Genomic DNA, 72089 nt, shown 5'->3' with positions numbered 1-72089 from the left:
ACAATATTATTACGTCTATTCTACTTTTTTGGGTAAATAATTAATTTCTTTTGGTTTTGGAATATTGAAAGAATTTTTATTTTATGGGACATTCATAATTGCAGCTAAATATAGATAAATCAATTTAGAAATAATCCTTAATTGTGAATTTAAAGATTGACTATTTTTAAAATAATGCATAATTAAATAGTAAATATTTGAAAATTTTACACCCTCACAATTATATTCATATCCCCACATTTTAATAGAAACTCCAATTTATCCTTTAAAAAAATTGAAAACCAAAAAACTTTTGAAAAGTTTCTCTTACATTAACTTTATTTAAAAAAACACAAATTGGTAAAGGGTACATTTAATCTCATTGGTAAAAGGTGCATGTAATTTTGTTTTTAGCCATATAACATTATGCTCATTGCTTTTTTATTTGTTCTTTCACAAGAGTGATCTTAACTAACAATGTTCAACCATATATCTTGAGCAATCCTCTGTTAAGATGCTTGAATATTAGTTCTTTACAAAATATATCATAATGGTATTCATCAATAATTGTCAAGAATAATTTATTCTTTGAACAATCCTTTAGGAGTATTTTAAAATTAACTTTTTAATTCTTCAAGAACTATATCATAAATTGTTTTCATCACCAACTTAGAAAATCACACTTTGCAACCCTTTAAGGATATGCTTTAACGTAAAATTCTTTTGAAATTTAACAAAAGTAAACAATGAAAAAATGAAAACTATACAATATAAGATTTATCAACAAAATTTATATCAAAAAATAAAATATTGACATAAAATAAAAGAAATATATTTTTTCAGAAATAATATATATAATCATGAGAAGAAGTAGATTATAATAAAAAGAAATATTATTGGAATAGAAACTCGAAGTTATTACTCATATGGTAGAGAATTGTGTTGATAAGGTGTTTGAAGTTAATCAAACTATATCAATATATTATAAGAATAGAGATGGAGAAGAAAAAGAGATAAGAATATTAACTTTGTATTATACTTTTCTCAAGTGTGTGTTTACAAAACTTGATTAGTCTTTTACATAGTAGACAAATAGGTAAGTGAAAAAACAAGATTAAAAACTATCAGTTAATCCATTCACTAAATGCAGTTAAGGGGACCAGAGTTATAGGGATATGGAAGACCAATGATTGAATATCTATTTATTTATTTTTTTACTAAAAACGATATTCATTTATTCAAATAGAGAGAAATTGCATTTATTAAGAACAATACATTCAAAGTAGCTAAAACTAAAAATGATGAATCTGCGAATAAATTCACTACATCCTAGTTAAAAGCATAAAATAGAAAAATTCCTACAAATAAAACAAAACCTACAAATAAGATAACATTGAAGTGTCTAAAATATTCATGTCTTTGGAGCTGTAAGTTGAAGACGCTAAAATAATTGATTGAGTTTGCATTTAATCGAAACTAATTTATCAATCTAAACTAAATGAATATCGCACCAAGACGAGAAATCAAAACGCCACACCACAAGACGAGAAATAAAAAACGTCACACTAAGACGACAAAAACAGTTTAGAGAAATGATTTTAGACAAAAATATTAACCATAAATCACCTCTTCTAAAGGAAAAATATAAAATAGGATAACATAAAACGAAAAAAGAGAAATACCGACCCTCCATTAACACGTATTTATGGGTGTCCGTTGTGTAAAAACTGAACCAAATTGAACCACATTAATAATTTGGTTCAGTTTTTAAAAACCACATTCAAATCAAGTTTAGTGCAATTCTGAAATGGTTTGAAATTGATTTATAAAAATAAACCAGTTAAATATTTTAAACAAATTTTTAATTAAAAGAGATCTCGATCTAGTTTTTCAAAAAATAAAATTTAAAATTCTTTCGAGAAACTTTTTTGATTATTTTTCGAAAAAATCAAAATTCTTTGGCCAAAATTTTTCAAAAAATTAAATATTGATTTTTTTTCAAGAAAAATAGATATAAAATTTTTTGATTATTTTTTGAAAAAAAATCAAAAATATTTGACCAAAAAAATGTTTACAATTTTTTTCTCAAAAATTTTCAAAGAAAAAATGATTTAAAATATTTTTTGATATTTTTCGAAAAAAAAAATTTATATATTTTTTTAGAAAAACAAATTTAAAATTTTTTATAATTATTAAACTAATTTTTGAATTAAATTTTATTAGCTGAATTGTATTATATATATGGTTCAGTTGATGAACCATTTAATTTGTTTGATTAATTTAAAAAAAAAATTAATGATCGTTGACTTTTTTATTGATATATTTTGGGATAATTGTAAAAAAGCACAGTTGGTAAATATTCTATAACAATTGATAAATGACCACAATCTAATCAACTAATTGCTTATTTGTTATCTTCTCCTAATCTTACCTTATTCTACTCAAACTATAATTCAATAATGAAATATATCTACACGACTATTCTCTAGTTAGGTATTTGATTATATATGCCCCCCATGTATAGAATTCGACTTAACATATTTATAGACCTAAAATAAATTTTAATGTGACATTTCTGTTATGTATGAAAGAATAATATTAACATATATATTAAGGATTTTATAAAATTAGATTATGACTTTATAAAAAATATATTTTTTGAAGAAGGAAATCTGTTGTGAAATATACCGATTACTCGTTTATTTTTTTAAAAAAAAATTAAAAAATTAATTTTACTTTCTATTAAAATATATATATATATATATGTATATATATATATATAAGTCAATAAATTAAAATAAAAGTATCGGGTAATTTAAAAATGAAATCAATACTACAAATTTAAGGTGGTATAATAAGTGTTACATTTGAGTTGTGCAGGAATCTTGAAAAAATATTAACTGTATTTGATTTTAATTAAAATAAGTTTTATTTATTAAAATACTTGTATTAATAGTTAGTAATATAGTTAGAAGAGTTGATCAGTGCAATAAATAAAAATGTATTAGTGAAAAAAATATGTAAATAAAATCCTATTATTATATATAAAAAGACATATAAAAAAACATATAATATGAAATATATAAAGAATATTGTAAATAAGACACTTAATATTAAGAAGGAGGAAGAATAACATTATTAAAGAAGCGTATAGCTTTAATAAAAATAAAAAGAAGTGTATAACAATGAAAAATAGATACTTCTAAAATGCTAAAATAAAGCACTTGTACCTAATACTTAACCGGTATTCGGTATTTGTATTTACTCTCATTTCTTTCATTATTTTGTTGGGAGTGAAATCAGTGAATTTTTTATGTGTTAATATAATATTATTTGTATATTTGATTTTATTGTAATGAAATCAAATTTGACTTTTTAAATTTTTTTATTGTGATATTATATTATAAATTAAGCAACTTAATTATTTTAATTATATTATATAAAATATTATATTTTATATTCAAACACATAACTTCACAATTATGTTAATTATTTATGGTCATACTAATGGTTTGGTTTTCTTCCTTGTATGATTCGATAATCCATAAGTATTTTTAAGTCATAGTATTTGGATCGAGTTTCTTTTATCCAATAGGTTTGGGCTATTACAAATATATTAGGTTGCCAAATGTAAAAAGTATGTATAAAGATATTTGTCAGTAAGTGCCGGAAAAGTTGAATGAAAAAGAAATTATTTGTCAATAACTTCTCTAAAACTAAAAAAAAATAGATCCGTTTATTTTTGTAAAAATAGTGTATTTTATTTATTTATTTTTAAAATTTAGTTCTCTTTTAAATTAAGCACGGTTAAATTCTAGAATATTTGTTCTTTAGTCTTAACTCAACTGATAAATATTGATATTATTAAATTTGACGTCTTGTTCCTGATTCAAACTCGAAACCTCGCAGTTTATGTGAATTAATTATGATGACAAAAAAAAAATTAAAGAGTATTTAATTAAGATGCACCGATCCGATGATCATTAACTGGTTGAAATGGACAACTGGTCTCAATTTGCCTCAAATTTTTTGTATTTAAGTAATATTAGTTAGTATGTATATATTTTTAAGACAAAAATGTAGAAAAATATTGAATAGTGCTTTGATTTAGGTGGATTCGATTAAAATATAAAAAAATAACATATTGTATTTGTTTTTGTCAAAAAGAACTGTATACTACTAATTTTCAAAAACAATATCTATTGTTGTTAAAACTTGGAATGACTTTATCTTTTAAGTCTTAGTTTAACTAATAATTCCTATATTTTTAAGTTGGACATTCAAATATAAAATATCATATTTATGTAAATTAATTATAATTTTATCATCTCTTAGAATAAATTTTAAATAGCAGTTCACCTTCATTTGTGAACCACTATTAAATAGTTCACATTATATGTTCTTCCTTATATCATTCTTATAAAATAAAATTAAAAAACTTTACAAGAGGTTTGGGTGAACTAGCTTAAGGGTTAGTAGTTTAAGGTTTTAGATATCATCTCTAAAAATTATTTTGAAAATTTCTGGTTTTGATTATCTCAAACAAAACAAGTGTTAAACATCTAGCATTTTATTACCCTTGCTATATTTTAATAAAAAAAAATACATTGATACATGAATATTTTATTTTATATTACATACATTTTTAATAATTTCAGTCAAAAGAAAAAACGAAAAACAATAAAGAATACATATACTTTTATTTAGACTCTTCTTCAAGGCAATAAAATTACAAAAAGAAAATGAGTTGATGATATCAAATTCCAAAGAGAAAAGATTTAGAGATGGACACAGTAGTAGAATTCAGTTAATATTTTGATTAATCTCCAATATTACTCATTATTTTGAGATTCATCCTTGATTACTGACCAATTTTAGTTTAATTTCAAAATATATAAATTAAAAAACAAGTTTATATGGATTTACTACATAAATGCTAAATTTTTATAAATATATAAATTAATTCTTAAAATTATAGTATCTCGAAAAAAGTTAAAATCTATGTTAACATTATTTGGAACCAATTTCATTTCATGAAATAATTCTTCCATATGTTTTCCTACAATGGATTATCTTCCCACATTCAATTCATATAGAATTTAAATAAAATATTATTATTTAAATAAAAATTAACAACTAAAATCAATCTAAATAAAGAATTTAATTGAATTGGAATAATCCAAAAAGATTCTAATTTAAAGACATAATATTTAAAATTTATATTTTTTTGAATCATTCAACCCTAATAAAAATATGCCTAGGTGTCACTCTTATAGAATCTGAAGTGGAATGCATAGTCACAAGAAATGGAGGTTTGAATTCTAATCATTTTAAACTTTAGTACATGTACTTTAATTGATGTTTTACTCAAGTTTAAACTTGTTAATTAAAAGTTGATTAATAATTTCTTAACTGACGATAACGTTCTTGACAGTTTATGTGAAGTTAAGAAGTTGTAAATAAAAATAATAATAATAGTGAAGTGTGATTTGTGCATGCAAATAATTAAAGAGAAGAGATTGAAAGATCACACACAAAAATAATACTGACTCACCTAACTTAGACTAGTCTAGTTCTCACAACCGTGAGATTTTCACTAGGTGTTTTAGAAATAAAATGTTGTCCTTCACACCTTTTATCTTGATAACAACTTGATCAATTATAATCTTCACCTTTCAACCTAGAAATAATTTTTACAGTCACCTTTCAACATAGAAATAATTTTTACAGTCAACTTTCAACCTATAAATAAATTTTACAGTCACTTTTCAATCTTAAAAAGATTTTGACATTCACCTTTCAATATAGAAAAAACTTTTACTAACACACTCAATCTATCATAAAAGATAAACTTTAGTTAATTTCAATGTGTATGATAAAAAGTGTTTGAGATCTAATGATTCTCAACTCTTTGTTTGAGATAAATAAAGATAAACTCAATAAGTGATGATCTACATATATAGTGAAGAGAGCTGGAGTTTTTTTGAATATTTTTTAACTTGCTCTTACTTGAACAAGTGTTGACAAATTGAAAATTGAACTCTTGTCTTCATCTTCTAATTAATCACCGACTTATAGATGATGAGAGGCTTTGAATATTTAGTTTAAATTGAATATAGTCATTAGATGCATCGGCCAAATGTTTAATTTGTTTTAAAACAATTAAACACCTATTTATATTATTGTCTAGAATATTCTTGACAAATCCATAATGTTCTTACTTTTGAGTATGATAAAAAAAAATGTGAATAAGTGTGAGAGTGAGCTGTCAATTGTCATGTGGCATTGTGTGTGATCAGAAGCATGCCTAACTTTATGCAAAAATAGTGTTAGTACAGTGTACTGTGTGTCCCTTTGTCATTGCTCACAGCTCATCAACCTATATATCATTTTGCAGAACATTCAACATGTTTATTTTTGCAAGTAGACATTCAAATCTTGACTTTTAATTGCTCATTAAGTGTTGGAAAGTCCATGTGAGAAATGTCAACAGATTTACTACATATTACCCTTAAAAAAAATCCCTTTTGTCCATTGTTCTTTATTATAACAACTAGAACATTTTGGTCAATGTTTTTCCATCATTCTTTTAACAAATAACCTAATAAATGACTTAATTTTGAAATGATTTCTTCTTCAAAATTTGATTCTTGTTATTTTGTTGAGCTAATATGAATATTTATGAGTGTAATGAAGTTGTTCATCATGAGAATATTCTCTCATAACAATTGAGAATGTTGTCATCTATATGAGAGGAGAAATATTTTGTTGAAGTAATATTTCCTACAATTTCTTTTGGTGTTACACATGTTGTGTCTTGTCCGTCAAGTATCATTGAGATACTTTAGTATACATATGAATATATTGGACACTTTCTTCACGAAGATGCTAATTAACTTGAAGATGAAATAATCATCATTTTGAATGATTGATTAAGTATATGATATATTCCTTTTGAGATTATTTCATAAAGATGTTCTTTGACTTTATTATTTATTTTCATATATGTTTGAATTTGTAATGTATCCATTAGACATATTTCTCAAGGTATTAAATGATCATTTTGATCACTCCCCTTATTCTTTGGTTCAAAATATTATGAACACTTATTGCATTTGTTTCTTGAGACAACTTTTGATTTGTTTGATTCTCTTGGGTCCATAAACCTGTTTGGAAGATTGCCTTCTAATATCTCTATTAAATAATCTTTTGACATTATTTTGATTCTTTCATGATTGGGTAGATACTTATGATGCGCTTCTTGATGAATGATTTATTTCTTGTCTAATTATGTAATTCAAGTTCCTTAAATAAAACTTAAGTGCAAACATGAGTAGATCACTATTAATAAAAATTAAACATTTATTTCATAAGATTTGTTGTCATTACAACATATATCAACAAGGTTTTTCCTTCAAGAGAACCTAAGTGAAATAATATGATTTACGTAAAAATTAACAAAAAACAAATGTAATTAAGGAACTTAATTGAAATGGAATAATCCCAAAAAAATTATAAATTTAATATTTCTATTTCAATTAATTACAAATTTTATTTTTTTAATCCCGCCCTTTTTTTAATATATATTATTTTTTTTAATTGAAATAAAAAGTTAGTCATTTTTTAATTTTGAAATAATTCAATTTGTAACAACCTAATTTTAACCATGGTTTTAAAATAAAAATAAAGCTAAGTTTTCAAATCTCAAATGATTTCAAAGGAAAATAAATTGTGAAATTCAAGAATAAAAATTTTAAAAATTTAATTTGAATAAAATACTTTTCCGTTGAATTTAATAAGAATTCTTTTATAGTTACTCAAATATTATTCAATGGACTCTAATACACATATAGATACAAATAACATAAACTAAACTAAAAGAATTCTAAAACTAAGAGTTTATTTTAATAAGAATTCTTTTATAGTTACTCAAATATTATTCAATGGACTCTAATACACATATAGATACAAATAACATAAACTAAACTAAAAGAATTCTAAAACTAAGACAATGAGTGTGATCCGACATCACGACTTCACTCGTATAAAATAGAGTAATTCAAATACCTCAACAACATATTGACTTATAAAAATTCAATAATATAAAATTTATAAAATAATTTAAAATTATTTTCCAACCATGTCAAAGTATTAAGCATAAAAAGTCATGTCAATATATAGTAATTCTTTAAAACTTAATCATAATATAATAAGTTATAGTTTGCATTCTTTAAACAAAGTTTTTTACTATATACTTAACTATACATGTGTATATATTTATCCATATAAACTATACATAAAATATTTGAATTTGTGAAAGTGTGAGTAATCTGAGAGATATTAATCTATAAACAAGGTAAGTTAGACGTCATGACTGCAAAACACGTCTTACTTGTTGTTCCTTTATTAATCCATTGGTCATTATTTATTTCGTTTAACAAATTTCACAGCAAATATATTAAAAGCTGGACTTTTTTTCACAGAATAAAAAGCTGGAACTTTTTTCAAAATAAATCTGGAGCATATATTAAGAAAAAGAAAATCTAAAGCTTCACATAAAAATTTTGGAGCCATAAATCACAACAACAACAAAAAAACATAAATTGATTATTGTCGATTACGGCGATTGTGTACTATACACAAATTTTATATCTGTATATGTTCAATTCAATGGCACCAAATTAACCAAGCACCAAAACATATAAAACTGCTGCTAAACAAAGCAAAGAACAAAGTTCCTTCACCAAAATCAGACACTAAGCATACACAAAAATAACACGAATGCTACTATATAATTAAGATAATAACTACTATAATTAATTAATTCTTAACTAACATAATAAACTATATCTCTAATATAAAATAAACTATAACTTTGGTCGTAAAGGTACACGATGAAAGATGTGTTTATGTTTGAAATAAGATAGCTCTATTAAAGGTGTCAGTGTTTACTTGGAGATTTTTCATTAATAGATTATCGTTGAAAGATAATATTCTCATCAGATGCATTTATTAAATCATACGATGTTAGCTTCTCTTATGATTTTAACTCTTGGTGCTTGCAGACGTTGTCATGGATTAAATTCTCTATAGTGTAATTTTTGTTGTGCTTTCTACTTAGTTATCTCTTGTGGTTATATGTATTTCATGTATGTTTGGAACGGACACTTTGATGTATTTTTTTTTTATTCTTAGTGCATCTTGTTAATATTATTTTGTTAGCCCTTTCAAAATATATATAATAACAAAGTTTTTGACAACGTTTTTTTTTATAAAATCACTTTCATAGGGTCAAAATATTTACAGCGTTTTTTCTATAAGTATTGTTATAGAGTCATATAGCGCTTTCATAGAGTCTTTTAAAACCCTTTTAAAAAAAAATTAGACGGTTGTTTTAAGTCTATCATAAAATTTCACTATAAATCTCATTCACGGTTATTTGTTGATATCTAACATATCATATTCTCTTTTAATAAAAATAAAATTAAAATCAATCATTTCCTACAAAAATCATCCCCTTTAATACCTTTAATGTCTATTATCAAATAAAAAAATAATGAAAAAAAATCCGAATCAAATAAAGAGTGTTTTGCTGACCGATTAAATGTGCATATTTTTTATTATATCACGATTTATAAATATTTATATATTAAATATATTTTTATTTATTTATCAATAATGTAATAGAATTTGTCAATTTTTTCAAACTCTATTATTTATCAATATATAATAACAAAGTCTTTGATAATAGGGTCAAAATATTTACAACGTTTTTTCTATAAGCACTATAATATGGTCATTTAACACTTTCATAAGGTCTTTTAAAGTGTTGTCAATGTCATAGGGTCATGGTCTTTTAAAGCGCTTTTTAAAAAAGTGTTGTCATAGGTCTTTTTAATTTTTTAAGTATATGCATTTAAACTGGTTTCTTTAATCTGCGTTTCTTCACTCTTCCTGCGAACCCTCATCTCCATGTGAAACCCTTCTCGGTGCGAACCCTCCTCTCCTGCAAAACCCGTAACCCGTATCTCATCTTCGACACAACCCTTCTTTGTGTGATCAGGTCTCAAACACGACTTCGCCATCGCATCTCAACATCTCTGCCATCGTAAGTGTTGCTCTATCAGGGTTTCATCTGCAAATTTTTAGGTTCTGTTTCAACATTTGGTACCTTGCTAGTTATTGCTAGTGGTCTTGATTTTTAGGGTTTTGTTTCAACATTTGGATTTTTATTGCTAGTGTTCTTGATTTTTAAGGTTTTCTTTCAATTTTGCACTGTCATTTTAATTTACAAAAACATAGATATTTTTAGTAACATGTTTTAGAGAAAAAAACATTATTGTTGACCTTGATTTCTGTTTTGGGTTCTGTTTTGGGTTCTGTTTTGGGTTCTGTTTTGGGTTCTGTGTTGGGTTCCTCGTGTTTGAGTCAATGTTATGAATACTTAGTAGTATAATCTAACCATCCAATGTTGTTTTTCTCTTGTATTCTTGTCTTGTTGACTATCACCATTATAATATGTGCCTAATTTGGATGATTTCCATTAACAGATATGGTGTTGTTGCCTATCCCTCACAAAAGTTTTTTCCAAAGAACAATAAAGCTAGCGAAGATTATGGTTGTGGTCGTGATTAAGATGATTTTGTAGCTTTCATTAATGAGAAATGTGACACCAATTGTGATGAACATGGTCAACTTACTTATAATGTTACTTTATTAATGTGTTTACTGTTTAATTAAGCTAGAACACTATATTTGATAGCTTAATGGATTAATTATTATTGATTTAGGCTGGTATAGTAGCATCTCTAGATAATTTGATGAAGGAGTTTATGAGTGTTGATGATGATGAGAAGAAAAAGGTTGTCTTTTCTCGACTTGAAGAGGAAGTTAAGAAACTTATGGGTTCTGCTGCAAGGTTTAAGCGATATCATGTTTCCTTTTTTGTTTTGATTTGCTTATCTAAGACAATTTCATTGTAGATAATGCAAATCATGTTAATCTATAAAGTTAATGCAGATCAAGTTAATGTGAATCATGTTAATGACATTCCTTCAACTATCATTTAAAGATTGTTTGTCGTTCAGTTTTTCTTTATTTGAGGATTACCAGCTGTAGCTAGGTAACATGCATCCAAGTTTATCTACAACCCTACTTTCTATACAAATTAGATATTGAAAAATTAGTACTCCAATGTAGAAACTAAAATCACTAGAAGTTATTCTCCATGATAAATTAGTAGCAATCACCATCTAACATAAGACATGTGTAGAATCATAGAAACAACTAAACTATAAATTATAGCAAATAATCTCAATATCATAACAAATATGCATTCATAAAACATTCAACATCAAAGCAAATCAGCTTCAACTTTTATTAAAACTTAGCTACAATGCGAGTCTAGTATTTATCAACAGTTTCGTCGGGTTTAATGTTTTTTCCAAGATCCATTTACAACTTACCAGTTTGCAACCAAAAGGCAAGTCTGCTATGTGTCATGTCATGTTCACTCTAGAGAACACATCTTATCGTTTATAGATTCTTGCCATAAATCTGCATCCAATGACGACAAGGCTTCTTGAAGATTTGCATGATTCTCTTCTAAGGTATAGGTTGTATAATTGGGTCTGTAATCTTAAGCAACTATGGATCTCTTACTTCTTCGACGTTCTATTTTGCCTTGTGTGTTGCTTTCAGTGCTCCTCATAATAGGAATGTGACTTGCTTCACTGCCCCCACTATTTCTTGATTTGAAAAGGAATATATTTTCATAGAATTCAACATCATTTAACTCTATGATCATTTTAGCATTTAGGCCATAAAACTTATACGCTTTGTTGTTTACTATATACTCAATGAATTCACATTCATAGACTTTACTAGTGAATTTAACTCTATTGGGATCAAGGATTCTGACACAAGTCAGACAATCCCAAGTTTGAAAATAAGACAAGCTGGTTCAGTTTTCTTTTCTTTAAAATCTCATAAAAAGATGTTTTGTTTTACATTTATGAACTCTATTTAAAACATAGCAAACAATCAATAAAATTTCTCCCACCAATGAGAAGCAGCACCAGAGTTAAGTATGATAGCCATAACTAGTTCAGTAAAAGTTATATTCTTTCTTTCAGTTTTACCATTCATTTTAAATGAATACGGTGCAGTTGTTTCATGTATAATTCCTTGCAAATTATAAAAATCATTAACCATACTAAAATCATACTATAGAAAAACCATTACTATCACAATAATTAACTCACAACTGTGAAATTTTGAGTTTAAATCTAAGATACGACGTCTAATCTAACAATATCGGCATTTGTTCATTGAACTAAGATTTAAGGACGAACATTGTCTAAGTAGTGCTAGTAACACTCTCCTTTTAACTTTCACTCTTTTATTTGGTGAAATATATGTAACTCTCATCACTTTATGTGAGACCTATTTTCAAAGTGGTGGGACCTACATGTATTTCATTCAATAAAAGATATAATATTGAAGAAAATATGTCAAAAAGAGTGTTGACAACACTAGTTCCTCCATAACTTAAGTTTCTTATTTCCATTTGCAATACTCTTTATTTATCTCAAAATATGTCTTTTTTATATTACTAATTGAATATTAATTACTTTTTATCACAAATACATATTTATTTATTGTATTACAATTTATCTAACTACTATTAATATAAATATTTTAGTTTAATAAATAAAATTTATTTTAATTTAAACTAACACAACTGATATTTTTTCAAGATCCATTGCAGAACTCAAACGTTTGACGTTGTATACCGTAACTTTTTTAAAAGGAGAGAATATATTGTAACTTTTCCATATATCTTACAAAACTGCAAGGATAGATGATACTTTTATAATATCATTTGCATTTGAGTTATAAAAGGTGCCTCTTTCTTTCTCTAATTTTTGGGTATGCACGTGGTCATTAATTAATTTGAGTAGAAAAACCAAAAGTAAAATTAATTTACTTTTTCTAATTTTAAAATAAAATTTCACTGTAATTAATTCACACAATTGTAAGGTTTTGAGTTGCAGAACAATACATCTAACCTAATAATATCGACATTTGTCAGTTAAGTTGGAGTTTACAGACTAAATTACTTGATTTTGATTTCAGTTTTAAATTACTTGATAGTTGATTTTACTTTAATTTATTGATTTATATATGTTTTATTTTTTGAAAAGATAGTAAAATTAAATTTTATTTTGTTTTTGATATAAACGAATAATCAATATATTCACAATAGATTTCCTTCTTTAAAAAAAATTAATTTCATAAGCCATAATTTCATTTTTTAAGATCCTTAATTTTTATAATAATACTAGTATGTAACTCGTGTATTGCACAGAAACAACGTACTATTTTAATAAATAAATTGTTATATTAATATATATATATATATATATATATATATATATATATATATCAATTTTCATACATTTTATCGACAATTGACATTAAATACATACTTTGACTTAAAAAAAACAATTTACAATAAAAACTATTTTCTTACCGGTCAATGTTACTGATCAAAAGCATGACTCCAACACCACTCTTTAATTGTAATCATGATTCCTTATCTTTGAATTCTCTAAATAATCTTTTTTCTTTACAATAAAACTTATTATAAAACAATACTTTTAATTTTAAACAAATAAAAACAATAATTATTAAAATAATTAAATAATTAGATGAAATAAGAATTTTAAAATAATAGATACGACATGCATAAATTAAGTAGATTAGTAAATGTAAAAATGAATAAGTAACTTAATAATGAATTTTTAAAATAATAGACATGACATGTATAAATTAAGTAAACTAGTAAATGTAAAAATGAATAAGTAACTTAATAATGAATTTTTATTTTCATTATTCAACATAGTATGTTATTTATATAAAACACATGACATTTAAGAATTCATATAAATTTTGTTTTATAAAATAGCAAAATATCTTTTATTCCGGTACTATTCACAAAATACTAAAGAAAAATAATATTCCCATTACAATTGGAGATGTCAAAAAAGCCATCAACTCCTAAACCTCTTAATTTTTTTCTTAATTAAATTTCTAATATTAGGCCCCCTATCAAAATAATTTTTTTAAAATTTTGCCCCATTATTTCTTAGGGCTTAAGAGATGGGGCTTATAGGCCCCCAACATTTTGTTAATTTTGAGATCTTTTTTTGAAAATTTTTCGAAATTTAGTTTTTTCAAAAAATCTCGAAAAAAATTAAAAAATATTTTTTTTTCTCAAACAACTTTGTAAGAAAAATAAATAAAAAAAATTTGATTTTTTTTCTCGAATAAAAATAAAATTCGAAAAGAAATTGTAAATAATTTTTTATCAAAAAAAAATTATCGGTGAAAAAATAAAAAAAAATCAATTTTTTTTTTAAACGTGGGCCTATAGGCCAACTAAGTCTTAGGGGGCTTTCAATGTTGGGGGATTTCTTTTTGGGAGCCTTTTAAATTATAAAAAAATTTGACCCCTCCAACATGTGGGCTGGGGCCAATAATTAGGGGGTTTGTCAAATTGATAGCTCTAATTAATAATACACATAAAAACTATGATTATCTTTTATCTTTGAATTTGTGTCTTCATATCTTTCATGAATCATTTGAATTCTTTTGAATTTGCATGAATATTTAATAATAAATTTAGAACGTTAGAATGTATAGTAAATTAGTAAAATTAAAATGTAACCATTTAAAATATTAGTTTTTGAAAAATCATTACACACTTTCACGTAATTGTCACCTCGTCAAACCAAATAGATGGGTTAAAGTAGTGTTTGAAATTTGAAAAAATATTACTTCCAACAAGAAGTAAGTAAGTTGAATTCATGGCTAAGAATACTAAATAAATTTTATATTTACTTAAATAAATTATTATTTTTCTTATGGATATAACTCTGTGGCAACAACTATTTACGAGAGAATTTAGGAGCTAGAATCGAATTTAGTAGGACAAATCTTACGTAGGAGGATAGAAATATACATATAAAAATGTATAATATTTTGAGACAAAATTTAGAAAAATAAATAATAAAAAAAAATATATAACAAAAATAGTAATTTTTTTTATAAATAAAATAAAATAACAATGATATATTAAAATAAATCTTATGAACATATTTACTAAAGTAATTGAGGTCAACATTTCGAATTCCTCGTATTAGTGTAGCATTTAGTAGATTCAATTTGAAATGGTGTTCGATTGTTCCATATACCTTATATTGTTACACGCAACACGAACATAGCTCGGTAATATTAATCTTCGAGAAATTAAATTGCTTCAATTTTATCACCCTAAACTCCCTCGGTAATATTAATGTCAAATCGAGAAATTAAAGCTCATGATTGCTTCAATTTTATCACCCTAAAAATATGAAACACAATTTGACATTGACATCAGACATAACCCACGCACAACTCTAACAACCAAATTTCATGGCAGATAAATTAAGAAGGAATTGCGTATACAGGAGATAATATGAATGATATTTACAAAGGATGCGTTAAAAAATGAGAGATTATTGTGGAGAGGAAAAGGAATGGCACTAAAAGAATTCTTAAAATAAAATAAATTTTTTAATTAAATTAATTTGATGCGGTGTGTTTGCTAAAGTAGTGTTTAAAAAACAATTAGCTTCAAAAAATTATCAAGTTGTGGTGTAATTGATTGTATTTTATTGTTATTCTTCTTATTTTTTAATTGGCCACTAAATTATCAACGGTAATGTAAAATAGTGGTGTATTGTATTTTATTATTAATTTATTTTTCTTATTTTTTTAATTGGCCACTAACTTCTCAATGCATCATGTATAAAGTCGTGGTATCATAAAAGTTTAATTTTATTCTTGAAAAAAAAAAATGCACAGTGATATATTATTTCTATTAATAGAAACTTGATATCTTCCTAACACTCTATTTAGCTGACACGACATCATTTTCTTTTTCTTTTTATTATTCAATATTTATATGAAACATATGACATTTAAGAATTCATATAAATTTTGTTGTATCATGTGCCAAAATATCTTTCATTCCGGTACTACTCACAAAATATTAAAGAAAAATAATCTTCTCAATACAATACACATACAAACTATGATTATCTTTTAGCTTTGAAGTTGGATGTTAGTCTTCGTTAATCTTTCATGAATCCTTTAAATTCTTTTGAATTTGTATGATATTTAATAATAAATTTATAATGTAAAATGTATAGTATATTAGTAAAATTAAAATATAATATTAGTAATGTTAGTTTTTGAGAATTGTCAACTCGTATAGAGAATTGTCAACTCGTCAATACACATACACACTTATAGAGAATTGTCAACTCGTCAATCGTGATGTAATAGATTTGTTAAAATAGTGTTTGAAATTTGAAAAACCATTACTTTTAATAAAACCCGTCGAAATGAATTGTATTTTTTTTTTAATTCCTAAATAAATTTTATATTTATTTAAATAAATTATTATTTTTCTCTTAATCTGGAAATCAAGTTGAATTTATGGCTAAGAAGCCTAAATAAATTTTATATTTACTTGAATAAATTATATTCGATATAACAACAAATGTTTAGACAATTTAGAATCAAAATTATTAAGACATGCAACAACTATTGATGAGAGAATTTAGAATCAGATTTAATAGGACAAATCTTAACTAGGAGGATAGAAATATACATATACAAATGTACAATTTGTTAAAACAAAATTTAGAAACATAAACAAACAAAAAATATATACATAAGTAATTTTTTTTATATAAATAAAATAAAATAACAAATATATATTGAAATAAATCTACCATTCAATTTTAAATGGTACCAGATTGTTCCATATACCCCATAAATTTGTTACAGAATAAAGTTGTACACAGGTCCTCCAGTAATATTAATCTCAACTCGAGAAATTAAAGCTCACCGCTGCTTCAATTTTATCACCCTAAAAATATGTAACACAGTTAATAAAATAACAAATAAGATTGTGTATAATTTAAAAAAAAAGAATTAAACCTTGTCATCCATCAATACCATTTTAATTGCATAAAATTTATGTTTGACATTGAGATCAGATAGAAACCACAATCGCACAACTCTACCAACCAAATTCCATGACTCCTTTCTTGGAGAAACTGAAGCAACAAAATCTGATTTTTTTTGTTCAGACATCGGAGAAAGATAAACACAAAAATGAATCACGAATCTTTGGTAAAAAAAAATTAAAAAGAAACTGCGTATACATCGGAGAAAGATAAACACAAAGATGAATCACGAATCTTTGGTAAAGAAAAATTAAAAAGGAGTTACGTATACAGGAGATAATATGAAAGATATTTATAAGGGATGCGCCAAAAATGAGATATTACTGAAGAAAGACGGTTAATAAGGAAAGTCTAATGGCACTATAAGAATTTTTAAAATAAAATAAATTTTCTAGTTAAATTAAGTTGGAGCGGTGATTGCTAAAGTAACGTTTAAAAAATAATTACCTTCAAAAAACTGTCACACGCAATGTAATTGCTTGTATTTTATTGTTATTCTTCTTATTTTTTAATTGGTCACTCGTGGTGTATTGTATTTTATTTTTAATTCATTCTTTTTTTTTTTAATAGGCCCACTAACGTCTCAATGGACACCTCATGTATAAAATCGTGATGTAATAGAAATTTAATTTTATTCTTAAAAAAAATGCACATAATTTTTACTATAGAAACTTGATATCTTCCTAACACTCTATTTAGCTGACACGTGTCAAATTTGTCAAATTATCATATTTGTTTTATTATATTATATAGATCAGAGGGCCAACACTAGGTTTGAACTATCCAGAAATTAACGGCTATGAACTTGATATATCAAATGATGTTGACTCCACTAACAACGAATCATGTGAATATTGCAATAGAACGTGCACAAGTCTAGGGTTTATAAGAGCTTGTACTATACTCCCTTGTTGTGTAATAAATAAGGGATTGAAAATAAATTGCAGTATAGTTTGGCTAAAGAGGAGTTAACTAAATAAGAAACCTCTTCCTGCATGATTTTTTTCCCGCTTATAATTGGAGTTGTATGACTTGACTATATTATCTCAATGAAACGAAGTTTAAATTATACTTATATTTGTAAAATGGTCATTAATACTATTATCATAATAATAATTTGTACTTACCTATTCTAAAGAATAAGATATAATAGTTTGTAAAATAGTCAATAGTACCACTATTATTAATAATAATTTCTTTTATTCAATTTTTTAAACATAAAATACAATAGTCATCGGTGTATTTTTTTTTATTATGAATAACAATATTGATGAGTGACAACTTTTTGACAATGTATCAAATAACTCAGGTTATAAATTTGAAAAGCAACAAAGTGTAAATACTAAGATAACAAAAAATTTATAAGTTGACTCAAAATTTCGAACAAACCTATAAATAATTAGAGAATATTCAATATGAGAAAAAAAAATTAAGGAATTCGAATCACATTCTTTTCACTATATAATTATTGATTTACTATTTTAACAATCTAATATATTTGACTACGCCAAATTAACTAATTAGACTAAGATTAATTTATCGGCTCAAAATCCCTATTTTATAATAACGATCCCTAATTCATCAAACTTGTTACTCAAAGCATATTATGAACGCCACTTTATCAAACATGTGTTAATACTTTATATTTCTATCACAATATTTAAACATGAACATGATTTTGGTTCAGGTTATTATAACATATTTTCCAGTAACGAAATGATATCTAGGTTCAATTATATGGTGATCAAGCACATAATAACATTAAGAATAAAAAAATATATGAATAATGAAATATATTTGAACGTTAAATTCGAGAATAACGAAAACAACAACTATATATGAATAACGAAAACAACAACTATATAAATTCAAGAAGGTTTATCTAATTCTGAATCAACTAATAAATTAACTACTTATAGTGTTTGATAAAAGATACATAAAAAGAAAAAATTACACGAAAAAGTTGCACTAAGTCTCCTCTAAAGTGTAGTTACCTCTTACTTAGCATCCAAAAATTTAACCCCATTAAAATCAGGGTTTTAAGCTTAAAAAAGATTATGGGAACGTGTACGAGCACATTGTGTTGGGTCTAGGTGCAGTACGCTAGACCAAAATTTAATGTGGCGTTGTATAAATTAATTGTGGCGTAGCACGTTCTGCAATGCACTAGAAGATTCCCCTGTCATACTTAGAGGCAGTGAGTTGTGTCATAATGTGCACTGCAATGCAGTGACTGGCGCAATGTGCCCATGTTCCTCCCTACTACGCTCCAATTTCCAATAAGGTAATTTTGCACTATGAAATCACCTTGTGTCAACACTAACTCTCTATAATTTTCCAAGTGTCTATTCTCCAATGTAATTGACGTGTAACATAAAAACAAGAAACTAATACTCTAATAATTTATCTGGTTAGAAAGAGTTAGTACCAAAACATTCATAAATAATTTATAACGGTTCAAATTCCTTTTCTTTATTCAATTAACTATAAAACTAAATAAAATGAACGAACCATAAAACAAAATCTGTTAACAAGGGGTTAGAAAAACAAGAATCAATGAAGACACATCAATGAGGCGAGTGCTTCTCTGGACAAATAAAACATACGGTTACCGTGAATCAATGTTTAAAAATCATCTTAAATCTTAATGATGATCGGCGACACTCAACGAAAGTAGAAGTTCACATTTCTCCTTGTCCATAAAGTTGGGATGACAATCTAATCAACAACGGTTTGAAAAGTTCAATTTTAAGGGTTAAATTTTTTTGTTTGTTAAACAAACATCAATTAAACCACTTTTTCAGCTTTGAGAATGAAAAGGATTATGAACTTCTACTTTCATGCGACAATGTCATTGTTCGAGTTTTGAAAAAAAATTTAAGTAAAATCTATCATGGATTACACAAAGGGTTAAACTTTGTTGTCTCCAAAAAGTGAAATGTCTATGATGTGTAATATACTATGATGATTAATCTAAAGTGGAAAATTTAAAAGAGAAATGTTGAGTGGTGTTCCAAAGACAATTGTTAATGATATAAATATAAATAAAAAATTATTCAAAGCATATTAAAAATTATGTATTCATATTTTTCTCTTCTCAATGTGCAAGTTCTCATGTGAAATCCCTCAATCATGATTGTTGATATCAGTGACCTCGCAATAACAGAAAATATATCAGTTTTCGTTACAAAATTAATCAGCATCAAGTGCACAGCGGAATTTAAATTTTGAGGCATGCAAAGTTAGCAATATAGAAAATTAAAGAGAGAGAGTTAGAGAAGAAGACACAGAGATTTATCCTGGTTCGGTTGTTCAACAACAACCTACGTCCAGTCCTGAAAATCCAATCGGATTTCAGATTTTCTTCTCCTTCAATAGAAAGAATCAATTACAGATTGTCCAGTTTCCTCCCCGAAACCTATCTATCTTAATGATCTCTTTCCTATTGATTACCCTCTGATCCTTGTAGATACTCGTCAATCTAACACAGAATCACAGTGCGACTCTTTCTTGTTGAGCGCTCTCACCCAAGAAAGTAGCCACCAGTTTCTAGCTGGATTTTCTATCAACCCTTTGATCCTTGTAGACAATCGGCAACCTATCACAAAATCAAAGTACGACTCTTTCTTGTTGAGACCTCTCACCCAAGAAAGTAGCCACCAGTTTCTAGCTGGGTTTTTAACGTTCGTTTCGTTTCAAAGTATTGTTACAGAATGAATAAAAGAAGTAAAACAAAAGGGTCTTCAATCTTTATGAATGTTGCTCCTCACGAATCTGGATATTCAAGGCTTGTTCATGAGCACATTATCATTTCTCTTGGATTGTCAACAAACTGTATTGTAATCTGTAATCACAATTATGAAGTTGTTAGTTTGTTGTTATGAACAGTTGAGAGCATTATGAGAAATTATGAAAGTTATGAATTATTGTGAAAAAGTTATTTGAATAAAGATTGAAAGACAGTTTATATAGTTTCTGAAAAACCAACTACGAAATCGATTTCCCAATCGATTTTGTAAAGTTATAAAAGGTGCTAAATCGATTTGCCAATCGATTATCGCGAGTCTTGTTTTTCTTTAATCTTGAAACTATACAAGCTAATCGATTTACCAATCGATTCTTTAAAAGCAACACTTTTCAGTAGAACATGTCCAGACTTGTATAAATCGATTTCCTAATCGATTTCTGGGAAACTGTTTCAATAAAAGTAATTTCAATCGATTACTCAATCGATTTGCCAAATCTCAGAGTCGATGTATAAAAACACAGAGTCGATTTGGTCACAATCTCAGAGTTCACTGTGTTTTCAAAAAGTTTATTTCAATCGATTTGCCAATCGATTGTGTTCAAAACAGTGGCTCAGTTTTTTGATGTCAATCGATTTGTCAATCGATTTGATTCAAAACAGTGACTCAGTTATTTGATGTCAATCGACTTGTCAATCGCTTTGGTAGCATGTTCCTGAAAAGTTCTTACCTGGTGTTTAGTTCAATCGATTTCCCAATCGATTGCAACCAAACTTTATCAGAATTGAAAATTTCAACAATAGATTGTCCAATCGATTGTATTTGTCACAGGTGAGGTCATTTTTCAAATGATACTTTGTCAATCGATTTGCCAATCGATTCCCTCAGCACTGGAGTGCTACTGTGACTTATCCAATCGATTTACCAATCGATGTGTTACCATCAGGTTTAATTTGTGAAATGTTCAATCGATTTCCCAATCGATTACTCTCCAAATCAGAGTGCTACTGACTTGTGCAGTTTCCATTTTTAATTAAGCTAATCGATTGCCTAATCGATTTCACATTTACAAACACTTAAGATTTCCTTACACCCTTGTTATCCAATCGATTTCCCAATCGATTTAACCAATGAATAATCAACTTTTGTTGATTTCTTGTGTTCCAAGTAATATGTTCCAAGTGTGTAGGATTGGAGTGTTGTTCCTGAAATCTTGCTCAATTCAAATGTTAGATTTATCATGTATTGTATGAACATTGTTGAATTGTGAATTATGTCAAAATTAGGAATCAAAGGATCAAAATCCAACAATGATGACTTTCCACCAAGACCAAACTTTCCACGATTTAAGCATTGCAGGTTGTTAAAAGTGATACTAAATTAAGAAGCCAAATTGTTTTTGGGTAGTTAAATTAGTTAGTTGTAATTACTTGTAACTTGTTTAGTTAGTTAGTTTGTTAATCCAAAACTGTAAACTAATTGTATATAAACCAAAGCAAGGCTGGCAAAAACAGAGAGATATTTCAAGGTGATAGAATGCAAAGCTACAGTTTTACAAAAGTGTGAAAAAAAAAACTGGCAACATAAGTGCATAAACATTTTGTAATCATTTTTATCTCATTATAAGTGATAATTAAAGTCGGATCCAGTCTCCTAGACGTAGGAGTTAATCTCTGAACTGGGTTAACAAGTGTGTGTGTTCCTTTTAGCATTACAAGTTCTAAATTCTGCTTAAAACTGATCATTATCTATTTCAGTCAGAAATCGAAGAATGTTCTTGACATTGCGCTGATCAATCTCTGTTTTTTGTTTCAATCATTCTGTATTTTTCTGGACAAATCCAAGAACAGTCTTGGTTTAATTACTCATTGATCTCCATTTTTTCCAGAAACTGGTATCAAGAGCACATGAGTATTCGATTCAAAGGAAAGATGACATCAACAAAGTATGTACTTTAAAAATTCGATGGGAAGAATGATTTTGGATTATGGCGTCTCAAGATGAAAGCGTTGCTGGTTCACAAGGTTTGGCAGGAGCACTGGGAGCAGAGAAAGACATGGCATCCACACTACCAGAAAAGGTAAAGAAGGATATCATGGACAAGACTCATAGTGCTTTAATCTTGAGTCTTGGAGACAAGGTTCTGAGGGAAGTGTCAAAGGAGACCTCTGTAGTAGGTATTTGGCTCAACTTAGAATCTTTATACATGACAAAATCAGTAGCAAATTGTTTGTACTTAAAACAAAAATTATATACTTTCAAGATGCAACCTGGAATGTCAATTGAAAATTATTTGGATGAGTTTAATAAGATTGTGTTAGATCTTGAAAATATTGATGTAAAATTGAATGATGAGGATCAGACCCTGTTGTCGATAAATTCATTACCAAGCTCTCTTGAAAATATATGTGATACACTTCTGTATGGTAGATATTTTTTGTCATTAGAAGAAGTATAAGATGCACTAATCTGCAAAGAATTGAATAAGAAGTCAGATGAGAAAGAAGAAATCAGTGATGGTGATGGATTGTTTGTCAAGGCTAAGGCAGGGAAGAAGAATCCAAAATAAAAGAATAAGTTCAAGAGTAAAGAAAAGGACAAGTCTAAAATGAGATGGTTCATATGCAAGAAAGAAGGGCACTTCAAGAAAAGAATACCAAGATTGGAAAGGAAAGAAATGATCACATAGTGATGATGATTATAGAAATGCATCTATAGCTTTTGAAGGATATGAAAGCACATAAGATCTTATGGAGAATTCAACTGAAATCATGGATGATGACTGGGTGCTTGACTCACGGTGTTCATTTCACATGACCTCAAATAGAGATTGGTTTCTTGATTTCAAAGAAACTGATGGAGGCAAGGTGATTATGGGGAACAAATCAGCATGTAAGGTAGTTGGAATTGGTTCTATCAAGCTGAAACTGGAAGATGGAACCATGAATATTTTGTTAAAGGTACGACATGTTCCAGAACTGAAGAGGAACATAATTTCTCTAGGAATTTTGGAAGAAGCTGGATGTTCATACGAAGTAGAGAAAGACACTCTAAAAGTTATAAAAGGATCATTGGTAATCATGAAGGGAACAAGGGATCATCGAATCTACCTTCTAAATGGTCAAACAATGACTGAAATGGCAGTAGTGATATACAAGCATTAAGCAAAGCCAGCCTGTGGCATCAAAGACTGGGACATGTAAGTCTAAAGGGGATGCAAGTTATGGACAAACAAGGCAAGCTATGTGGGGACAAGATTAGTGATCTTGAATTTTGTGAGCATAGCGTGTATGGAAAGATGCATAGGGCAAGTTCTATACAGGGAAACATTACTCAAAAGGAATTCTGGAATATGTTCATGGTGATGGTGATCTATGGGGCACTGCAAGGATTGCTTCACGTGGAGGTAACAAGTATTTCATTACATTTGATGATTATAGTAGAAAAGTATGGATTTACTTGTTGCAAAGTAAGGATGAAGTATTTAAAACCTTTAAAGATTGGAAGTCTATGGTTGAAAATAGGACTGACAAAAGGATTAAAACTCTAAAGACATATAATGGTTTTGAATTCTGTAGTGAGGAATTCACTAGTTTTTGCAAAGCTTATGGTTTGAACAGACATAAGAATGTAAGAAGTACACCTCTGCAAAATGGACTATCTGAAAGAATGAATAGAACATTGCTTGAAAGAATGAAATGCATTATGTCAAATGTATGGATGCCTACACAGTTTTGGGGGAGAAGTTGTTCATACAACTTGTTATTTGATAAATTTGAGTCATCCTATTGCAATTGAACTCAAAACCCCTATAGAGATATGGACAGGGAATGCTGCAAACTACAATCATCTAAAAGTATTTGGAAGTGTTGCATACTACCATGTAAGTGAAGGGGAGTTAGCCCCTCGAGCCAAGAAAGGGTATTTTGTTGGATATCCAAGTGGTGTAAAAGGTTATAGGATATGCTGTTATGAAATTAGGAAACTTATCATCAACAGGGATTTTAAGTTTCATGAGGTTGAGCTATATAAGTCTGTAAACAATGTTGCGAATAAAGACTCACATCAAATTGAAGATGAGAGGATTGATCTTGAGGTGGAGAAAGATGGAGAAAAACGAAGAACGTTCTTGGAACAACAACATACTCAACAAGACATAACTAAGAGTTTTGATCTTGAAGTGGAGAAAGTTGCAGAAAAACGAAGAACATTCTTGACTTCCACCACAGAAAAGAAGAAAAATCAACATAAGTCAAGAACGTTCTTGACTTCAGAACAACAACAAGCACAATAAGCCAAGGTTGATGCAAACCTAGCAGAACATGCTATGTTCCCAGAGCAAGAATCAAATGATTACTAGTTATAGAAAGGAACATGGTTTGATTGGTTTTTCCTCAACGTCAAAATCATTAGTTATAGAGTCACGGGGGAGAAGTCAATCTAAAAAGTTTCATAGACGCGACAACTTTGAAAGTTGAAGCAAGTTAAGAAGCAATTCGAGGACTAGAAAAGACGCGACAACTTTGTGGCAAAACAGGTCACATAAAAATAAACTGTAGTTTCCTTAAGAGAGATATATCAAGAGAAATAGATGAAGACAAAGAGAAGAAAAATGATAAAGATACAACATCAGTTGCGTCTGCTAATACTGTCTACATTGTTTGCGATGATAATTCTATAAACCTTGCATGTCAGGATTTAACTTGGTTTATTGATTCAGGTGCCTCATATCATATTACTCCTAGGCGTGATTTCTTCTCATCTTATAGTGTTGGTGATTTTGGCACGGTAAATGGGAGATGAATCAGTATGCCAAATTATTGGTTTGAGAGATGTTTGGGTTTAAATTGGGATTGGTAGCAAGCTTCAATTGAAGAATGTTAGACATGATAATGATATTCATCTCAATTTGATTTCAGTGAAAGCCTTGGATATTGAGGGTTATCACACTTACTTTGGTGGTGGTGGTGGTATATGTAAAATCACTAAAATGTTTCTAGTGGTTGCAAAGGAGCAAAGTTCCACTTCTCTCTATAAGATATATGCGCAACTATGCAAGGAAGAAATGAATACAATTGAAGACGCATCTTCTAACTTATGGCATATGCGCCTTGGTCACTTGACCGAGAAAAGAGTCAACATACTTGCCAAGAAATATATTCTTCCTGTGAAAGGTACGTCCCTAAAAACTTGCACTCATTGATTTGCTGGAAAACACCATAGAGTTTCTTTTCATAATATTGATCCTCATAGGAGGCAAAATATTATTGACTTAGTTCATACTGATGTTTGCATGATGGATAGTAAATCTCTTGGTGGTGCATTGTACTTTGTTACTTTTATTGACGACCACTCTAGAAAAGTGTAGGACTTTCCTTTGAAATCTAAAGACTAGGTACTTTGAGTCTTTAAACATTTACATGCAAGTGTTGAAAGAGAAAAGGAAAGAAAATTGAAATGTGTTCGATCAGATAACACTGGTGAATACAGAGGTCCATTTGAAGAATATTGTAGAGAACATGAAATCAAGCTTGAGAAAATAATTCCAAAGACACCTTAGCATAATAGTGTTGCAAAGAGAATGAATCGTACGACTAATGGCATAATCAGATGTATGCTCTCTAAGGCAAAATTATCGAAATCCTTTTGGGGTGAAGCAATGAAAACTATAGTGGATTTGATCAATCTTTCTCCTTCTAATCCACTTAATGATGATGTTTCAAATAGAGTGTGGATAGGGAAATATGTCTATTACTGTCATTTGAGAGTTTTTGGTTGCAAATGTTTTGTTCACGTTACAAGAGATGATGGGTTCAAGCTTGATAGTAAATCCAAACAGTGTGTGTTTGTCAGTTAAGGTGATGAAGAATTTGGTTATAGATTGTGGGATCCGGTTGACAAGAAAATTATCATAAGTCGATATGTGATATTTCTTGCAGACCAAACTATTGAAGATTTTGATAAAGCTGCGAAACATATATCAAATTCCATAAGTTTCATTGATGTTGCGCCTAAGCCTCCTGTAGAAACTTTTGTTGATGGAGGAGATATACAAGTAGATGATGAAAATGTAATTGATGATCATGTACCTCACCATGATAAGCAGGTTCAACCTGAGCCACTAGTCGAGTTTGAGTTGAGAATATCTACAAGAGAACGTCAAACTTCTCAAAAATATCCTCCACATAAGTATGTGATTATTACTGCTTGTGGAGAGCAAGAGTACTACCAAAATCACACATTTTATTTGGTAAAGTTACCTAAGGAAAGAAAAAGAAAAAAAAACACTCAAGAATAAATGGGTATATAAGATAAAGACATAAGTGAGTAGTTCTCAACCAAGATACAAAGCAAGATTGGTTGTGAAAGGTTTTAATCAGAGAAAAGGTATTGACTTTGATGAAATTTTTTCACATGTGGTAAAAATGTCCTCTATTTGAGTTGTGTTTGGGTTATCAACTAGTTTGAACCTAGAAGTTGAACAACTTGATGTGAAAAATGCATTCCTTCATGGCGATTTGGAGGAATATATCTATATGGAGCAACCAGAGGGTTTCGAAGTCAAAGGTAAAGAGAAACTTGTGTGTAAATTGAAGAAAAGCTTGTATGGGCTCAAACAAGTATCTCGACAATGGTCTAAGAAATTTGATTCTTTCATGAAGAAACATGGGTACGATAAAACTACTTCTGACCATTGTGTGTTTGTTAAGAAATTTGTTGATCGTGATTATCTTATTATCTTGTTTTATGTGGATGGCATGTTGATTGTTGGTCATGACGCTAAGAAGATTCAATATCTAGACAAATGTTTGAGCAAGTCTTTTGCAATGAAAGACTTGGGTCCTGCAAAATAAATTTTGGACATGAGAATTACTCGTGACATGAAGAATGATAAATTATGGTTGCCTCAACACAATTACATTGAGAAGGTGTTAGATAGGTTTAACATGAGCAATTGCAAACCTGTTAGTACTCCACTTGTTACTCATTTAAAATTAAATTATGATCAATGTCCTACAAGTGAGAAAGACAAAGAAGAGACAAAGAACGTTCCTTATGCATCTACAATTGGTAGTTTGATGTATGATATGGTATGCACAAGGACAGATATTGCTCATGTAGTTGAAGTTGTTAGTCGATTTTTCTCTAATCTTGGTAAAGATCATTGCCAAGTAGTGAAATGGATTCTCAACTACCTCAGAGGCACTTCCAAAGTGTGCTTATGCGATGGAGGTGGTCAGCCTGAGTTGGATGTCTTACACAGATGCATATATGACATGAGATCTTGATTTTAGAAAATCTACTTCTTGTTATATGACGACGTTTGCAGGGGGTTGTGTCTTGGTAATCAAGGTTACAAAAGTGTGTTGCCTTATTCACTATTGAAGCTGAGTACATTTCAGCAACTGAAGCTTCCAAATAACTCTTTTGGATGAAGAAATTCCTACATGAGTTAGGCCTCAAGCAAGACAAATTTGTGTTATGTTGCGATAGTTAGAGTGCGATCGATCTTAGCAAGAAACCAATTTTTCATGCAAAGTGAAAATATATTGAAGTGCAGTATCATTGGATACGAGATACACTAGAAACGAAGTCATTTTTAATTGAAAAGATTCATACTTATGAGAATGGTTCAGATATGATAACAAATGTATTTTATGTATCAAAGATGATATGTTCTAGAAAGAAGGCTGACATTGTTGAACAATAACTTTCCACTTGACTCGTGAGGGGGAGATTGAACTCTATTTTGAACAAGTTACCGAGCAAACTAACACACGTTTGAAGGTAGGGACAGACCCATGTAGAATGGCGTGTCGGCAATGGTTTGTACTTAGTTAATTTTGAAAATAAATATTTTTAGTACTTAATACATAAAAAATGAACTATATTATAAAGAAAAATATTTATGTTATAGATTATGCTTCCATTATATTTTATTTAAAAAAAATAGGTCAGTATTGTTATAATAGTTTTTAAATATACTAAAATTACAAAAATAAATTTAAGTGTGTGTTTTATTAGTCCTTTTAATTTTAAATGTATTTTTACTTAATTAATTTACTCCTCGTTTTTTGTTAATCACTTTAACTTATAAAATTACTATCAAAAGATATATTTAAAAACGTGTTTTTAGTTTTGATAAATTTAAAAACTATAACATTACATATAACAACATTTGAAAGGAGATATAGTGTCTCCACTGCTCAAAATTTCTACATTCGTCGCTCATTAAAGGCAATGTCAAACATGCTGGATTTGACTTTAAGTTGGAAATGTGAGACATACTCATATTGTGCAATTTTTTAGAACAGATCCCCTCCCTGAAAAAATTTCATCACTTTTTAAAATCTCAATCTCTTGTTTATCTTTATAAATGTGTATTGGAACTAGGGGTGGGCAAAGTTCAGTTCTGAACTAGAACCGTTTGAAAATTGAACCGAACTGGTTTTCAGTTTGGAAAAACCAAACTGAACCGGTTTTTAGTTCAAAGAACCGAACCAAACCGGTTTATAAAAGTGGTGCACCGGTTTATTATTTTGAACCGAATTGAACTGGTTTAACTTAATTTTTTTGTTCATATAGGCCAAAGTTTACATAATTACCCCTAATTACTTCTAAAAAAATTCGGTTCAAGTTTTTTGAAATAAAAGCCGGTTTGGTTCGGTTTTTTAACAAAAAACTGGTTCGGTTCAGTTTTTTGAATTGAAAAACCGATTCGGTTCAGTTTTAGTTTTATAAAATTAGTTCGAAAACAGTTCGGTTCTTAAACCAGTTTAGTTCAAAACCAATTCAGTTCGGTTCGGTTCAACAGTTTGGTTCAGTTTTTGGTTTTTTTGAACACCCCTAATTGGAACACATAAGTAAACAACACTGTATGTATATGGTGTACTGTATGTGTGTTGCATGGGTTGTACGTCGGTGGTTATATTTATTTTAAAAAATCTAACAATATTTATAAAATTATTATAATATATTAATTAAGTAGTAGAATATTATAATTTATAATAATATTGTCCTTGTTGGGTATTGGGCTTCCTTCCTATGTGGAGAAAGGCCCAAATATTATAGTCCATGTGTCTCACTTATTTAAGTGGAGAGTGGTCTAATTAGGGTTAACAAGAGAGACTATTTTGATGGAAAAGGCAACCACCAAAAGAGAAAATTGAGGAGTAACCTTATTTCCGATTTTGTTAAATTAGTATTAGAAAAACATCGATTGTGCATTTGTTAACCGTTGAATTGAGTTGATTTTTGGACAGTTGGGGGAATCGACGAAACAACGTCCGGAGGGGGAGAAATCGTGCTCTCACAGCAGCAGGTTTTTGGGTATTTTTCTCTTCTTGTTTTTCTTTAGTAAGCTTTAGTGCTTTGTTGTTTTGGCTGGTTGTAGGCACAATTTGTGCATCATTTTTGAGACTCTCTTGTATCCTTATTTGAATATAGTGGAGCTATTTCTTTTGTCTGGACGACCCGTGGTTTTTACCCTTGCATTGAGGGGTTTTCCACGTTAAAATATCGGTGTTCATTACGTCCTTTTATTTTGATTAATTTGTTGCCATATATTTATTGTTGCTCCTCACGAGTTCTTGCAAGTTGGGGGAATTTCATATCCGCTACATATTACTTGTTATTGTGTTTCTGTGTTTATTCCCCATCAGAGTGGCATCAGAGCTCTTGGTTGAAGGGCTATTTGACTTGCTTAAAGGATGGAGGCAAATATGAATATAAAGATGGTGTACTTGAATGGTACTAACTACCATTTGTGGAAGGGCAAGATGAAAGATTAGTTATTTGTGAAAAAAATGCATCTTCCTATTTTTTCTAAAAAGCCGGTTGATAAATCTACATAAGAATGGGATTTTGAACATCAACAGGTATGTGGTTTTATTAGGCAATATGTAGACCATAATGTTTATAATCATATTGCTAATGAGACAGATGCAAAAACTCTGTGGGAGAAGATAGAGACTTTGTTTGCCTCTAAATTAGGGAATAATAAATTATTCTTACTGAATAGTTTCATAAGTTTGAAGTATAAGGAGGGAACGTCTATTTTGGACCACTTGAGTGAATTTCAGGGGCTCCTTGATCAGATGTCTGGAATGTGTATCAATTTTGATGATGAACTATTGTGACTATTTTTACTATTATCTTTACCAGAGTCTTGGGAGACATTTCAGGTTTCTATAACGAGTTCAGCTCCTAATGGTGTTGTTTCTTTGGAGACGGTTAAGAGTGGTGTTTTGAATGAGGAGATGGGAAGGAAGGCACAGGGTTCTTCATCTCAATCTAAAGTTCTTATCACTGAAAATAGCGGAAGAAGTCGGAAAAAGGACCTAATGGTGGTAGAGAAAATAGCAGAAGCAAGTCCAAGTCTAGATACAACAATATGGAGTGTCATTATTGCCATAAAACAGGGCACATACAGAAGAATTGTTTTCTGTGGAAAAATAAGAACAAAGGCAAGAAGGGTAAGCAGAAACAAAGGGATCGTGATAATGATAGTGATGATGACCGTGTTACTACTGCTACTAGTGATGATCTTGTTATTCTTCGTGACTATGAATCCATTAATTTTGTATCTGATGAGAGCATGTGGATAATTGATAGTGGTGCTACACTACATGTTATACCGAGGAAGGAGTTCTTCACATCTTATACTTCAGGTGACTTTGGAGTTTTGAAGATGGGTAATGATGGTGTATTTAAGGTAATTGGTGTTGGTGATGTATGCTTGCAAACCAACACGGGAATGCAATTGTTGCTTAAAGGAGTCAAACATGCTCCAGATGTTCGCTTCAATTTGATCTCTGTGCATATGTTTGATGAAAGTGGTTTTGATAATCATTTTGCTTCTAGAAAGTGGAAACTCAGTAAAGGTAACTTGGCTCTGGCTAGAGGAGAGAAAATTAGTAAATTGTATTGGACAAAAGCTTTAGTTGCAAAAGACAGTGTGAATGTCGTAGATATGGAATCATCTTTGTGGCACCGAAGGCTTTGCCATATTAGTGAAAAGGGTTAAATTGCTTAGCTAGAATGGATGTGCTTCCAGGATTGAAGAATGTAGATTTGGAGAAATGTTCTCACTGCATGATTGGTAAACAAAATAGAGTATCCTTTAAAAGGCATCCTCCCTCTAGAAAGTCAGAGTTGCTTCAGTTGGTGCATTTTGACGTCTGTGGCCCTTTAAAGGTAAAATCTTTTAGTGGTGCACTTTACTTTGTTACTTTTATTGATGACTGTTCCAAGAAACTATAGGTTTATGTTGTGAAAACAAAAGACCAAGTGTTGGAGAAATTCAAACAATTTCATGTTTTGGTTGAGAGGCAGACATGCAAGAACCTGAAACGTGTTCGTACTGACAACAGTGGTGAGTATTGTGGACCCTTTGATGTCTATTGCAAACAGCATGGTATTGCACATGAAAAGACTCCTCCTAAAACTCTTCAGCTAAATGGTTTGGCAGAGAGGATGAGTCGAACACTTATTGAGAGAGTGAGGTGTATGCTCTCTGAAGCTAAGTTGCCTAAACATTATTGGGGTGAGGCACTGTACACGGTGGTGCATGTTATTAATCTTACTCCTACTGTCGCTTTGAATAATGAAGTACCAAACAAGGTATGGTTTGGCAAGAATGTCAAGTATGATCACTTGAGAGTCTTTGGTTGCAAGACTTTTGTGCATGTTCCGAAGGATGAAAGATCCAAGTTGGATGCAAAGTCAAAGCAGTGTATCTTCATCGGCTATGGTGAGGATGAATTTGGTTACAAGTTGTATGATCCTATAAACAAAAGGGTTATCAGAAGTCGTGATATAGTGTTCATGGAAGACCAAACTATTGAAGACATTAATAAGGTGGAGAAGACTACACCTGAGAGAAATTACGTCTTAGCTGATGGTGATCCAATTCGGTCACCTGTTCCTGATTTGGATACTACTGATGGTATTGTTGAGAATGATGAGTCACATGATTGTGTTGATGATCATCAACTTAGAAATGAAGTAAATATTCCAACTAGTGAAGATCATGAGTTGGCACACTATGAGAATCTAAGTGACGCTTCTGAATTATCTCCAACCCAACTCAGGAGGTCTAACAGGCAGAGACAACCATCTACAAGGTATGGTTCTGACGAGTATGTGAATTTGACTTATGAAAGGGAACCTGAGTGTTTTCAAGAGGCCATGGAGAGTGAAGAAAGTCCAAAGTGGTTGGATGCAATGCATGATGAGATGAAATCATTGCATGATAATCACACTTATGATTTGGTGAAATTGCCAAAAGGCAAAAGGGCCTTGGAAAACAGGTGGATCTTTAGAGTGAAAATTGAGAGTAACTCAAGGTCTCCAAGGTATAAAGCCAGATTAGTGGTGAAAGGTTTCCGTCAAAGAAAGGGTGTTGACTTTAATGAAATTTTCTCACCTGTGGTAAAAATGTCATCAATTAGAACCGTGTTGAGTTTGGCAGCTACTCTTGACTTAGAGGTAGAGCAAATGGATGTAAAAACGGCTTTCCTTCATGGTGATTTGGAGGAAGAAATTTACATGAAGCAACCTGATGGTTTTCTTGTTAAAGGCAAAGAAGACTATGTGTGTAGACTAAGAAAGAGTCTATATGGTTTGAAGCAGACTCCAATGTAGTGGTACAAAAAGTTTGAGTCTGTTATATATGACCAAGGATACATGAAGACTACTTCTGACCATTGTGTATTTGTTAGAAAATTTTCTAAAGATGATTTCATTATCCTATTATTATATGTTGACGACATACTTATTGTTGGGAAAAATATTTCCAAGTTTGACAAGTTAAAGAAGCAGTAGGGCGAGTCCTTTGCCATGAAAGATATGGGAGCAACTAAACAGATTCTTGGTATAAGAATCATGCATGACAGAAAAGAGAAGAAACTTTGGATGTCACAAGAACACTATATTGAGGGAGAGTGTTGCAAAGGTTTCAGATGGAAAACTCCAAAGCTGTAAGTACTCCTCTTGCTGCTCATTTTAAGTTGAGTTCTAAACAAAGTCCTTCTAGTGAAGATGAGAAAAAATACATGGAACGAGTTCCTTATGCTTCTGCTGTGGGTAGTTTGATGTATGCAATGGTGTACACAAGACCAGATATTTGCGCATGTTGTTGGTACAGTCAGTAGAGTTTTGTCAAATTCATGTAGAGAGCATTGGAATGCTGCAAAATGGATTTTGAGGTATCTTCGTGGTACTATATGTATGAGACTTTGTTTTGGAGGTGACAAACCTATTTTGGTGGGGTACTCTGACTCAGATATGGCTGGAGATATTGACTCGAGAAAGTTAACTTCAGGCTACATGATTAAATTTGCAGATGGAGATGTGGCTTGGCAGTCTAGATTACATAAATGTGTAGCATTGTCTACAATTGAGGCAGAGTTCATTGCCATTACTGAAGCATGCAAATAGTTGATTTGGTTGAAGAAATTCTTGCAGGAGCTTGGGTTTATTCAAGACAAATATGTATTATTTGTCGATAGTCAAAGTGCTATTCATCTTGGTAAGAATTCGACGTTTCATAGCAGGTCCAAACACATTGATGTGAGTTATCATTGGATACGTGATGTTTTGGAAGCTAAGTTGTTGGAATTGGCTAAAGTTCATATTGATTATAACGGTTCTTATATGATGACTAAAGCATTACCAAGAGGGAAGTTTGAAACTTGTTGTGATATCGCCGGTTTGGCGATTATCTCCACATAGTTGTGAGGGGGAGATATGTTGGGTATTGGGCTCCCTTCCTATATGGAGAAAGGCCCAAATATTATAGTCCATGTGTCTCACTTATTTAAGTGGAGAGTGGTCTAATTAGGGTTAACAAGAGAGACTATTTTGATGGAAAAGGCAACCACCAAAAGAGAAAATTGAGGAGTAACCCTATTCCCGATTTTGTTAAATCAGTATCAGAAAAACATCGATTGCGCAATCGTTAACCGTTTGATCGAGCTGATTTTGGGACAGTAGGTTCGCAACATTCAGGTCTTCGTTTTCAATGGTCGGATCGGAGAAACGACGTTTGGAGGGGGGAGAAATTGTAGAAACTAGAATTCACACACTAAAGTACACACTCAATATTTGCTGAGAGCTAAACTCACTTACTTATTATTCAATGAAAATACTTGGCTTAAATAGCCTTTACAACTTAAAAGGATGTTAGGTTTACACCCACGTAAAACTGATCAAAGAATTATTCAAACCTAAATAATAAGCATGTTTATTAACTAAATAGAGAGAAAATAGCAACTATCAAAGTAAAACTGATTTTACGAAAGAATAGGTCCATCAAGAATAAGTCCATCAATTCCTCCTTTAAGTTGAATACTGTAAGTAAATCAGCTTACTTTGCAGACATCAACCCCAACATCTCTCGTAGCTTGATAAATTGTTCTTTCTTCAATGGTTTTGTCATAATATCTGCAATCTGATTCTGGGTATTACAGTACTTCAATTTCACAGTTCCTTCATTCACCAAATCTCTCAAAAAATGAAACTTCACATCTATGTGTTTACTCTTGCCATGGAACACGGAATGCTTTGACAATTGTATTGTTGAACTGTTGTCACAGTACATTAGTCTGCCTTCTTCTCCTTTATGCCCGAGTTTTTCGAGTAATCTCATAAGCCAAATGTATTGACATGCGCAAGAAGTTGTGGCAATGTACTCAGCTTCGATGGTAGATAATGTAACCACAGGCTGCTTCTTTGATGACCAAGAAACTGCACCTCCTGCAAGCAAAAATACAAACCCAGAAGTACTCTTCCTGTCATTAAGATCTCCTGCAAAGTCGCTATCTGTGTATGCCACCAAGTTTGTGATGCTTTCTCCTTTGTAAAGAATTCCCATTTCAATTGTACCATTAATATATCTTAATATCCTCTTTGCTGCACACCAATGCTCCTCAGTTGGAGATGACATATATCTGCTAATCAAACTCACTCCAAACATAATGTCTGGTCTCGTTGTTGTCAAGTACATCAAGCTTCCAACAACTTGCTTGAACATGGTTGAGTCGATCTTAGTTCCCTTCTCATCCTTGGAAAGCCTTGTGCCTGGCACAATAGGATTTCCAACGGGTTTGCTATTAGACATGCCAAACTTTGCCAACACTTCTCTCGCATACTTTCTTTGACACATGAATATCCCCTTCGAATTTTGTATAACTTCCACGCCAAGAAAATAGCTCATCTTTCCCAAATCAGATATGTCAAATTCATGCATCATTGACATCTTAAATTCCTCACACATACTTTTATTATTCCCAGTATAAATCAAATCATCAACGTAAAGACTGACAATTAGGAATTTACCTCCCTCCTTTTCTTTTGTAAAGAGCGTATGTTCAGAAGCACACCTTTCGAAGCCCTCTCGAACGAAGTAGGATTCAATGCGGTTGTACCATGCTCGCGGAGCCTGTTTCAGTCCGTATAAAGCTTTATTTAGCTTATATACCTTTTCTTCTTCTCCATTCTTCTCAAAGCCAGTAGGTTGTTGTACATACACCTCTTCTTCAAGTTCTCCTTGAAGGAATGCACTCTTGACATCTAACTGGTATACTTCCCACTTGTTTTGAGCTGTAGTTGCCAAGATAAGTCTTATTGTATCAAGACGAGCCACCGGAGCAAACACCTCTGTGTAGTCAATCCCATATTGTTGTGCATATCCTTTGGCCACCAATCTGGCTTTGTGCTTCTCTACATTACCATGTTCGTTAAGCTTGGTTTTAAAAACCCATTTAACTCCAATAGCTTTGATTCCACTCGACAAGGTTGTGAGTCTCCACGTGCCATTTTTCTCTATCGAATCAATCTCTTTAGCCATCGCATCTCTCCATTTTTTTTCTTTCGCAGCTTCATTGTATGTGACTGGATCTTCTTCTGTTATCATCATCATTGCTTCTTCTTCCTCCTCTGAAAGTCCTTCTCCAGTTGCGTATTCTGACATCCATGTAGGAGCTCTTCGAGATCTTCCTTCAGGCGAGCTTGGTTCGCTTCCACCTGATGAGGTTGTGAAGGAGTTTCCTCCTGTTTGCGAGACTGTGTTACTTGTATTGTTAGAATTAGAGTCTTCTTCTAACTCTAATTCTTTGTTAGCGTTTGAATTTTTATCTCCCCAGTCCAGTACATCTAATTGCACTTCTCCTTTGCTTTGTTCCCACTTCCATCATGCATTTTCTTCAAATTTTACATCTCTGCTGATTGTTATTTTCTTTGTAATAGGATCAAAGAGTTTGTATGCTTTGGACTCCTTGCTCACACCAAGAAAAATGTGTGCTTTACTTTTGTCATCTAGCTTTCTTCTTCTCTGATCTGGAACATGTACATGAGCAAGACATCTGAATACTCGAAAGTGATCCACTCTTGGTTTGCAGCCAGTCCATGCTTCTTGTGGAGTCATGTTTTCAAGAGCTGTTGTTGGACATCTATTAAGAATATGAATCGACCAATTTGCTTCTTCAGCCCAGAATTCCTTCAGCATTTCTTTCTCAGACAACATGGAGCGCACCATATTCATGATGGTCCTGTTCTTCCGCTCAGCAACACCATTTTGTTTGGGAGTGTATGCTGCCGTTAGTTGTCGAGTGATCCCATGAATGCTGCAAAAGTCTGTAAACTCCTTTGAGTTATACTCGCCTCCTCTATCTGTTCTCAAACACTTGATGCTTGTTTCAACCTCTTTTTCAGCCCATGTTTTGAATCCTTTGAAAGCCTCCAATGCTTCTGATTTCTGATTCAAAAAATATATCCAAGTTTTACGTGTAAAGTCATCAATAAAACTTAGGATATACCTTTTATTGCTGTTGGAAACTGGGCTAATAGGACCACAAATGTCTGAGTGAACAAGCTGCAATTTGTGTGTTGCTCTCCATAGATTTCTTTTAGGAATGGGATCTCGGTGCTGCTTCCCGACGAGACAATGTGTGCACGGCTTCTGTGGAGTTTTCACAATAGGCAGCCCTTCAACCATTCGCCGATATGCAAGAGTTCTGAGTCCCTTGTAGTTGAGATGTCCAAACCGTGAATGCCATAGTCGTGATTCATCATCAACTTCAACTTGCATACATTTAGGTAGAGTTGATACCATCTCCGCCAGGAAATAAAACATTCTATTTCCATTCATATCTGAATGCATGATTAATCCTGTACTAGGATGAAACACTTTGCAGGTCCCATTCTGAATCAATATGGTGAGCCCTTTCTCTTGTAACTGCCCAACACTTAACAAATTATTCTTGAGTTCAGGAATATAATAAACATTGGTGATTAACTGAACGATGCCATCTACACACAATCACACACTTCCTATTCCCATCACTGCAATACGACTGTCATTTCCCAATTTCACTGTTTGCTTGAAGCCCTCATTAAAGTCTGTAAACCACTCCTTATTTCCACTCATGTGATTGCTGCATCCAGAGTCCAAGAACCAGATTTCTTCTCTTGTTGCTTTCTTTTCTTCAACGTATGCCATGAGTAACAACTCATTTTCATGCTCTAATTCAGCAAAGTTGGCCCTTCTTTCCCACTCTGGACATTCGTACTGGAAGTGTCCTTTTTTGTGACACTTAAAGCACTCTATTGCTGCTTTGTAAGCTGGTGATGGTTTCCCTCGTCCCCGTCCTCGATATCCTCCAAACGTGCTCCTGCCTCTTCCTGTTCCGCTTATCTCCTCTTGAGTCACGTTAAGCACCTGCTCTTCTTCATTGATCTTTCTTCGGAACTTTTGTTCATGGACAATGAGTGAACTTTGAAGTTCATCAACTGAGAGGCAATTTATGTCTTTTGATTCCTCTATCGAGACAAGTATGTAATTGAACCTTTCGGTGAGAGTCCGCAGAATCTTCTCCACAATCTGAATGTCTTGCATTGCCTCTCCATTATTGCGCATGTTGTTTGCCACCATCATGACTCTGGAGAAATATTCGACAATGGTTTCTCCTTTTTTCATTTCCAGGATTTCAAATTCTCTTCTAAGAGCTTGCAATTGGGCTCTTTGTACTCTCTCACTTCCTTGATATTTTCTTCTCATTGATTCCCAAAGCTGTGCAGATGTGTCTTTCTGCAGGATTGTCTTCAGAATGCTTTTATCTATGGCTGCGAATAGATAATTTTTGACTTTCAGATCTTTTAGTTTCAGCTCTGCTCTTGCCGTCTTCTGGGCATCACTCTCCACTGCATCTGCACCCAACTCGACGTATCTTGGATCAATGAGATGCCACCACTCCTTGGAACGAAGTAAATTCTCCATCAACATACTCCAGTGATCGTAATCACCATCGAACTTGGGAATACTCAACAAGTTTTGTCCTTCATTCGACATTTTTCACACTCCTCTAGATCAGGCCTCTTGGTGAGGCTCTGATACCAATTGTAGAAACTAGAATTCACACACTAAAGTACAGACTCAATATTTGCTGAGAGCTAAACTCACTTACTTATTATTCAATGAAAATACGTGGCTTAAATAGCCTTTACAACTTAAAAGGATGTTAGGTTTACACCCACGTAAAACTGATCAAAGAATTATTCAAACCTATATAATAGGCATGTTTATTAACTAAATAGAGAGAAAATGGCAACTATCAAAGTAAAACTGATTTTACGAAAGAATAGGTCCATCAAGAATAAGTCCATCAGAAATCGTGCTCGCACATCAGCAAGTTTTTGGGTATTTTTCTCTTATTGTTTTTCTTTCGTAGGCTTTAGTGCTTTGTTGTTTTGGCTGGTTGTAGGCACAATTTGTGTATCACTTTTGAGACTCTCTTGTATCCTTATTTGATTATAGTGGAGCTATTTCTTTGGTCTGGACGACCCGTGGTTTTTACCCTTGCATTGAGGGGTTTTCCACATTAAAATATCGGTGTTCATTATGTCCTTTTATTTTGATTAATTTGTTGTCATATATTTATTGTTGCTCCTCACGGGTTCTTGCAAGTTGGGAGAATTTCATATCTACTGCGTATTACTTGTTATTGTGTTTCTGTGTTTATTCCACATCAGTCATAAACATAGATTTAAATGCATTTGTACATGTTAGGTGTATAAAATATCAATAATACTAAAGATAACATAATAACTACGATAAATGGTCACCATTGATAATCACAAATATAATAGATTAGGAGTCCATAAACTAATACTTCATAGAGCAGTTTTAGTTACATCAATAGGAATGAAGATGATAAATTTTCCAATCCAATATCGTTTATTTCACATTAATCAACAAAAGTAAAGTTCAATAATATTTGCACGATAAAAGTTATTATCATCACAAAATGAGTTTTGTGAATCTCTTGATGACATCCTTTTAGAGTATGAAGCACCTGAAGTGATATCTTGATGGTCCATGTAATACGAAATTGATAAATAAAAAATTTATGATGAAGTACCCAAAATGACAGTGAAGAAGCTGCAATAAATGAATCGATTGAATTGTAACATGATCAAGTTGATCATATAATACATTTAACAGCCTACTATATAAATTGGTGATGTATTAAGACAAGTGTTTATTTAATAAATAATTAGTATTTAGTGTTCAGACAAATTAATTATAATATTTAATTATATAAAGTATATATATATATATATATATTATAATGTAGACTGATAATAAAATTTATTTACTTACATATTAGACATTTTGGAATACTTCTTTGTAGACAACATTGTCTCTGTGGTGCAAATGATAGTTTTCCTTAGTGTGTATTAAAATCTTCAAACTTTGATTGCTCTTCACTCTTGATATAGCTATGCTTGCCCGTGACTAAACACATGTTTATAAATATATACCAACATAATTTAATGTTTGACTTTGTGATTTGTTGATTGTCGTTGCATAAAAGACACAAATAGAAAATTTCCTTTATATAATCTTAAAAGGCCACGACGATTAGAATGGAGACATAGACATTCTTGATATATAAATCAAGTTTTCAACATTATTTTTATAAATAATTTTAACCTCAATGATATGATTGATTTGCTAGTCTGGTCACAATTAATCTTGTAACATTACACAAAATTTCAGATTGATCTAAAATTTATTAATGACAGTCTCAAACTTTCAAATATGTATTATGATAAATTTTGAGCAGGTTTTGTTATTTGGAGAGAGAACACCGAAAATGATGGAACCAGAAGCAGTTTAGAATATTTTGATCCAAGTTACTACAAAGTTGAGTAGGTAAAAAAATAAATAAAATAAAGAAAAATAGAAGTTATACATATGAATAAAATAAAGAAAAATAGATGTTATACATATGAATAAAATAAAGAAAATTTTAGAAAAATTTGTTCGTAACTCCAATTTTTAAAATAGTTTTTGATTAGAGAGTAAAAAAAAAAATTATTTATCTGTTTTGTTTTTTTAATTTTAAAAAGTATAATATGAAAAATAGTTTTACAAAACAGTTTGTAAAAACAAGTAATCCAAACAAATTTTTTAGTTTTTAAATTTTAAAATACTAAAATAGAGTTTTTTGAATGTGAATCAAATATTATTTTAATCATCAATGAAATTATTTTAAAATTTTCTTTTTAAAAATAGTTTTTTAAAATTTATTTATAAAATAGTTTTTTTTTTTTAAAAAAAAAAAACACAATCAAACAAACTCTTATAGTCTTTCCTATTATGTATACTAGTGTCTAACCCGTGCGTCGCACGAAAACAAACGGACGATCTTAATAAATAAATTGTTAATTTAATATATAACTTGACTTACAAAAATAATTTACAATGAAAAAAATAAAAAAATTTAATCATAACCTAACTTAAAAACTATTTTCTTACACGATCAATGCCTTATTTTTTTATTCTCCAAAGAATGTTTTTTTCTTTCCAAAAAAACTTATTATAAAACAATACTTTTAATTTTAAACAAATAAAAAAAATAATTATTAAAAAATTAAATAATTAGATTAGATAAAATAATAATTTTTAAAATAATAGACATGACATATATAAATTAAGTAAATTAGTAAATATAAAGATAACTAAGTAACTTAATAATGAATTTTTATTTTTATTATTCAACATAGTATGTTATTTATATGAAATACATGACATTTAAGAATTCATATAAATTTTGGTGTATCTAATGGCAAAATATCTTTCATTTCGGTGCTACTCACAAAATACTACAGAGAAATAATCTTCTCATTACAAAAAAGTTACAATACACGTAAAAACTATGATTATCTTTTATCTTTGAATGAATCCTTTGAATTCTTTTATCTTTGAATGAATCATTTGAATTTTTTTGAATTTGCATGATATTTAAAAATAAATTTTGAATGTAAAATGTATAGTATATTAGTAAAATTAAAATGTAACTATTTAAAATAGTAGTTTTTGAAAAATTATTATACACTTTCACATAACTGTCAACTCACTCATCAAATCGTGATGTAATAGATTGGTTAAAGTAGTGTTTGAAGTTTGAAGATCATGATGTAATAGATTTGTTAAAGTAGTGTTTGAAGTTCGAAAAACCACTACTTTCAATAAAAACTGTCGAATAAATGTAATGAATTGTATTTTTTTAATAAATTTACCATAATTAATGTGAACATATTTACCAAATTAATTGATGTCAACATTTTGAGTTGATGTCTATGTACCATTTTGCATCAAATTCAATGTGAAATGGTGTCTGATTGTTCCATATATCCCAGAAAGTTTGTCAGAGACAACCCAATAAAATTGTACATAGTTCCTTCGGGAATATTAATATCAAATGGAGAAAGAAAACCAAGGTTGCTTCAATTTTATCACCTAGAAATATAAATATGAAACACATTTAATACACAACTAATATAATTTACAATTTGAATTTATAAAAGAAAGAATTAAACCTTGTAATACATCAAACCATTTCCATCGCATAAAATTTATGTTTAAATCAAATTCGATGACTCATTTCTTGGAGAAATTGAAGCAACAAAATCTAAATTTTTTTTCAAGACATTAGAGAAAGATAAACACAAAAAAAAAATGAATGATATGTATAAGGGAGACGCAAAAAATGAGAGTTTATCGAAGGAAAGTCTGATGGCACTAAAAGAACTCGTAAAATAAAATAAATTTTTTAATTAAATTAATTTAAAGCGGTTGTTGCTAGAGTAGTGTTTAAAAAACAATTACCTTAAAAACTGTCAATGTTTTGAATTTCTGGGAATGAAATCAATGAGTACGGAGAGGCTGTGAGCAAACTGATTTCTAATTCTCAGACCATTGTACTATTTGCAAATTCAATTTGAATTGGTGTCCGGTTGGTTGTTCTATATGCTCCAGAGTTAGACGCAATACCAAGAGAACAAAAGTTGTACACAACTCTCTCACGAATAGTAGTCTCAAATCGAAAAATAAGAGTTTTTCGCATTGTTGCTTGAATATTATCACCCTAACAATATGAAACACAATTTTGTTAAATTAATAACATAACAAATAAGTTTGTATATAATTTAAAACTTTTAATTTATAAAAAAAAAATATTAAACCTTTCCATAGCATAAAATTTATAGATCATGACAGAAATATCGCACAGCTCTAACAACCAGATTTCATAACTCCTTTTTTTTGGAGAAATTGAAGCATTTGATTTTTTTTGTTCAGACATTGGAGAACGATAAAATGAGAGATTATTGAGGAGAAAAAATGAGAGATTATTGAGAAGAGACGGTTAACTGAGGACGAAATTAAGAAGGAAATCTGAAGACATCAAAAGAATTATTAAAATAAAAAAAAGAATATAAAATAATTTTTTTAATTAAATTAAGTTGAATCCGTGGTTGATAAAGTCGTGTTTAAAAATTAATTTATTTTTTAATTTTTAATTGGCCACTAAATTCTCAACTGTATTTTATTTTTAATTCATTATTCTTATTTTTTTAAATTGTCGTTAACTTCTCAACGGACGTATTGTGTTTAAAGTCGTGATGAAATGAAACTTTAACTTTTATTGTAAAAACAAATCTGCACAATGAGTTATTATTTGTATTAATAGAAATTTAATATTTTCCTAACACTCTGTCTAACTAACACGTGTCAAATTTGTCAAATTATCAAGTTTGCTTTATTATAATTTTATTATAATGTATAAATTGAAGTCAAAGGTGATGCTAATAAGTGTATGTGTCCTAAGTGTATTTTTTAAGAAGAAAAAAAAATTAAAAACAAAAGATTTAAATAGAAAATATCACTTGTTAATATTTCAAGACATTGAATGTATAACTTTTTTATGTTATATTTACTTTTTGAATTTTTTAACAAATATCTAAAGACACAAGATATTTGTCAGTATGTTTCTTAAATATATAAAAGAAAAAGTGGATTATGTATTATATTATATGTAGCATCATTAAAATAAAATTTCCCACTTGGTACTTTACCTTTTCTTACTCAAGTTGCCATATAAAATTTCATGGACCTGAAGAAACATAGACCCAATAAATAGATAATATTACAAATATTATTTTAATCATCAATGAATATTATTATATTCATTTCAGAGATTAATATATGTATTATTAATACAAAACTATTTTACCTAGACAACAATCATAACTATTCATAGTGCGATTTTTATTTTAAATAATTACAAAAATAGAATTACATACTCAACTTTGTAGTAACTTGGATCAAAATATTATAAACTGCTTCTGGTTCCATCGTTTTCGGTGTTCTGTCTCCAAATAAAAAAACCAGAGATTCTTCACTTGGTAAGAACTCACTCTCACGTCACTTCCTCTCTCTCTCTCTCTCTCTCTCAATTTCGATTGTTGTGACTTTCAAAGCCAATGTGAATGAATGAATGAATGCACTTTAATTTCTTCACTTTGGACCCAAAGAAGTGAAAAACCTCTTATTTCAACAGTGTTTAAATGTCAAATCCATATCTAACCCAAAACAAAAAGAAGGAAAAAATATCAAATTTATGCCATTACTATTGAATGTTGATACTTTTTGTTTAAAAAAAAGATTGAATATTGATACTTTAGTTGTGTTATTTGTGCACATTTGTTGAAGTGTGCTTTTTTTGTTAAAGGGTACACTATCTGAAGATGAAACTTCTCTGTCTGAAGTGACATTTTTGAATCAAATTTGTTAGTATTTCATTTCAGTGTCATTCATATTCACATTTCAACTCAAAAAAAAGTCACACCATATTGTTCTGGAAACATAGTAATGGCTCAACAGGTACCATCTTTCTCTCTCTCTCTCATACTTGTTGATTTTATTTGAAGATGTTCAATAAAGTTTGCAACTTTTTTTTATTCATTATCTGGGTTTTGTCTATTTCAGCATATTTATAAGATTCTGTTTTTCTTTTCCTTTTTGTTACCATTTTTTGTGGTTATTTAGGAAGAAGGGTGGCCATTGGGATTGAGATTATTGAATTCAAGAATTGGGTTGGTGAGAAATGATGATTTTTCTGGATCAGTTTCCTTCAGCACTTTGCTTTCTTCTGGTTCTCCAACCCCTTCAATTGATTCTTCATCAGATCTTGATACTCAGGTTAGTACTTTACTTTGAATCAAGAAATGAAAAACTTGTGTGTGTGTGTGAATTGATTACTTTGTTAATCAAAAAGTTGATCACTTTGTTTGAAACCAAATTATGCAATGTTTTCGTATTCGAATCGGTGAGAGTTTCGAGTCATATTTCAATTCTTGCAATTAGTTGAACTACATGACTTATAAATACATTAATAATTATTTATCTAAAACTATATATTTTTTTAAATAGAAAAATAAAACCAATTGAACATAGTTTGATCCGATTTTAAGAGACTAAGAACCAATCATAATTGAACAAATGACAAATTAACCAATTGAATGTTAATTCAATCGGTTCAACCGACCCTAATCTATTCGGTTCAACCAACCAATCCGGTCCAGTTCTGAAAACACTAAAAACTAAAATTACCAATGCTTCCTTTTTTTTCTCCTAAGCTACTATGACTATATGACCTTTCTTGCAACTTGTTAACATTTTTTTTGCATTTTGTATTTTCATTGCAATGATGACACTGTTTTACTATTTTAATTATTCTGAGTTATATACAAAAATGATCATAGTAACAGTCTCACAGAAAGAGAGAGCTTCTCAAATATTTTGTATATATAATAATGGATACTCAAGTAGTCAAGTATGACTCTGACAGTGTACCACTTCTCATCAACACAATGATGTTCTCTTTTTGGTTATTGATCATATTCTTATTCAGCTTATCTTTAATTTTAGAGATATTTTACTCTATCTGTTTTTCACCATGATTATAACAATGGTTTTTGAGTTTTGACTATATGTACTTTATTTTCATTATTTCTCTGATGAAGATGTAACTCCTTTTAGCTTTAGAATGAGTCCAAAACCAACATTGAATAGGAAAAAAAGGAAATTTCATGTAATGGACATTTTCATAAAGATTTGGTATTTATTCATGTCACACTCTTTTGGATCCTTCTTTTCTTTGGCATGTAAACAACAAAAATACTACATAATTGCTTGGCTCCAATGGGGTCCAGAGCTTGTACAGAAACATCATTGTTACACAGAATGTGACGTTGGTTTTACTTTAATTTCTATTTTTTTTATATAGTTGTTTTATTTTCATCAATTCAAATAATGCTTTGTTGAAAGTTAAAGTCTTCTATAAAAGATGTTTGAAAAACTATTCTTAATGTTTAGTTAACAACCCCTGAGAAGTGTAAGAAATTAAGAAGCAATGATATTAAAACACCAGACACAGAAGATTATATGAATACTTTTTTTTACATTGAAGTAGTAACTATTTTTTACTAAATTTTGTTTCTACAATCATGTTTTACTCTTTAAAGTAAAGTAGTTACAAATAAATTAACTGTTGATGCTAAATATATATGTATAATAACAAATCAAGAGTGTGTTACAATATCAACCATTAATTTATGAAAAATACTAACAAATGTTTTAATTTGTTAATTAACGGTTGCGATTATTTAATTTATCCTCTAAAGTAAATTGCTCAATTTAGATGAACTAAATCTTCTTTATTTTTGAAAAATTTGGAAAAGGAAAAATTATGTATTAAAGTAATATGAATGTTCATTTTACAACTATTTTCAAGAGAATTGAACTACACTGCGGTCACAAAATCACATTTTTACCATTGAACAGACACCTCGTGGACATAGGAGCTAAATCTCGTGTTACACATCAATTGAAATTTGGAATATATTCTACATGTTTATAATGATATTAATGGAGCATTTTGCCTAACTCACTTGACATTGGTTTGTATAGTCCACTGGATCATTCTTCCATGACAATAACATTACACTAGGCAGCCTCATTCGTATATCTAGCTTCCTACAACTCTCAAGGAGATCAAGCAGTGGAAGAGTTATGGATCACTCAAAAGACAATAAGAAGAATCACAAGTTGAAGCCTTGCAGGTTGTTTTCACTTTGTTCAAAGCTAAGTACTGATGCAGTGAGTGGAAATGATGCTCATTCTCTTCGCCATTACCTTGAAGCTGAGAGAAAAGCTGCAATTAGTTACAAAAGAAATCAATGTCTGGAACACCAATAGTTTTCTCTAGTCGGTGTAGATCAGACATGACAATAACACGTAGACACGAGTAGCAATTTAAGAAAATTGAAGTTATTATATGTTACCACATGTGTCGGTAGTCGGTACGGTGTCGGTGCCAATGGTATATGGTTTTGGTTTGCTACTCATTTAAGTATACTTCATTTAGGGTCATATATCTGTTGTTTCAGGAGATTCTTCTATTTGGTAGTTAAATTTTTAAGGTATTATTAAAATGTTAGATTTTGTATTCCATTTTGTTCCACATTGTCTTCAGTTCTTTATGACAGCAATAAAAAAATGTAGCTTCCAAAAATAATATGAAATGCAGTTCTTTTTTCATATTTGAATAGAAAAATAAATGACACATCAGATTACAGAAGTAAGAAAGTAAAACATATTGCAAACTGTTGTCTAAATCATGATCATAGTGATTATAATAAATAATTTATAATTTATTATACTTATACATACATTTCGCCACAGAACCTTAAATTTTCAATCAATTGTTATAACTCATCACATTTTTTTAGAATCTGCTACTTTAGCAGAATTAAATCTAGTGTGTCAGGATCTGTGTAAGTGAGTGTGGGTGAGAGAGATTCTAACCAAGAATCTGCAACAGTTGTGAAATAAGCAGCAGAAAGAATAGCCTTAAGACACTAATAAGCAGCATAACAATATCTGAAACATTAAAATCACATACCATTATTAATTTATCATCACCCTAACTCAAAATTACCACTAGTCCAAACGATTCAACATGAAAAAATATCAACAAATAAATAAAAGCATAGCATAGCATACATTTGTTCCACCATGAATGAGCTTTACAGTCAACATCAACGGTGTGTCGGTGTCTATACCAAAACAAAAGAAACAATCATAATAAATCAACATAAAAGCAAATAAGAATAATCACAAAACAAGGGTATAGCCTAAACTAGATAAATCAGATTCGAAAGAGCATGGAGCTACTAAACAAAGTTTGATTACTCCAGTAGATTTTAATCAATACATGTTTGAATACTCTAACTTGAAGACAGAATCCTTTTTACGTGAATATATATCCAACTATAAATAATTTTATTTTCAACTCACTTTTAATAAAAATTTAATTTACGAAATCAATTAATTTAAAATCAATTTTTATTACTTTATAAGCATCCACCACCTTCATAAGTTATCTATAGGACTATTATTTAAAAATTCTAATGATAATGGACGATACTCTTTAAAAATAATTGTTCATGATTTTTTCCGACTTTATGGTTAAAACCGTGACCTAAGTAATGTGGATTTAATACAATACATATTTGTTTTTCCTTATTTTTATCGGACCAGTATCATTTTAAGTCATTATCCCAAATATAAAACATCGCTACCAATTCAAATCCAAAAACAACAACCTCAATTTGGCCATTGGCAGCAGCTATACATGGAAGAGTGAGTTATTGTAACGACCAATATTCTGTCGAAGATTGTGGGGTGTTCTTCCAACCATGGCTTCAACAACCTCCAATTCTCCACGTTCAACTTCTTTAAACAAAGCATTGATTTTTTTGTTATGCTGTTTTTGTTGACTGCTGCTTAGTTTCTGACTATTTTCAGGATTAACAATGAAAAGATAAAGAAGATAGAGAATAACTCTAGAGTTAAGGTAATAGAGTTATAATCAGTATATATACAAAAGAATAAAAATATTTAAAATACATTTACTACTAATATATAATAACATTATCTAACATCTATAACCATCTCCATCACCACTTAACAATGAGTGAGGTGGCTGGAGTGTGACTCACGCGCCACCCACTGTGATATATGGTTATAATCTATTTACGGTCTTGGAGTTTGGACCTGCCCGCACTTCACTAACTGTTTGTCAATGCTTTGGGCAGCGGCCGATTCATATTTTTATATTTAACAGTTTGATTTCATATAATTTAGAGTTGGACTAATAAATAAAAAAATCAAATAAATAAATTGTTGTAAAAATCAAATAAATAAATTGTTGTAAACATAATTTGAAGTCGGATTCTTCTAAATAATTTAATATTATTTATTAAAATTAATTAATTATTTGAATTTAATTACTATTTGATTAGATATTTGTATTTTTTTTTTGTTTATAGAAAAAATATATATTGTCACTATATATTAAATTTATATTTAAAATGATTAAAAATCTTTAATTGTACCAATTAATTTAATAAGTATAACTATTATTATCAATTATTCAATCAACGATTTTATTCACTCAACTATTAGAGTTAACTATTATCCATGTGCGGGTCTTCTTTGGGACATAGGGTGGCCACCCAAAGTCCCCAATAAATTTTTAAAAAATACTACTATTTTTTTTTGTTTGATTAATGTTATTGAAAAATAATTTGACATACAATGAGACACAAATACAATAATGTGTATCGAAGTATAAATACAAAATGTGATTCTCTTTATTTTACATAGTACTATGTTTGTGTCATATCGTGTGTTAAGTCTTGTATTCTAATAACATCACTCTTTTTTTATAAGATACATTTGACATATAATTTGATCAACAAAAAGTAATCTATTTAATCCATAACATGAATTAAATACATCAATTTTTGTTGACTAAATTATAACCCAAATGTCTATTATAAAAAAAAATTGGAGAAAATTATTTATAAAAAAATTTACAAAAACAACTATAATTATAACATAAACTAAAATTTTCAACTTAAATTTCAACTATCTGGGTTGCGAATTTTATCTAGAGATATAATTGTGAATTTTATACAAAAATATAAAAATCAAACCGAATGATTCTATGATACCAAAAATTTAACAAGAACTAATTAAATTAGATTGATATTTTTTTTAAGAGTTTGAGTCCAAGTTACTAATAAATTCAACATTTATTGATTTGAGATATAATTCCACGAAATTTTATCAAACCCTTATCTTTTATTAACACTATGTCAATATTGATATCTTAAACATTATTTTGTGTTGAAATGTATTTTAATAATTATAGATCGCAATATTTTTTTTATGAGTTTGAGTTCAAGTTAAATTATTTTAATAATTATAAATATATATATATATATATATATATATATATATATTATTTTTGTCCTTGTAGTTAAGAAAGTTGTATTAATAGTGTAAAAATTTGGATTTAATTTATATACATGTAAAGATATTTTATATTATCAATTAACCATAACCGTCAGATTAATAAAACAGTTTAACTTTTATTATAATTACTTTTAAAGTCACACTTATGGATAATTGTAAGATGCTGACAATGTAAAACTTTTTATATTGACAAAACATAACAGTTAAATTATAAAATTTTAGTATTTGAAAAAGAAAAAAAGATTTTTAGAAACTAATTTTTAATTATTAAAATTGTCAACCAAAATTTGATTTGTTAGTTTTATCTTATAAGCGTTAAGAGTTTAATTGTCAATATATTTTTATAAATTTACAACTTAAATTTTTTATATATAATACTATATTATACATTTTTGTTTATTTATTAAAATTTTAAAAATTTGACCACCTCAACATTTCCGTTCAAGTGAGTATTTTACGTTCAAATTGCATGTCATTGAACTCATTTATAATTTCTTTTCTCAAATCAAAATTAACATAAATAAATATAGCTTCTTTTTGGTTGGAAGAAGAGGGTCGAAATTTGAAAGAATGAAAAGTCTATACTAAGATCAAATAAAGTATAGTTCAATGTTTGAAAACCAACCCGACTAGTTCGAATAGAGAATCAATCTGTCGTATATATATGACCATACAATTGGAGCTTGATAAAATTGGTCAAGAACTTATGAGACCGGTCAAAATCCGGAGAAAATTGGCAAATATATATCGACAATTAACTTGGCTAAAACCTGTTTTTTTTTTTAAAAAAAAATACTTTAGTTTTAGTAAAAACCGTTTCAGAGTGTCGAATAGAATTAATTTTTGGAGTGGAAAGACTTTATCTATGATAGATTGAGAAATTCTTATTAAATTATTTGCCCAATTTATTTAAGCCTATTGCATATGATATTGAGAAAATAGTGAACGATTTTTGATAGGGTTCGAAAGGAGACAGTTTTCATGCAATTAATTAGCTCTAAAAGGAGAAACTTTCAATGTCCAAGTAGGATGGTAGTATAAGTTTTTGTCACCTTCGTGCTTTCAACGGCTATGTTTGGCACTTCATTTTCGAATTTTTTTTATTTAAATATATTTTTAATCTTTATAAATATAAGTTGTTTTAATTTAAGTGTTTATATATATATATATATATTATAATTTTGTAAATTCAAATTTCTTTTAAAAGTTCTTAAATTCTTGAGAGTGAAAGTGAAAAATATGAGAGATTAGAATTTAAATTTATAATTGGACATTTTTTATAAAAAATAAATTAAAAATTTGATTTGGACCATCTTGAACCTTATGTACCTGTGATGTACATGTCCGTGCTTTTAATAATAATAATAATAATAATAATAATAATAATAATAATAATAATAATAATAATAATAAATTCGGTCGGGTTTGAGTATCGACGAGTCTAAATTAACTATTCGAATTCGACCGTATAGACCCATTTAAACCATTATTTCTTACGCGTCTAACCCATCAATCCGTAGAAACCCACGACGTAAGCTTAAATATCCTATTGAGTCGGTAGGGTTTGGTCGGATCCAAACACGTTGTCCACCCCTAATTATTACTGTGAATAATCAATAAATTTTATTTTTGAATAGACTAATACTATAGAATTATAATAGAGTATTTGGTTTTTTTTAATAATATATTATTAATATACTAAATAACATTATTTTTGTCGTTTATACAACAAACTCTTATATTATTATAGAACAATAATTAAAATTATTTTCCTAACTTAACCATACTTTATATATCTGTTTACTATATTCATATTTTTAATGTTGATAAACGATTATTATCTATGTTGAGTGTTTGTGATCGATAACTTAACAATTATCATATTGTGTAATCAACAATTTAAAAACCATTCGTAAAAAAGAAACAATTAAACAGCCAATTACTTTATACATATGTTATTTATATAAATACGCATTTAAAATATTTTAAAAAGTAGTATTAATAATATTGTAAAAGATAGCCAAAAATTAAGATTTTCCGTAGTTGTCACGGATCAGCACGCTTAGTTTAAGAAAAAATAAAAGATAAATAGTACGGCAGAATAATTAATCAGCTTTCCGTAAAACAAAATTTAATAGTCTTAAATGTAACATAGAAAATAATTAATGAGTCTTAAATACGATAGAGGTAGTTTTGAGTCAGATCTCTGATTGGTAAACCAAGACGGGGACCCACCCAAACCTGATATATACATATTTATATATATATATATTATGAGTGGGACCCACCCAATTGACAGCTGCAAAATTGTGTCGCTTTCCCTTCTTTAATTCTTTCTTCTCTCAACCGAAACTACACAACACAGTAAACACACACAACTCTTCATGCGAATGTGAATGGCGGAAACCAATGCTGCCAATATTCTCCTTCACAACCTCATCAACATTTCCAACCAAATCTCTCAAATCTCCACCTTTAATTCCCTTATCAAAACACAATGCTTGGATCTCAGCCGTAGGATCACTTTCCTCATTCCTCTCTTTCAACACCTCCTTAACGACGTCGTTTCTGTGCCCTACCACGCTCTCGTTTCGCTCCAACAAGTCTTTCTCTCCGCCAAACAATTGCTCCTCTTTTGCTCCCAACCAAGCCAGCTCTACCTGGTATTCAATGCACCTTTTTATTTTATTATTATTATTATACTCCAATTCGTTCCAAAATTACTTTATATTTTAAATTTCAATTAATGACTTTATTTTTTTATCCTATTGTTTTCATGATAGACAATATTATTGAATATAAATTTGTTCACAGTTAATATTGTTTTTTTTATAAGTTTATCTTTTAGGAGAGAGAATTAGTTAAAATTTTCAGTATTTATTACAAATTGCAAATGTAACATATTTAATGGTATATCAGTAAATAAATTATTAATAGAGGTAGTATATATTCGGAGTTTGTTTTTTCTGATTGGTTTTGTTGTTGATTTCAAATGTAGATATTGGAAAGAGAGAAAATTAGGTGCAAATTCAATGATGTAGCTTCTCATTTTGAACAAGCTATAAGCGAGATTTCCTATGACAAACTAGATATTTCTGAGGAGCTCAAGGAGCAGGTGAATATTTTATTTGCTTATTAGTACTTATGAAACATTCATGCATACATGATATATTGATATTGATACTAATATGTATATGCCAATAATCGTTTAAGAAAATAAAAGTGGTTGAATGTAATAAGATGTGTTAGCGATGTATTTATGACGGTCATTGACACACATGAAACACTAGACACGCCTTTAATATGAAAGGTTGATGCCACACAACATAGTACACTTTTACATTGAAATGTGTGAGATCTGCCGTTTTCTTATAGGCTTAATTGCACTTGTAGTTTGCTAGGTATCACGATTCGGCAAATTTGGTCACTTAGATGGCAATTGCGCAAATCGGGTCACCGATTCTATTGTCACCATTATGTCCCTCTGTCGATTAACTCTTTAAATTAATGTTGGGAGAGTCTATATGACCAATGTGCGTTGACTTGGTTGAACATGGCATGTTGACATGGCCAAAAAAGGACACCACGCACACATCGACAATTTGAATGCACATGAAAATCATAAAGGCATCACAATTAGGTTAGGGCTATATGCACAACCTGTGCTTCCTTCAACTGCAGAGATAGTGAATTAAAGAGGGGTTAGAGCACATATGTGTATCTCAACTATATGGAATGGAATGAAAAACACCTGTGGAGAGACCTCAGTGTAGCAATTTGGATGGTTGGAGGACCCAATTCGCACAATTGAAACCCGGGGTACCAAAATTGACAATCATGATACCCGACGGACTAAAAGTACAATTAAGCAGCATTTCATTTTCATATATTGTTAAAAATTGAAACACAAATTTCATGATTTTATGTACAATATAATAAAGTGTAAGTGTGGTTCATAACACATTAGGTCATTCTTTTTTTAAACCAAGAAAGCGTGCAAAGGCATCACTATAAGGAGAGCAATGACACCGCAAACCTTAACAATCAATGCATCATGTCCTGTGGAGTTTGATAAAAAAAGAAAATAAGATGATAGTTTTGAAATAAAAAAAATGAACACATGAAACGTTTTCTCAAAAATAGACAAGTCCTTGATTTCCAATTTGTCTGTTGCTATCATTTCTTGAATTTGAAGGTATTGTTTTTCTGCTTCTATTGTCATCAGGTTGCACTAGTGACTGCTCAGTTTAGAAGGGCCAAAGAGCATTTTGATCCACCTGGTCTTGAACTTTATGAGCACCTGCTGTCTATCTATAACCAGAACTCTGATGTGAATACTGAACACTCTGCACTACATTTAATCTGTGAGAAGCTACAATTTGTGAGTGTGGAGGATATCAAACAAGAGTCACTTGCTCTACATAAGATGATTGTTGATGGGGGTGGTTGTTTTGATAAAAGCACGCAGGGATTGTCGACGGTGCTGAAAAAAATTGAAGATTTTTTGTTGAAGGAATCTGAAAACATTGCTGTTTTGTCGAGTGTGGATTTACCTCCTCATATTGATGAGCCATGTGTGAAGTTAAATTGTCAGTTACCTGTTATGCCGGAGGAGTTTCGCTGCCCAATATCTCTTGAGCTAATGAAAGATCCTGTTATCATTTCCACTGGGCAGGTTTGTACTGAGAATTAGTTACTTATTTATTTTCTCAATAATTAGTTTTTATTTCCCTCAGTAATTGGTATGTGAAAATAAATAACCATTATTGTGGTATGGTGTGACTTGTGAGATTTTTCTAAATGGTAGTTGTTGAAGTTGTGGGATTTTAGATAAAAGGAAGAGAGAAAATAGTCAAATCTTGAATGTTATTGATTCTAGCTTTATGCTAACCTGATACAAAAGACTCAATAATATTCTCTCTTTATAAAGATACATAGACTCAATTCTAATGAAGTAACAAATCATTATAATAACGAGAGATATTCTAAGATATCTCTATAATTATAAATTGATCTTAGGAAATAACTTAAGATACTCTAATATAATATAAAATATAATAAGATATTTTCTAATTTTCTAACAGTAGTTTAGAAGCACCTTTTGGTTTTGTTTCTTTTGCATTGTTAAGCTTACATGATCCTTTAGAATTAAATTGTATGTGTTTAACTGCAATGAATAACAAAAAACGATGCTCTGTAAAAATCTGTAAGAACATATCTCTTGAAAAAAATTATGTGAATATTCTAGTACCCTAGAACAAGGAGTTAGAACTTGAATAAAGTGAACTATGAAGACAGAAAAGAAAAAGATATTTTGAGGGTTATCTGCTACTATTAATCTTGTATTTGTAATTGTTGTTGAAAAGTGTTTTTTGTAGAAAATTTGGTAAGTTGATTTTTGGCTTTATTTATTGCTATATTATTCAATAAAAATTTGTTAATACTGTGTAATATTGAATCACTGATAGTATCAACTGTTACTTGCTACACAACATTTTAGTATTAGCTTCTCGTGTCTGTGATCAAGGCTCATATAATTAATTATTTTAATTATAGTTGCTTTCCAAACTACAATACTTTAATACAATGGGTCATGCTAACATGTACCTTAAGGGCACATGTTAAGATACGAAAAGTAGATTTTTTTTAATTGAAAAACACAATGTTTGAATTTTTAAAGAGTTGAAAACACAAGTTCCAAGACAAAATTTCTACATTTGAATCATTAAAATGTGCCCTTGGGGCACATGTTAGCTTTTCCCCAATACAATTAAGTAAAAATAACCATGTGTCACTTGAAGATATGTATGGTTTGAGTGTGAGGGAGGATATAGGAAAAGTCGAGGGAGAGGCGGCGCTGCCCCTAGTCTTAGGTGGTCGATAGCAATGCTTTGTAGAAACCAATTTTTTGTAATACTTGAAGAGACTTGTATGATATTGTTTAGAACTTCATATTTAGAAACTTTCTAATCCTATTATATTTCACCCTTTCTGCAGACATATGAACGCGCTTGCATAAAGAAATGGCTTGATTCAGGGCATGGAACATGTCCCATCACTCAGCAGATTCTTTCCAGCCCCATTCTCATACCTAACCATGTTTTATACAGCCTGATATCAAATTGGTGTGAGGCAAATGGAGTGGAACCACCTAAAAGGTTAGGAAACTTGCGGCTCTGTAAGGAAACATCAGACGGCTCTTCTGAATTTATAGATCTTGATACCTTAATGAGGAAACTTGCTTCTCGTGACATTGAGGATCAGCGTTGTGCAGCTGGTGAGCATTGTTCCGTACAAACTTCTCTATCTTTCTCTCTCTCTTGCACACACATACATACAATCACCGGGTGTGAAAGAAAAAGAACAAACTCAATTTTGCACAAGATAGTTTGCTAGTTATATTTTTAATGCAGTCTGTGATCGCACAATGATCACTTCTTTTCTCCAAATAAGTGGAACCAGAATCCCTCTTCCATCCATTGTAGGACAATAGAATGATTTGGATTTAATAGATATATGTTTAAAGTTTAATTATTCTGTAGGTCCTTGAGCTATTTGAAATTTTTTAAAAAGGTCTCTGAGCTAAAAAAGTTTGTAATTGAGTCTCTGTATTTGTCAGAAAAATAGATCCCTAGACTAAAATTATTTTAACCGAGTCTCTGAAATTTTAAATAACTTATAATTAGGTCCCTAAACTTTAAAAAATAATTGTATTTGGGTCCTACATTCAGGGATCTGATAACAAATTATGTTAATGTTTAGGGTCTAATTAAAATATTTTTAATCTAGGGACCTATATACAAATTACTAACAAATTTAGTGATCAAATTTCAAACTTTTTTAGTTCAGGGAACTATTTAAATATCCCCAAATAGTGCAGGGATTTACAGAGTAATTAAACCTAGAATAAATTTAGGGTTTTAGTAAATTTATTAATTCTAAAAAAAGGCATATTGAAGGGTATTGTGGTTAGTTAAAGGAAGGAGGGGTTTGCAAGCAATAGATTGTGCCATTGTGGTCTTTGATGGGTAAGATTGCTGGCTCTGTTGAGTGCTACTGCTGTAAAGTGAACATAACCTATGAAATTGGATCCACTTGTCGACTGTGTTCCATTCTTCCAATTAAGGGATCTTAAGTTTGTAGTAAAAGGGATTTTGTTGTTGTCCTTTTAAAATCTTTATACTTTGAGAATATACTTTTGTTGAGATCTTTCAAACCGTCATTCTTGCATCTCCTAATGACGTTTTACTAAAATTGAGTTTCTTTATCTTCGTTTTACTGCAGGGGAATTCCGCCTTCTTGCCAAACATGATAGTCTAAATCGAAAGTTGATTGCTGAAGCTGGTGCTATACCTCTCCTTGTTGATCTCCTCTTTGTGTCTGATGCTGGCATCCAGGAGAATGCGGTTACTGCTCTTCTCAACCTATCTATCTACGAAGATAACAAAGAGTGCATCATGGCTTCTGAGGCTGTGGCGGGGATCCTTCACGTGCTAGAAAATGGTAGTATGGTAGCTCGTGAAAATGCAGCAGCCACCTTTTTCAGCCTCTCGGCAGCAAACGAGAACAAAGTTGCAATTGGTGCATCTGGAGCAATCCAGGCGCTAGTTACTCTCTTGTGCGAAGGAAGTCAAAGAGGAAAGGTCGATGCTGCCGCAGCGCTATTCAATTTGTGTTTTTACCAAGCTAACAAAGGACGTGCTATTAAGGCTGGTATTGTGCCCAAGTTAATAGAAATGTTAACGGAACCGGATGGACAGATGAGGGACGAGGCATTGACAATCATGGCGATGTTAGTTACCCACCCTGATGGAAAAGCAGCAATTGGATCTATGAATGCTATTCCCACTTTCGTGGAAATTATCATTAATGGATCTTCTAGGAACAAAGAGAATGCAACTTCAGTGCTTGTGCACGTCTGTCGTGGAGATCCACTACACCTGTCAACTGTTGCTTCACTTGGAGTGATCAATCCTCTCTTGGAATTGGCGGAAAATGGTTCGGAAAGGGCCAATCGGAAAGCTGCAGAGCTTCTTGAGTTGTTAGGCATTTATAGACCAGTGTGAGTGAATATACATGGCAACTGACAGCTAGGTTTTTGGTGCTGCTGTTGTCAATGTATTTTGCAACTGGGTATAGATAGTAAAGGATATGATTTACAATAGATTACTAGAAAAAACTATAAAAGGTTAGCAATTTTCCTTTTTATTTTTTAGTTAAAAGGAAATTTGTGATTTTCAATCAACCAATTATTTTGTTGAATTGAATCGCTTGTTTTGGAAAGCTGGTAACAAGTGTTTAGACAACAATTTCACATTAGTTAAAGTACAGATATTTGTTCTATTGTTGAAAGTATCATCATATGATTACTAATTTTAGTGTCAGTTTGGGTTATTTTCTTAGAGACCCATCATTCGCAGTGAAATCTATTTTGTTTGTATCATGTTTTACCAAAAATAGTTGAGATTGCAAGTGTAATTGAGATTCTTTCGGGGATTTTACACTCTTTGGTAAACATTTCTTTCACCCTATACCACTTATCCAAACATACCTTAAAAGATCTACGAAATCCCCAACTATGAAATAGATATTATCGAAAACGTTTTTGTCATTATAAATTTTAAAAAATATTATCATTCGAAATCCTACTTTGTTGCAAAAAAATAGTACACCAATTGAGGTATGATACGTATAAAAATCCTTTAAATGAAAGACATTTTAGTACTTTTTCCTCTCAAATTCATTTTGGAATTTCTTTTTGCAATTGAATGTCCTTTTAACAATGTTTTTGCTTCATGCTTCATCTATAGCCGATACTTGTTATAAATGACTTGTCTAGGTATTCGATATTGACACATTGAGTATATTTAATTAATTTATTTTCTCAATTTATTGATCAAGATTCTTGTCTTTGGACAGTATGTCTCATTCACAAATTTGTTGCAATATGATATTATTTTTCCTTTTCTTTTGTGAGTGGAAGTTTGTTAATTGGTGCAAGTATCAAAATCAGACAAGTCTTGATGTCGATTTTCACAAATATATCATGGAATCATCTTTTCAGGATAAGATGTCTGAATGGCTTTTTGGTTTCGGCTCATGACATTATTTTTTTTACAAGAAAGATACTTCAATAAGCAACCAAATCAGTTGAAATAGAGTGAGAAATACCAGGACATTCTTCAATCCATATAGATTCGTGAGTGTTTAAAACAAATTTAACTAAAATGTGTGTTGAAACATTTGCACTTCTTTTTACATGATTAATCGTGTAACTAGAGAAAAGGGCCAAGAGATTGTAGCAGTCAACTATGATTAAGCCGAAATAGGATTGATCTTGATTCGAGTTGCGAATTGCTTTTATAACATTAAGAGAGTTCCCTTCAAAGTTCATATTCCAAAAACTGAGGTCCAACCCGAAATGGAGGGAAATGCGAGTACCTAAAGCCTTCGCGATAGTCGCATCTGTTAGTGTCGAAACCTTCCAAGTCGCAGCAACAAGGAAAACCCCATATGAATCCCCAATGATGGTACCGGTTCTCCATTTATCATAATCAGGGCTCGTAGCATCTATATTGATTTTGTACACATTTTCCATTCGAGGGGAGCGTCGAGTGGGAGACTCCTCGTGAGCGCCATGATTTCCATTGGGTGGTGTATGCAGCATGACTCTATAATCATCAACAATCTTCCAAGCTTTGCGCATAGTTTCCTCTACAGGAGTGATTTTTCGTTCAAAACAAAATTTGTTATGTGCAATCTAAATACCATAAATGATAGAAAGGATTAGTTCAATAATATCAAATGGAGAATAATTAATATAGGACTTGAGACAACCAATGAAATGGGGACAAAAAGAATCAAACCTCACTCCTAAAGGAGAATGTAACTAAACCTGTTGCGTCGAAGGACACCTGAAAAACACATGGTCAATGTCTTTCTATTCCAAATTGCATCTAGGGCATATGGGTTCAATGAGGATACCCCTCTTAGTGAGGTTCTTCTTCATAGCGATATCATTGTGGAGGATCTTCCAACTCAAACTAACATGTTTGGAAACAACTCTATAGTGCCACAATTTGTTCCAAATTCGTGTTTCCATGAAAGTAGAGGAGACTTGGGAAGAATCTACTTCCTCCCAAGATTTGATACCATGATAAGCACTATGAACACTAAAAAAAGCCTCATTTGTTGGGTCCCCACCCCTTTTATCGCTTTGAGTAGAAGTAGGGAGCATAATCTGATCCGCTTCCAAGAGAAGAAAGGTAGAGTTCACAAGTTAAGCATTCTAAATACCAAGATCATGGTGAATCAACTCAGATGCTATAGTTAAGTCCATTTGAGAGAGACGCAGTCAAGATTTTATATCCATTCTGAAGTGGCTCATGACATTTTTATTCTTACATGAAAGAACGTATAGTTGAGAGCTAAACTCATATGAAATTATATACAATTATTGAGACTATATATAAATAACATGGTGTATGTGGAAAAGATTGACGGATACCTACAAAAAAAAAAAAATATATACATATATATTAAAGTTTTTGTTGGTAAAATTAGTTAATAACGTTATAATTTATAGTTGATAGTTGTTGAGTTAATTCAATGTTTAGTTAAATTAGTGCTTTAATTAGTTTAAAAATGACATAAAATATATTTTTAATTAAAAATAAATTTTAGTGCTTAAATTAGTGCTTATTTAACTACTTTATTTATTTTAAATTATATTAAATAAAATATTTTAAATTATTTACTTGAAATGATTATTTATCAAAATTATTTTAAATTTTAAATTATATAAATTATTTATTTTAAGTTCTAATAACTAAATTACAAAGGATAAGAAAGAATTTTTGTTACAATAATAATGATAAAACTGAAAGAAGAAATGATAATTGAATTAGCTTATAAAAAAACACTATAAACTATAAGTTTATAAATGATTGTTATCTAACATATCTTATAGATTATAAGCTATAAACTCGTTTTTCTGCCTTACCAAACAAAGCTTAAGTGATTGATAATACTCATGTTACAAATAGGTTTTTATAAGAGTTGAATTAGATTTAGTTAAATTTTTAAATAGTATCATAGTTTATGTTCAATCTTAAGTGTGACAAGGTGTGTTAAAAGTCAAATATTTGACTAAATAAGATAAGACCCAACTAAAATTTAATAAAGTACACTTAAACGTGTGTATAGAAATTAGTCTCTTAAATTTATTTTATTACATCGAAATATTAGTTTTTAGTAGATACTATGGTAGTGGTCCACCATAGATAATTGTTTAAAATCACTCAACGATTGACAAGATTCTTCTAAAATGTAAGTTAGGAGCTATCTTGGATTTTATGACCGAGACAATATTGATATCAATTTGAAAAGAAAAAAAATGTTTCATTCAAAACTCTCAATTTATCGAACCGACATCAATTATATCACATTTTCAATTCTAAAGATAAATAAATCGTTAATTTATATTTTTTTGGAAGTGTCTTTAAAATTTTAAACACCTATCAACAATATAAAAGTTGTGCTAGTTTTGACTTCGATAGATATACTCTGGACTCACCTAAAATTTGTTAGAATCATAATGCATGAACAAGACAAGATCATGATGATCAACCAAAAGGGTTTAAAAGGGTTTAGCTCATGTTATAAAAGGTGAATTGTGCTACAAAGTTGGATCAGCATCTTATATTGTTGAAAGAGATTTCTCCACTACAACGACCGCGAATCAGGAAGACAATAATTTGATGTAATAAGTGTTGCAATCATAGATGATTAGGTTACCATATTTGTGAATGCTATCTCAAAGTAATTTCATTTTCAAACTTTATTAGAACCACCAATTTTCTGTATGTAATGCATGCTCTTAACCCACAAACCCAATGTTTGGATACTCACTCAGTCACTTTTTCTCGCATCCCAAGAGCTGTTCTGGGTGGATGTTTTGGATTTAGATTAACAATGCTATACAGTACAATAGATATTTTCAAAAACAAAATAAGAATTAAATTAAGAAAATTAAAAGTCCATTAAGACAGTGGGTTAAAATAGTTAAACCAATTAAAAAATAACACGTATGACTTTTAGTCTTTTATTACTGTTTTTCATTGTAACATTTAGTATTTTTTTCTTTTTTAATACTAAGTGGTTACATTTTTTGTGTTTTTATTATTTTTTATATGAGTTTAATAGTTATAGAGTGTAAATGTAAACAAATTTATATTATTATCACATTACAATTATTTATAGTGATGACTATTTAGAAGTAGTTTTGATAAAAGTCAAAGATATCTAATGATCTAACGGTTGTGATTGACCAACAGTATAAAAATTATTTTTATTGAGGATGTATATAAATTAAATCATTTTTCTATATATTTAAAGTTATTTTAATATTTACTATATTTTTAAATATTAATTAAAATAATTGAATTAATATTTATATTTGAATAATAACTAAGTTCAAATAAAAAATATATAAATTGGTGGGGTTTAAGTATATGTTGTTTATTGTAATCGCCATTTAAATAAAATTTGTTAAATTTGCTTATAAATCGCGTAAATACAATGCAACAATATATACCCACAAAAAGTATCTGAAGCAACTTGAATAAGTTCCCACATGCTCTTAGTCTTAATTTGGAGGGAATAGTATTTGAATATTGCATATTTTATTATATTTTTGATACAAAAGAAGGCTGAAACCTAAAAGAAAAATAGATTAGATGGACATTCCTAAGCATGCAAACTTCGTAAATATTATAAAAGAGGTATATATGTAGCTCACTTGAAGGAGATTCCACTACATTACAGTTAAAAGAATCTAAAAAGGTACCTTTGGACCAATCCACACTTCAGTTTCCCTCTCTTCAAGTATGATAGACTTAATCAAACGTTCCTTTGGACCATTGATGTCTATATTTTCGACTACATAACAGTTGTAGTTCTCTTTTATTAGATGAGTGAATTAGTATTTATAGAGTACACGTTGTACTTAAATAGTAATAATAATGTTCATATTACAACAATATCTCTAAACCATACAATTATCCCTCACAATCCCCAATTTCCCCAACAATAATAAGTTGGGCCAAGCCGTCCACTTTATACTACCTATGAGCCATACTCAAACCTATAAAAATTTACTACATGACGCTCACATCTTGACAATTGGGGGTACAACTTTTGCTTAACAATGAGAAACATGTAACAAGTCCAAGCGATGCTTGAACTTGTCACCAGTGAATGGCTTGGTCAACATTTGAGTTGCATTCTATGAAGTATGAACCTTTTCAAAGTAATATTTGTCCAGATGCAAGTAACTCCCTGAATGCAACTAACTCCCTGAAACATCACATTAATATGATTGGTTCTAGCGTGATACACTCGATTCTTTGCCAAATGATTGACATTATAACTATCACGATGCAACCAAACTCCACCTTACTCAACACTCAATTTCTTCATTAGTCTTGCAAGCCATAAAGCCTCTTTGGCAACTTCAACTGCTTCCATGTACTCTACTTCAGTTATAGACATAGCCACTATGTATTGAAGTAATGACTTCCAACAAATAGGTCCTCTTGTAAGGCAAATACATATCCTATTGTAGATCTTCTATTATCTATATCATCATAATCAACATATCCTACAACTGAATGATCACCTTGTCTGCTGCTAAACACGATACCATTGTTTGTTGTACCCTACAAGTATCTGAAAATCTCAATGTGAGACATAAACTTGCAAACTTTACTAACAAGTTGTGTCAAATCTAGTCTAGTGCAAATCATAACATACATTAAACAACCAACAACATTGGCATACAAAACCTTTGACATATACTCAACTTCTGGATATGTCACTAGACATTGATCCGAAGACAACTTTAAGGGATTCGCCAGTGGAGTAATCATAACCTTCAAATTGCTCATATCAAATATGTCTAACACCTTTTCAACATAATTTTTCTAAGAAAGCCATAATTTTGTAGCACTCTTATCCCTGTGAATTTCCATATCAATAATCTCCTTAGAAACACTCAAGTCTTTCATATCAGACTCTTTTTCCTAACATGTTTTTCAAATCATTTACATCGTGTAAATGATTAGCAGCAATTAATATATCATCAATATACAATAATAGGAAAATAAAAGAGCCATCATCAAGGTTTCTAACATACACACAAGAATCACACTCACATCTTCTATAGCCTATTTGAACCATGCATAAATTAAAGAGCTTATAACATTTCCTTGGAGACTACTTTAGACTAAACAAAGACCTCTTCAATTTATAAACTAGTTTGCATTGTCTAGTATCACTAAAACACTCTAGCTGCTCGATATAAATTTGCTCATCTAGATTACCATGAAGAAATGTTGTCTTCACATCTATTTGCTCCAAATGCATGTCCCGACTGGATATCAAGGCTAACACTACCTTAATAGAAGTATATCTGACGAACGGAGAAAAAATCTTATCATAGTCAATCCTTTTATGTTGTGATTACTCTTTTTTTACAAGACGAGCCTTGAACTTTTCCCCTTCTTTTTTGTTATTGTTGATTTTTTTCTTGTACACCTACTTACAATCGATAGCTCTTTTCCCCTTAGGAAGTTGAACAAGCTCCCGAGTTTAATTTTTGACTCCATCCCTCCACCATAGCACCCATCCACTTATCTTTCTTTTGGCTAGTAAGAAGTTCTTAAGCTACCAAGTCTTCAATCCCATATCTTTTTTGTGGCTTGATCTGATGGAGCTCTCAATAATGTACAAGGGAGTAATCTTGTACACCACCTAAATATTCAATGGTATCATAGTCTGGTTCGGCTTGTGGTTTAGGTACTACCCGAGTATAGCTTACTGGTAATGGCTCACATCGACTTGAATCACCTTACTTTTGGAAATTTCTCACTTTGATGTAGACACATTTGTTTTGAACATGAACTGCTCATCAAACAGAATAATCTACTGATCACCATTTTCTTTAAAACTAGATCTTATAACTTGAACACTTTCACACTTTTTGCGTAACCAACAAAGACACACTTTCTCGACTACGGATCAAGTTTAGATCTATCTTCATCGAGTATACGCATATAAGTTGGACTCCCAAAAATTCTTAAATTGTCAAGATTTATAGGGTTACATGTTCATCTGCAACTTTCCTTTCCAATGAAGCTTGTGGTGACATGTTGATAAGATAACACACTATGTTAATAGCCTATGCCCAAAAACCCTATGAGAATCAAGCATTTAACTAGAAGACATCTTGCCCTTTCAATTAGAGACATGTTCATTATTTTTGTTGCACCATTCTATTGTGATAACTTTCAAGCTGAAAAATGACTCTCAATATTGTGTTATGCACAAAATTTCTAAAAAATTGAGTAAATATACTTTTTCCCATTATCTATTCGCAAATACTTGATTTTTCAATCCATCTGATTTTCTACCTCTACTTTCCACACCTTGAACTTGACAAGAATTTCATATTTATATTTGAGAAAATACACTCAATTTCGCGTGAAAAATCATTTGTAAAAGTCAAAAAATATCTAGAAAACAAATAGATGGCTCTTTATTAGGTCCCTCACATTATAATGCACATAGTCTAGGATTTCCTTTGTTTCGCTGATACACACAGACGAATTATTCCTACGACCTTATCCTTTATCTTTGTCCAATCGACTTCTGCGATGTTTGTCGGTTTCTCTTCACGCAACGCCTTTTGAAGACCTTGATGTGCCAACATATCCTTAACCCTTCTTTTCCATCATGAGAAGTTGTATGTTATGTGAACCTTACCACCTCGAATTTTGTACCAAAGTTACTCGTTATCTTATTTCAATTGTTAGAACAACAACATGATCTTAAAATAGTAAAGAGATAAATTATAAATATGGTTCAAGACGTTTGATAACGAAATTCGACAAATGATACCTACGTCTCCGACTACAAAGCACCTATAGTTCCCTCTTATTAGATGAATGAATTAGGATTTACATAGTACAAGTTGTGCTTAAATAGTAATAATAAAATTTCTATTATAATAATATCCATGAACCATACGGAGAACTGCTGTCCCTCAGATTGTCCAGTTACTCCACAACAATCAATTAGATCAAATCACCAACTTAATTCTATCTTAGAACCATATTCAACCATAACTGCTCCACATTATTGTGGAATCGATTTATCAAACTAAATATTAGTCTTCAAGCCTTCCTCAATTTATTGCATATTTCTTAAATGTACGGGAAAATGGATAAACATTCCTCACCAAGATATTCAGATTTAGTGCTTGCTCACGCAAGCATCCATTGACATGCATATTCATTCCATGCAAAAGCATATAATATAAAACAAAATTTACGGCCTCCAAAATCCACATAAAAACATTCAACTATTTTCCATTACAAGTCTTAGATCGCTTATATAATTGAAAGATTGACAGCATCAAAACAAAAATAACTAGTTTATTATTTAATTGAAAGGGACGCAAATAATTGAACATATATTTGTTTTTATTTATTTATGAGGAATACGACAGCGCACTTTGAAAAAGGTAGTGTGTCACATATGCTTAAAAATTGCTATATCTTGTGAACCATATATTTTTTTCTAGTACTAAAGTTAGTCAATACATTCATTAATTTGAGTCCATTACGGAACATTTTGATTTGATTAGATGCATCCAATCTCTCTTTTTCTCATCTTTACCATGGCTTTATAGTTATTTTTTTCCTATAGGTTATCTCAATTTTAGACAATAATGTTCAATGTACTGTCAACATTAAATTAAGATTAAAGAAATATTTTAATCACTCACAAAAAAATATGCAGAATAAATTAGTCTCTTATTAAAAAAATATCATTAAACAGAGATAATTTACATTAAATAACAATTTACCATTAAATTTACAAAAATAAACAGAGATAATTTACAGTAAATCACAATTTACCATTAAATTATATAGAAACTAATGACATATATCATTAAGATCGACATTAACATGCATGAACTTCCTTCGTGACTTTTAACAAAAATATAAGAAGACAATTATCGACGATTTCTGGCAACAACAAGGAATGACTGCCGTTCGACATAGTGGCAATTTTCCAATAATTTCAATATGTGGTATTTCTACTTCCATTTTTCGTTCTGTTTTTTCTTTTCATAGTTTTATTTCTAATGTGATTTCTTTCTATGTTTTTTGTAAATGACCAAACTATCCCTTCACTCTTAAATCAATGTAGGTATCTCTTTCATATGAGATTTGAACCGCAATTAGTTATATCATAGTAGATGAGACTCTTTGCTTATATCCAATTCCCGTTAGTGATGTAAGGGTTTATTTATCCATAATATATATGCACCCCTTTTCTAGTTCTTGTTTGTGCATCAAATTCTAATTAACCTCTTTTTCCTCTTCCTCTTTTTTTTTCAATAGTACTGTGACGAATAACAACCATGTACGAACCATTTTGAGACTTTTAAGTGGATTTTAGTACAAGATAATTAATATACAATTATTTTTAAACAATCATTTAATACATTTTGTTTATTAGTTGTTTCACTTTAGTCTAAATCAGTTTTTAGACTTAAAAATTTTGAAATTTAATTTGAAATTCGATCTCAATCATAAGCTTTTTTGCAGGGAATAACGACTTTATTCCAAATTAATTTTAAATAAGAGACCTTGTTGCTTTTTCTTCATATTTACACGTGCTTGTGTGTTTCAAAATAACTGTATGTATTATAATATAAAAGCAATTATTCATGATTATACATAGAATAATGAACTTTATATACATTGATGAATTGAAGAATATTTGATATGCAATTTTTGGGTTTAAAGACGGAGTATTGGAATAAGTCCGTAAGATGCTTCATAGGATGCCATTGTCGTATATGCTCAAATGACTATTTCACTATATTAACTTCATTTGTCATTGAATCAATTTCGACATTTTTTTTGTTGTTGTTGAAGTGTCAAGTAGATGACATGTCAGTTATCTAGATCATATTATTAAAAATTGTTGATGTATAAATATTTTTGGACCAAATTAGTCACTCTGAATATGTAGTTCCTATAAAGAAAGCCTGCGTCAAAACAAGTGAATAAATATATCAATTGAGTGATAATTTTTTGACTTTTTTGTTTCTGCTAAGATATCATGAAGAATATATTTATTTGTAGTAGCTAAACATATATTATATTATTAAGATAGGTAACTACAAAAGTGTATTTATTAAAAACACTTGTTTTTTGGTTTCCAAAACTATCTCATTATTTTGAGAGGTTTCGCCTCCAACTATAAGGCAGAATTTTTTATTATTTATAATTTATACTTGACTTGAGAGATTAATATTTCTCTTTAAGTTTTAGTTTTACGTGACTCGAGAAATAAGTTTTTGCAAAATATGCTTGAAAATATTTGATTTATAGTAACAAATTAAATTAGTTTCATTTAAAATAATAATTAATATAAAAATTTGATGACTATCAAATATGGATCCAACATTGTATATTAACAACACAATATGATTATAACATCTATGTCATTTATTTAGAAAATAATTAACATAAACACTTTTTTATAATCACGAATACCATTATCACTTTTGATTATAAAAATCATTTATATTTCATATTAAATTTGATATATACTATATTAGCTAAATTATCTAGTATCCGTTATTTTTGCCGAAAAGAACCATAATCCTAAAAGCTACTTGAAGTAACTTATAAAAAAATGCTATAAGCTACATGTTCGTAGTGAAATGAGTGTTACCAAATAAGTTTTATAGGTTATAAGCAATAAACTTGTCTTGTCAAACAAATTAACCCAAATTGTAGATCATGATTCAATTCAAAAAGTCTCTTATTTTTTTTTGTAAAAGTTAATTCAAAAGTTATTTATATTTCTCCTTATTAGCAAGTAAAATTAAAATTTTAAAAAATATAAATATTTTGATAAAATAAATAGACCTGTAATTTTTTTTTAAATCGTGATAGTTCAGTGTGATTTCGTTAATCTTATTGTACTCATAAAAAATATTTAAATAAGATTTTAGTGCCTTACAACTAGATCGTTTTTGTTTTTGTTTGTTCTTATAAGTTTTTTTTTTTGTTTATAATCAATCTCTTTGTAAATTCAAAAACTATTATTTTAAGTTCGTAACGTCAACTTATTAAGCTACTTGGTAAAATTTTATTAGACCACTAACGACTACATGGATTAAAATCAACAATGTTTGACTCTAATGAGGCTGAAGCCAAACAAAAAAATTATCATAATTAAAATGAAAAATACGCTATAATTACAAAGCCGACTAAAGAGTTCAATAGCACAAGGCTCTAATTGATGAGAGTAATTTTGAGTTAAATATATTTTTAATCTCTATAAAATTATGCCATTTTAAGTTTAATCTCTAAAAATATTTTATTCACTTCTAGTCTATTTTAATTTTAAAGGAACTAAAAATATAATTTTTTACAAAAAAAAAAATCAAAATAGAAACTAAAAGAGAATAATTTTATTTAGGGATTAAAAAGATAAATTTTTTTATATAGATTAAAATAAAATTTTATAAAGATTAAAATTTTATCAAATTTTAAAATTAGAATAAACATCTAAAATATTTAAGACAGCCGTAATTTTTCACTATAAATAAGTGTATTTATTGGATTAAAAATTGAAATTAAAACTATTAACTTATTAGTACATAGGGGCCACGTTATTTATTTGAGAAAATTTTGTATGGATTTTCCTGCAGAACATAGTTCCGGTAGATATTTACATGCTAAATTTTCTGCGGAAGTTACTTTTGATATATATATTTGTAGGAAATGTAAAAAATTGGTATTTTTTTGGCATTTGCTTCGAAAAATTAGGCAGGAAGTTTTATTCAGTTTCTCAGATCCTCGTAAAAAGTAGAAAATATATAGTCATGATTGTGTGTTTAAGCCTACAAGTGTATTAGGGGCACAATTGGTGGAACTAGTTACAATTCAATCTTGATGGAGACATAAATGATTTAAGTTAAATTTAAATTAAATGACTTTTTCTATGATTTTAATTATTGGTGACAAAATTCGAGAGTTTGTCTTTAGGTGGTGTGATCCTTTTAATTAATTCTACATTTGTTTAGATTCCATTAGTGTTTTCCCTCTTTTTTGGGTGTTGTAAATTCTCTATTTTGTTATATTTGACGTATGTTGTGTTTTGAATAATTTTATTTTAATATTGGCATTTGAAAAAGACATATAACTTGTGTTGGGGGACCTCATTGATGTATTGAAATCTTCACAATTATTTCCTTTGAAAGAAGGAGAAATGGGTGTATTCATTTAACTAATGATAATAAGGACCAATAAATCAAAATTCCTTGCTCATGTGTACATGATTGAAATTCATGTGGGAGAACGTGAAGAAAAACAGCTTTGAAATATAAATCACTATCTTGTTTCTCATGTATTCATGAAGATCGCCAATCTATACATTATAATAAAGCAAACATGATAAATTGGCAAGTTTGACACGTGTCAACAAACTAGAGTGTTAAGAAAATATAAGTTTCTATTAATAGAAATAATATGTGTTTATTCTTGAGAAGTTAATGGCCAATTAAAAAAAATAAAAGGAATGAATTAAAAATAAAAAGCTTTTTTTGTAAGAAAAGCATAAAACTTCTGTTACATCAGGATCTTTGTCCACGATACAATTTAATGGTCAATTAAAAAATTAAAAATAAAATACAATACACCACGACTTATAGTTTTTTCATGTATCCGTTGAGAAGTTAATGGTCAATTAAAAAATAAGAAAAATAAATTAAAAATAAAAGATTTTTTTAAGACAAAAATAAAACTTCTATTACATGAGAAATGCATAAGTGAATGACCAATTAAAAATAAAATATAATTCACGACCTGACATTTCATATTTCAGGGTTGAGAATTGAGTGGCCAATTGAAAGGTAATCTATAAAATATAATATCTCTTTTGTTTAGAATAAAATTAAACTTATGTTACACGACTTTGTACATGCGTTAGTTGGAAAGTTAGTGGCCAATTAAAAAAATAAAAGAATAAAAATAAAAAGAATGAATTAAAAATACACTACACCACTACTGAGGTTTAACTGTTGAGAATTTAGTGGTCAGTTAAAAAAGAAGAATAACAGCAAAATACAGTCACTAACACCACGACATGCGTTAGTTGAAAAGTTAGTGGCCAATTAAAAAAATAAAAGAATAAAAATAAAAAGAATGCATTAAAAATACACTACACCGCTACTTGAGTTTAACTGTTGAGAATTTAGTGGTCAGTTAAAAAAGAAGAATAACAGCAAAATACAGTCACTAACACCACGACTTGACAGTTTTTGTAATTGTTTTTTAAACACTACTTTATCAACCACCCGCTTCAAATTAATTTAATTAAAAAAATTATTTTATTTTACGAATTCTTTTAATACTCCGTTAACCGTCTATTTTGGTACTCTCTCATTTCTTGCGTCTCCCTTAT

General features: G+C 29.9%; 3 protein-coding genes across 4 annotated transcripts; 2 read left to right on the top strand and 1 right to left on the bottom strand.

Annotated features, from left to right (window-relative positions):
- The first annotated feature begins 44418 nt into the window (after positions 1–44418).
- On the top strand, positions 44419–47666 carry LOC101500326 (uncharacterized). 2 transcript variants are annotated; one of them, XM_004515564.4, is made up of 4 exons: positions 44419–44557; positions 44884–45035; positions 45201–45353; positions 47124–47666. In XM_004515564.4, exons 2-4 carry the CDS (start codon positions 45024–45026, stop codon positions 47409–47411), a joined length of 453 nt encoding a protein of 150 aa, XP_004515621.1. In that variant the 5' UTR covers positions 44419–44557; positions 44884–45023; the 3' UTR covers positions 47412–47666. The 2 variants fall into 2 exon arrangements, with proteins under 2 accessions (XP_004515621.1, XP_004515622.1); XM_004515565.4 differs by having other exon boundaries at positions 44456–44557; positions 44960–45035.
- Positions 47667–52874: 5208 nt separating this feature from the next.
- On the top strand, positions 52875–58893 carry LOC101499980 (U-box domain-containing protein 13-like). Its single transcript, XM_004515562.4, has 5 exons — positions 52875–53200; positions 53536–53652; positions 54763–55212; positions 56535–56814; positions 57822–58893. Exons 1-5 carry the CDS (start codon positions 52934–52936, stop codon positions 58601–58603), a joined length of 1896 nt encoding a protein of 631 aa, XP_004515619.1. The 5' UTR covers positions 52875–52933; the 3' UTR covers positions 58604–58893.
- Positions 58894–59667: 774 nt separating this feature from the next.
- On the bottom strand, positions 59668–60243 carry LOC140919811 (uncharacterized). The gene has a single exon (XM_073366461.1). It carries the CDS (start codon positions 60241–60243, stop codon positions 59668–59670), a length of 576 nt encoding a protein of 191 aa, XP_073222562.1.
- Between the last annotated feature and the right edge of the window lie 11846 nt (positions 60244–72089).

The sequence above is a fragment of the Cicer arietinum genome, chromosome 3 (assembly GCF_000331145.2).
Source record: "Cicer arietinum cultivar CDC Frontier isolate Library 1 chromosome 3, Cicar.CDCFrontier_v2.0, whole genome shotgun sequence".
In the NCBI taxonomy this organism is placed as follows: Eukaryota; Viridiplantae; Streptophyta; class Magnoliopsida; order Fabales; family Fabaceae; genus Cicer; species Cicer arietinum.
This window is presented reverse-complemented; position numbering and strand designations above follow the sequence as displayed.

Coding starts and splice junctions, on each gene's coding strand:
- LOC140919811 (XM_073366461.1), bottom strand. CDS start 60,243: ATGCGCAAAGCTTGGAAGATTGTTGATGATTATAGAGTCATGCTGCAT.
- LOC101499980 (XM_004515562.4), top strand. CDS start 52,934: ATGGCGGAAACCAATGCTGCCAATATTCTCCTTCACAACCTCATCAAC. Junction 55,213..56,534: donor TTATCATTTCCACTGGGCAG/GTTTGTACTGAG, acceptor CCCTTTCTGCAG/ACATATGAACGCGCTTGCAT. Junction 56,815..57,821: donor GGATCAGCGTTGTGCAGCTG/GTGAGCATTGTT, acceptor GTTTTACTGCAG/GGGAATTCCGCCTTCTTGCC.
- LOC101500326 (XM_004515564.4), top strand. Junction 45,354..47,123: donor CATCAGATCTTGATACTCAG/GTTAGTACTTTA, acceptor TGGTTTGTATAG/TCCACTGGATCATTCTTCCA.